Below are 72,089 nucleotides of genomic sequence, written 5' to 3'. Positions count from 1 at the left end.
CAGATAAATCTGTGATCAATGCGTCACTGGTAAATTGCTGTCAGGCTCAATTTTGGCAAGTTCTCTGACGGTGGTTATTGAATAGATGATGAGCTCTGTCTCCCATAAGAATGACTGCACGATAGCATCTATTTAAAGAGCTCTGAACTGTATTACAGGCATGAAAGCAGACTCCAGTGGTCTCCGTGGGACTGGGCTTTAATAGGAAGAGATGGGCAGGTTTTATGTGACAGATTTTATTTCGTTTTTTAATCAGCTAACTGCCTCTGCTTTCACTGCTTGTAACACACAGAGAATTTAAATTACTACATTTCAAATATATCAAGAGCCTCTCAGCTGGGTTGTCTCTTTATATCTCTGTTGGTCCCCAGTTTGCCCAAGCTAACATTTGCCTAATAAGACTATGTGCAGTATAAATATGTTTCCACCCTCTGTGCTCGTGGTGACTGGCAGGAGGGTCATTTGGTTGGCATGGGCCTTAAAAGACTAAGCCCTCATTATACATCTGCACCTAGAACACTGTGGTTAACCTGACAAGTATAGAAACTGGAAGTACAGGGGCAGAGGATCCCATGCAACAAAAAGAAAAAAAACCCTCTGTGCTGGCTAAAATTGAAACCAATAATTTCTGTTCATTTCAAATAATAACTATAAATACACAAATATCTTTGACACAGCACTGGTAAATACAGGAGTTGGGTTGGTTTTCATTTTAAATTAAAATTTTCCAAGTGAAATCTGAGTTTTGTGGTTGTTGTGTGGAGTGGACTACCATGCAATACTCTCTTTAAGTCAGCAGCCACTTCATTAGGAACAGTATCGACCAAGATCTCTAAGGAATGTTTCCAGCACCTTCATGGCACAGGTGCTATGAAGATTAAGAGCAGTTGTGAAGGCAAAAGGGGTCCAACCCAGTGCTAGCATGGTGTATGTAATATGGATGGTGAGTGTATGTGGATTCCCAAAGTGTGGACTGCTGCCCACTCGTGGGCTTTGAGGGTACTGCAGGGGGGGGGGGGGGGGGGGGGGCTTAAAAAAAACAGCAGTTTTCATTAAATACTGACATTTCTAAAAGAAACTGGGTTTAAATTGTGTTTAAACACTGTTATTCTAAATTTTCTGACATGTTTTTAATCCAACCACCACCAAGCCATAACGCTACGGGGAATCGGCCTCAAAAAGCAAGTTACCCAAATATCAAAATGATTCAATAAAAGCTCAAAGAAAGAAATACTTTATCTCATGCTGATTTTATTGAAGGGTTGGTTGGGAAGATTTTCAAAGTTAAAAATGGGCCAGGGCAACACAATTGTTGCTGATGTAAATCAGCAGGAAGACGCGTATTTATTTAAACGAAGCCCTGGCGTTCAGCGAGTAACCTCCATCTGCCATTAGCTGTGATACAGGCGGCAGAAACCGTAAGACCTTGATCAAGCTGAAGGTTGCTCTAAAGCAAAATTGGATTATACCTAAAATTAAATTTCTGAAGGGCAACAGCGGATTTTGACAATGATGCATTTTATAACTCGCAGGATGAGACAAAATCAAAATGTGTCTGCATTACAAAGTTTGTGTGTATTACACCACTGACTACACAATTTTCTCCTTGCAGAAAGCGAGGAGCAGAGTTATATGAAGCAGGAAAGTCACAGAGGTTTTGTGGTGCTTGTGTAGATGAGTCAGACACTATACAAACACCGGAGAAGAGCTGCAGACTACTGAAGATGCTGAAGGGCTCTCCATAATGTATTTATCTCTCTCCTGGCTCTTCCAACATTCATATTACCTGCACCTCTAGTGCTTCTCCTAATCAAACTCAAAACTCCCCTGTACATCGCACTCGCCAAATAGACTCCATTTACTCGCTTTCTGTGTGCTGGTATATGTATTTTTCAGCTTATGTTTGTAAAAGTCTCTGCATATGGTTTTCAGCACACTTTCTTTGATACAGAAGATTGCTTTCATATGATAATCCACAAGGCATTATTTATTACTATTGTTCCAGGTGTTTTGATGTATGGAGCATGGCATGCAGAGCTGACGGTGACAGTGGAGATGAATCGTGAAGCAGGAGAGGTTCAAAAACTACAGCGGAAGAAAATCTTCATATGAAGCGAATATACTGAAATGGGAAAATACATGATCTCCTATAGGCTGTACTGCATATCTGCACTTTGAATTTAGTGCAGTCAAACAGTTTAAAGATCATAGTTGATTAATTTCCTCTACTAAAACAAGCATTAATATCAACCTGGAGTTTGAGGTAATTAGACGTCTTGCTTGTTTCCCTCCATTTCTGAATGAGAGAATGGAGAACAAGCCTGAGGAAATTGTTATCAAACCCCAAAAACACTTTGATAGAAGCAGTTCTCACTGCTATCCATACACCAGAATTCAAAACACAATTCTTTCCAATATTTCACTCCAACATTGAGTTTGGTTGTTTCAGGAAGATTGGGCTTATCAGCAGTGCAATTACCATTTCTACAAAGAGCCTGTGGCTGTCTTTAAACATAAGGATGACGTGAGAGAGAATTCTTCTTACAGCGCATTTCTTTCTCAGGATGAGCGGTAAACAGATTAGGGGGATTTGAAAAAGCTCCCTGCTCCTCGGCGCACATACATAGATTTGACATAATAAACATACTCTAGCATATTGTCTGAAAATGGGCCACAATGTGTCCTTCATTTTTGAGGCGATTAACTGTAAATTCCTGGAAGGCATTCTGTGATGTTGCTCAACAGCAGTCTGTATTGGATGGTAATAACTAAGAATGAAACAGGACAACATCTGCACAGTACCTACAATGACATCAGTGGCAGTGGATTTCCCAAGCAAGGTGCAAGTTGAACATTGTGCCTGTGGGCGCTTTAGTGCGTAAGTAGGAGCTTTCTGTCTTTTCTTCTTTTTGCTTCATAAGGGGTGAAGATGTGTTTCAGAGGTCTTAGTCTCGTCCTACCGACAGATTTTTTTCAGTGCAAGAAAGCAAAGAACTGATACAGGAATCTTCACTTCATCACACAGACAGAAAAAAGCTATTATGTCAATAATTTCAGTTTCGGGGTCACCAACCACATCTTGACTGATCAGAACGTGTTTTTTTTTTCCTTTTGTAGTTCTCTGTTTTGCCACATCGGTCCGTATGTATAGCTTTCGTTCCCACAGACCAGGTGCAAAACCAGCAAAGAGTAAAACACATTCAAGTCTTACAGCAAGAAGGTCATGGGTTCAGATACTTGTACCTGCACAAGTTCTCTCTGGGTTCCTTCCACAGTCCAAAGACATGCAGGTTGTCTCTGTTAGCTGTGCAACACTCTGGTGATCTGTCCCATGTATAACCCCTGATCCTGTATTTTATAACTCTAGTAAATGGATCAATGGAAATTCCAGAAAATAGAGTAAAACTTGAAACACATCAAGATTTTAGAGAGCAACAACAAGAAGCACTCCGAGAGTACAAACCAAGGCAGCTTTTACTTTTCCAGTGTTTTCTAAGTTTCTAGTGCAGTAAAAACCTGATAAGGGTAGATAGATGTTTGCTTTGCTTACACAAACATTATGTAGGATCATAAATGATACTGACTATGAGTAGCGGGACATGACTTATTACATAATTCATTTCTAACTAACTAGGTAACCCATTCTCTTTCACTTGACAATACTTTATTCAAAGATAAAACACATTTTAGAGTCAACGTGGAAAAAAGGGCAGATGTGAAATATAAAAGTGAGGTCAGAGGGCAAATGTGACCAGATATTTGGATGCAAACTACAATGTGATATTAAGAACTTCCATATACCAGAATCATTTATCAAGACAAACAAAGAAAGTGGAATTTCAAGCATAGTTTTAAAAATAAAAGACATTTGTTGAAAATTTTATCTTATTTGACTTTGAAGAAGCGGTCAGATGTCCAAATTAGAACCCTCATAGCTCATTTCCTGTATGCATATATGTCGTCAATACAAACAATAGCAGTACAAAACATAGTTTTCAATAGCTCTATACAGCATTATTATTACCTTCACTAAGTCTATTGACCTTGAAGGACAGGTCAGAGATCAAATGTAAGATGATATAGGGTCTTTTTTTTTTATTTTAGGGGACTTTTTGGGGGGGGGGGGGGGGTGTTCATGTTTACTCACAGAATGATGACACACATGCCTGCAAACACTACCAAAAACACAATGTCCTTGATGGAGGTTATGTTTATCAAAAACAACATGATTTTCCACAATCCAGATAATACAACAAAACTGAATGTTTACCATCTAATCTTCCATCCTTTCAAGCACAATTTAAAATTCACTGCTGAGAGTCTTATAAAAACTAGAAAAAACATCAAGTAGTTACTCAGATGGCTGTACTACAAAGCAGGATTCATTTTATCCAGGTAACTTCAGGGTTAGTCCTGTGTTTTCTGTACTATAAAGGCAGTTCAGTTCTTGCTTGATTAAGTTGCTGCAAACCTAATGTGCTTCAGAGGTTAGGTTACTGAGTAGACATCAAGAGGTACAAAATGACCAGTCAATTATCTGAAAAATAGCATCTCAGTTCCTGGGAAATCATCATTCCTATACGCAGACACAAACTGATCCCTATGAGTGCCCCCTACTTCAATCAGAGTCTTTATCAGATGATGATTGTAAATGCAAAACTGTTGCAAATAAAACAAAAGATTAATGCTGCAGAAAATCTTTAATCTTGGGATTTATCACAAAGTGGTAAAATAAATGTTTTAATTCCAGTTCATTATTTAATCATTGAGTGCACTCTCTATGCTGCTGTTGTTACTAAGATGACGGCTGCACATTAGAGCGCTGACTATAAAGTGAAAATAATACGTAGGTATTCATGTCGTGTGTTCTGGTAGCTGCACTTATAGCAGTGTGAAAGTGACTTAGCAACATATTAGAGTACAATAATATTTATACATTTCTATAACAATGTGGAAACGTGGCACTTCAGGACTTAAAACTCTGAATATCACTCCCGACCACGTTATGTGTTTAGTATAAGTTACCATGGTGATTTCTCCAGGTAAAATGAAAGCCACTTTGACTTTGATCAGTGAGTCATTAATCTGGCTTCGTAACGCTTCCTTTTCATCACCTTCGGTCGTAAAAACAAAAGCAAGAAAATTCTCTTCACCTTCTCTTTGATAGAGTGAAATCAAATGTATTCACTTTATATGTTAGCATGAAAACGGATACAAATCTCAGTTTTAAGATCTGCATCATGGGAAAAAACAGCCCCTTGACATCCATGTTAATTCTTACACATGATCTCTTGCAAATAATATCCCTTTTTTATTTAGAAATGAAAATAAAAAGGATTATTGGTGATCATTGTGTCCCAGAATTCTATTGATTTTTCTGTTAACACCAGACACTATATGTGCCGTGTGCGATCAAAATTTCCATATAATAAGGTTTAAAGGATTAATGCATTAAACGGCTCAAAGCAACTGCGATACACTGTCAAGTGAGTATAATTGTTTGTCTTAATATAACGTTAATTGTTGATCAATTGATACATGCTTGGGTGGAATAAATGAATCTGTTCCAGCAAAGGAAAATGTCAACAGAATAAATAACACAAATAAATGAATGGAAGGACAGTGATTTCTCCAGTATCACTCGTGTCAGCACAAGAATGTTTGCACTGCAGTTTCTCCTTGGATGCACCCATCCAATTCAGAGTCTGCAGACTGTGTCAGCCTCAGGAGGTCAGGCAGACACCAGTCTTCAGTGTGTGTGTGTGTGTGTGTGAGAGAGAGAGAGAGACTCAGGGTGTACCCTGAGTACTTGAGTTCATAGCACATGCTGACCTTAAGAAGACACACAGCTGCAAATTCGGCGTAAATGATTTTCTTAAGACACTCACACAGAATTGAGTGAGGAACCACCTCACAATGCATTCATGCCGTTTTAATAGTGAAGCCAAGTGAAACCAATTAAGATGTACTTTGTCGAGTGGCCTCAGCTGCTGGCTTGTGTGTCAGGAGAAATGGGCGAGCATATCCCGTAGTTTCTTGACATTTTCAGAGGAATGAGAAGAGATTTCCTCTTGTGCCAGAAGAACTGATAGGAAGTATTAGTTTTTAAAAATGTCTTGACCTCTGCGAGATTGTCCGTGCTCGTTTCTGTGACATTTCACGTAACATGAAATGTATTTGCGAAGGAAGAAATACGGTGAACTTCTGCATCAGAGTCTGACTGTACCAGTCACTCCAGGCGTGTGGCACCAGTCACATCGGATTTTTACGGTAAGAGAGAGAAAACATGTCTGGACTGCTGTTTGGTATGCAGGACCATTTTATCTTCTATGTTTTTGTTTTATTCCCAGAATAAGAGCAAAGATAAGCACACATTGGAACTCATTAATGTGAAGAAAGGGCAACAATACCACAAAACAGTCACATACAGCTGTCCTCCAAGACTCTCCAGCAGAGGACTGAGTGAATTTAAGTTTTTATTTGGATGCATCCAGACAGTCAGTCACGTCAGCCTCAGGACCGTTGGACTGATGAGAGCACTTCATCCCTCTGTTGGGTTTTTTCCTCTTTTGTGTATGTGTGTTAACAGGAGACAGAGGCAGTCTGTCAAAGAAGGTCCTGCATGTGCCTGGCGTGTAAATCAGGACATGTCTGTATCCACTGCATGCTGCTTTCGCTGTCAGAAAAATGTCCTTATTCGATGGACCGAGCTGTCATGCAGCTCACATCAAAGAATGCATCTCTCATGACCTCCTATCACGCGAGACCTGCTGGCTGAGTCATAAATCTTGCTGCATCAACATACAGATCCCAGTGCGCCATTCCAGATCATATAATGTAAGCTGCTAAAAATACATGACGCACAACTACAGTATACACAAATATGAATGTAAACTAATTACAAAAGTCATCCTATCAATGACTAATCATTTACCCTGCTGAATTACAGCTTTTCCAGTTGAGTGACACAGACGTTTTCAGCCTAACGTAGACCTTTTCAGCTAAATTTAGGTAATTTGGGCTTACTTAACAAGTGAGGCAATTGGATCAGAAAAGAACAGCTCCTCAAGGCAGATGTGATTAAATGCCACAAATTACTTGATATGTTAAGAAGCTCTCAAAAAAAAAAAAAAACAGTAGTAGAAATGTCTGCTAATTTCAAAGTGCAGTTCAGCTGTTTGTTCTCAGAGCTGCAGTTTTGAATATGAATGAACATAAATTATTTTCAGAAGGAATTAAATGCCGCAAATGTTTTTCATCACATAATTTGATGAGTCGAGTGTGGTGAAAATTAATGCCAGAGATAAGTTCTGAATGATCTGTGTAATATATAAATAGTTTCCTTTTGCTAGGTGTGAACACGGTGATAGCCGGCGTGCCTGAGATGTTGATATTTTCTGTCAGAGCACATTTCGTCAAAGCCTGCTGGGCATTAATTAACTCCCTCCATCATTTTTCTTACTTGATGAAAACATATTTTTCTGAAGGTTTGTCAGTAGCAAGAGCTATGTTACCTTATTAGTGGATAACTATGACTTAAAACTGAAATATCAGCTGTTTATACAATTGCTAATATACTGTACATTTTCTATTATATTCATAATAGTACTTAGCAAATTCTCTAATTTGCTCCATTGGTTAAAATTCTGTGCATGTTGTGTAAAATTCTTGACAATTCTTGTCTGTGCATATGTGACCTTCCCTTTGGTAAGTATTTAACTTCATTTATCCGTTTTCTTCTGCTTAAGGCTCTTTCACATAGGACGCGGCATGTGCTGCGCTGATCGCTAACTACAGTAAAGGACCCAAAATTTATGTTGCGCTCTCATAACAATATAAAGACCTGGATGACCTTGGTAACACTGTGAGGAACTTGGAGTCATTTTTGACCAGGTTATGTCCTTCCATGCACTTATTAAACAAATATGATGGCTTACTTCCATTTGTGCAGTATCTCTAAAATTAGAAATATCCTGTCTCAGAGTGATGCTGAAAAACTAGTTCATGCATTTATTACTTCCAGGCTGGACTACTGCAATTCATTATTATCAGGATGTCCTAAAAACTCCCTTAAAAAGCCTTCAGTTAATCCAAAATGCTGCAGTAAGACAGGGACTAGAAAGAGAGAGCAGATTTCTCCTTCAGTTTTCAGGCCCCTCTTCCATGAAACCAGCTTCCAGTTTGGATTTGGGAGACAGACACTATCTCTACTTTTAAGATTAGGCTTAAAACCTCACCCTACCGGTTGCGGCAGATGGCCGCTCCTTCCTGAGCCTGGTTCAGCTGAAGGTTTCTTTCAGCTAAAAGGGAGTTTTTCCTTCCCACTGTCACCCAAGCACTTGCTCATAGGGAGTCATATTCATGTTACAAACTGATTATAGGTGAAATGTGGAGGCACAGGTCAGAGTGGGTGGGGCAAAAAAGTGGAAGGTTATGAGTGAGAATATTTTTCTTTCATTTGCAGTGTTTTACTCATTTATTAGACCATCTGTCACAAAAACGAAAAAACACAAATCTTTCAAAAGCTTGTTTGAAACTAAATGAAATTGTAACTTATTGAACAAACTGAATTCACGTTGCCCACATTTTAGCTAGCATGCATTGAGAAATTAACCAACCGTGACATTCAGATACTGAAACTAATTTTTAAGCTCATGAAAGATTGTAAATAACTAAAATGTGGCATCTTAATCAAAAAATAATAATGTGCTTTAGTATTTTGTCAGCTTTTTTGTGAAACAGTAAATTTGAAAATATCTTGGTAACCACAATAATTCTATTTTAACCTCCTAAAACCTGAACTCTTCCACAGCATGCATTTTTAATTTCTCTTTGATATTTGGGCTGATTGGGACCCGATGAATGTAAAAACAAAGAATTACCAGATTTTTTTTTTTTTTACCTTATTTTTGTTTTTAAGAAAAATAAAGAGTCACATTTGAGGATATTCATTTAAAATTGTGATAGAACAGTAGCAGTATAATGTCCTCGTAAGTGGATATCAGGCCCTTGTAGAGCAAAATTGAGTATTTTGGTCTAAATAACCCAAAATGTGATGTCCACATATGTGGATGCCAGGTCCTAGGAGGTTAAAAAATAATTTTAAATGCACATAGTTTTTTTTTTTATTTAATTATGTGTAAATATGCTGTACAAATTCAGCATAGTTCAAAGAAAAACAGGGACCAAAGGAGATGTCCTACTATCTTCAGAAAATGCCTTTTTGTTTTTTGTCCACTAATGCAACAATGGTGTTGAGCTAGAGTTTCTCAGCCTGCAGAGACTCTGGAGGTAAAGGCACGGCAGCCTTGTGGTAAGAAAGTGCTTTGAGTGTTCAAAAGCACAAGTACCAGTCCACTTACCATCGTTGCCTCCAGTCCACACGTGGAAGTGTCCTTGGGCTTGATGATGAACCTCAAGATTGATGGATTTTATTTCTTATCTCATTCACAGGATGAAATATTAACAAAAGCTAAACCAAGTGTATCTTTTCTTTTCTTTGCGGATTGCAGACACATTGCATGACAGCATAGACAGATGGCATAAGACAGAAGACTACCTTGTCATGCTTGTATATAATTATCTCATGATTTGTGAAAAAGTTGAAAAAACGTTGTTTTGTTCAGATAAATTGTTGAAGTGTTAGGCTTGCAAAATAATAAATATGTGATCTTGAGATAAAAAGCAGCAGCTCCAGCACATTACAGTTAAGTATATGAATCATCCTAAATCCTGGCAACAAGAATATTCACAACTTTTTTAAAATTGCATCCAATAACATAAGTGTGAATTTGTATTTTGACCTGCCATTTTATTATTTTTTACAGTTTTTGCCTTTTCCCTCCTTGGAAGAGGTAAAACACGGCAAAGTTTTTGGTTATTTTCTGTACATAAAACGATTTTTTATTTTTTGATATGCATTCAACTGATGAAAGTAAGTCCAACAACATGGCTTGAAATATTCACTTAATACTATACTTTATTATAAAAATACTGACTGCAGCTGGTGTAAGGACACTTGAAAACCCCAATAACGTATTCGAATTCATGCGCACACGATTTCAGTCCAACTACAGCTATCCTCAGTGATAAATTTTAAAGTTTCCCCTCTCCTTTTTTCTTTAGTAAAACTCGAGCACCTTTTCACTTTGTAACCACCTCCGTTCTCAGAGATAAAGTCTTCTATGACTCACCCTGCCCTCATTTTGCCCTCTTTTGATCCATGTGTTGTTGTTTTTTCTTTAATTCATTCTGGCTTCTTCCTTGCACTAAATTTATTTATCTTCAAGGGTGGAAGAAATGATAAGTGAAAAATGCACTAAATCACTAAAACAACAACGAATGTCAAATGAAGTGGGAAAATTGTGCTGTTTGTGTAGGAGAGCTTTTATGGCTATGTGAATAAATGCATTTGAACCAAGTAGAAGATGCTTTTTTCACATGAGAGAAAAGCATATTGTAAAAAAACAAAAACCCCAACATTATAAAAACAACTAGTTATAAGTTATAATTATAAGTTAGTTTTACTTCCTGTTTGTTCCCCTCTGTGTAAATGTGAGCCACGCCCTGATTGTCTTCACCTGTGTGAGATAGGAAGTAAAACGATACAGATACATTGTTGCTATAATCAAGGAGAATTTTCAGGTATCTTTAATTGATTTTAATATTTATTTTTCCTACAACTTTCTACTTTTGCTGCGTACATTTTAACACAACACATAACTACAGTACTCCCTACTTCATACATTTTCAAAACAGCTTTGTTACTTTAGAGTTAACACGTTTGAGGGGAGTTGTCATTTTGTATCACTGTGTGCCTTCCCGACATCAAACCCATTTAAATAAAAGCAACAATAATGTAAAAAGCAATCGCATTGGTGCATCTAAAAGATGTAGAGATGAAAAAGCTGCCAAAAAACCCAAACATATAATTTATGTATATTGCACAATGGTGTTCAAAGTGCAGATGTCAAGATGTTGTGGTCGCAGCACGTCAGTATCTAAGTAGCACTACTGAAGCGGAATAAGCATAAAGACAGCATAGATTTTTTAAGTGGGAGGTCATTTCAAATGCAACATTTCAAACAGTTAAATATCAGCAAACCCACAAACAGCTTCTGTGCAGTTTCTCAAGCATCTGTATGTATCTGTAAGTGACAAATGACTGTACTTTTCCCACCTCTGCCTGTGATAATTGCTTTCATTTGTATCTTGTTCCTCTCCTGTAGCCTGCCCCTAATCAGTCCCCTTTGTGTATATATGGTCTATTCTGACTTTAAGATATATTCTCACTGTTTGTGCTAATTTTGGAGTACTGTTTTTTGGACTGTTGTCTGCTTACTGTTTGCTCATTTTTACTTCCCCACTGTGGGTCTTTCACATTATATCACGACAGAGAAATTACTTCACCTCTGTCCCTCTTCCTCCCTGATTGGGCTTCATTACCAGGTGAAGTGATAATGCGAGGAGACTTGTATGCTGATGAATAAAGACCCAATTATAGGATAATTAGAGGAAGAAGAGGACAATGGATGGGTGTGGAAAGTCATGAGTATTATCTCAGACCACTGCTGATCTGACTTTTAATGAGGGCCGAGCCCAGAGTAGAGATTTAAATAACATGAAAAAGTGTTTGAGGCTAGTGTTAACTTTCCCAATTTGATGAAAAGTGACAATTAAATTTAATATTTTATATTATTCTTGGTTATATTAAATGTTACATGAGCCTAAATAAATCCAACAGAAAATGATGTTGATGTAGTGAAGGTGTTATCTGATTAATTGATTAGATAAGACCTACTGCTCTGTTCTAAGCATTAATCTGATTCAATGGGCAGACGCCGCTACCCTTCGAGCTAACTTCTTAAATTTCTCCTTTCAGTGATCAGAGAGCTGCGAACGACAGTTAAACTCAATCCTGCCAATGCTGGCAGCTTCAGACCATAAAGGAAACCAAATCACGAAGACATGAAATTAACACATTTGCAGGCAGCAAATGCACATGTAACAGATCCAGGCTGGTATTTATCATCATCTCTCACTAATCCCTGCTCTCAAAGAGTACAATTTGCTGTCTGCAGCACACAGTGTGTTGGCATCCATTCCTAAATATGACTGACATCTGACCAGGGATTATCCCATTGCCCCAGTTTCACTGGGACAGGCAAACAGAGAGTGCCTTGTCGTAAATATTCTGCACAGACAAAGATCGGAGTGTGTGTGTGTGTGTGTGTGTGTTTGACCATCTGAATGCCTGAATCAATTCAAATCTGTGCATGTTTTTTTTTAAATGTGCTCAAGCATGAACGTCCACACATATTCACGTTAGTCTGTGCGCATATGTTTTTATGCTTAGGAGTCATAAGCCCCTGTCTGCTTTGGCTCAGTGGGTGTCCACAATGTTAAAATACTGGCAGGGTAAACAAAGCAGACGTTGATAAATTTATTTGTAAGCTTATGACCTAATGAGGTCCTGAAATAATGTAAATAATGAAAACTCAAGGTCAGGACACGATTGAGTCATATTTTCTGTTTTGTGGAGAAAGCCTGATTATTATGCTTCCTCTGTAGCCGCTCCCTGAGAGAGGGAGCGAGAGACGCATCCCTTAACCCAGACATTTTTTTCTAAATAATTGAACTGTGCTCGGTATTTTGAATATTATATGTACTAAGCTCAGCAGGAGCACCCCAGCAGCAGTGAAGGCTTGTGGACTTAACTGACATCTCCTAAATGGGTGAGGGGAAACTAGGCCAGAACAAAGTGCTCTCATATAGAGAAACACAAACTTAGATGCTCTGATATTTGAATTTTAATATGTTGATTTAGCTAATTAGACTGCTGTCCAGGCAAAGTACATATACAGATATATAATAGTCACACACACACGAGACGCAGGGGACTGCTCGCCCGGTGAGTCTCATAATGCTTTCAAATGAGACACAAATTTATGTTCCTTTGAGATTTCCGGTGCTTTAAAATAAAATATTATCCACTCGCACTAGTACGGTATTATGTGCACAGCATTCATGAGGATGAGCCTTACATTTTTAATGCAAATGTGGACTGTTAAATATTTTATGATCTTCTTAAGCACTGTATATTTTTCGAATTCATTATGGCCGGCTGTTCAAGCTGCTCGCCAACACATCCGGCGGTTCAGAGGAACCACCTGCAGCTGATTTTCGATTTCATTTTTCAGAAGGTCACACAGCCAGACAAAACAACACATGCACCACAGATTTCAGATTAAAAAGACGATAGGTTGGGGCACGTACCACATGGGCTTAAATGCCCTTAGCAGCTGAGTTTGTGCTCCGCCTCTTTCTTTCCTGCATTTGCTGTCTATCTCTGCTGCAACATCTGAATAAAAGCAAAACAGGAAAAGAGAGCACCCTTCGTACAATATGCTGCGGTGTACAGACACAGCATGAAGTGTTTTTATAAATGTACGTGACTAAATGCTCAAAATAACATAAATTATATTCTTCATGGTGATCTTTTGTCGTCATGGCATATCTTTTTTTGCATTTAGACGTTAAAACTAGAGACTTTAATTCACAGTTTATATTCCAACAGTTAAAAATAGTTTTTTAAAAGTTATGTGACTCATTTTCAGGGGGTCGAGATAACTCTGCTTTTGTTCTTTAGTATCCTGTGGTTGCTAAACATGTAGAACTCTTCTGAGCAGGGAAAGGTTTCGGAGTTTTTTGTGGGCGTAACCTATAATGCAAACAGTGTCTGTGTATTTCATGGCTTTTGTGTTCAGTTTGAAGATACCAGTTGATTCAGATGGAAGAATATATTTTTACCTGGTTTGATGCAGTGGCTTGATATTGATTTCACCTGGTGAGCATGTTTGTGTCATCACAGCTAAATGTGGTTCCTAAGATACTGTACCAAGAACTTTGACCGCTGTTTATGAGTTTGTCTCTCATAGGATTGCAGCAGGATGCAGTCACTTAAGTTTAAGGACTGCTGTGATCTAAACCAAGAGTGCTGCATACTCATGTACAGTCGCATCTCTCTATATATTCTATTTTCATTATATAACTATTACAGTGAAATATTTCAGGACTTTTTGTTTCGTTTTGTTCTTATTTTTTATTTTCGTAACTTCTGCTCATCTTCTTTTTCTTCTTTTGGCTGCTTATTTTTAGGGTTCACCACAGAGTGCATCCTACCCTTTACCACCATCCACTTTTGTCACACCAGACTCTCTCCCTGTCCTCCTTCACTTCATCCATGAACCTCCCTTGTGGTCTTCCTCTTTTTCTCCTGCCTGGCAGCTCCATCTTCAGCATCCTTTGTCCAGTACTTCCACTATTTGACCTTTTACACGTCTAACTGCTCAACCTGAGCCGTCCCTCATGTAAACCTTCCCTTTCATCCCTCATACTTGACTCCAGTCAGTCCACCCTTCCTGTGCTCTCTTCTTCATCTCTCTTGTGCACTGGATGGTTGACCCCAGGTATTTAAACTCATCCATCTTCACTACCTCTGCTCTTTGCATCTTCACATTTCAACCAGCTTGCCTCACATTCGCACACGTGTATTCTGTGTTGTTTCTACTGATTTCCATTCCTCTTCTCTCCAGTGCAGACCTCCACGTTCTCTGCAACCTGCACCTTTCTTCCACTACTGATCACAGTGTTGTCTGTGAACATCATAGTACACAGAGACTCCTGCTTGACCTCATCTGTCAGTCTGTCTATCTCCATTGCAAACAAGATGTAATCCCACCTGAGTCGGAGCAACAGATGGGTTATCTGTTGCTCTGACTCTACATACTTTTTGGCCAAAGAAGTATTAGCCCTGTAGCTCATTGCTCATTAAAATTAGAAATCCAGTATCTCAAATTATTCAAATGTTTTACTTTTAGTTTGAGCAAATTACTATTTACATAGTGTAAATACCAGCTGAGTATCTTTCAGTCTAGTTCAGTTCATGGAACCACAATCACAAGGAAGGCTGCTGATTTTACAGATAATCGACAGCCTACAAAAACAGGATAATCCACAAAATCCCATTGCTGAAAAGGCTGGTTGTTCACAGAGTGCAGTAATGGAAAGTTGAATGAAAGGACAGAGTCTAATAGAAAAAATATGCACAAGAAACAAGGATGAGAGCCACCTTTTGAGAGGATTCTCAAGAAAAGTCCATCCAAAAACTTGGCATCAGTGGATCAAGAGCCACCACTCACACATGCCCCCTTCAACTGTTGCATTCTTAATATAAAGCCACTCCTGAACCGGAGACAACGTCAGAGACGTCTTACCTGGTGTAAGCAGAAAAAGAAGCGGAGACTTTCTCAGCGATTCGAAGTCGTCCTTTTAGATGAAAGTAAAATTTGCATTTCATTTCGAAATCAAGGTCCTCGAGTCTGAAGGACGAGTGGAGAGGCAGAGACTCGAAGCTGTCTGACCTTTGATCACCACGGCAGACTGAAATGAATTCTTTCTTTTTCTTTATAGATTCATTTCACTCGCCGGCATGTTACATTCTGAGGGCGATTCTCCATTTCATCTATTCTTTTAGGACCCGGTGTCTTATTTTTTTTAAAGCGTATAAGGATTTATAAACTGTGAATTATGCAAACCTACGGCAGTAGAGTAAAAGAATAAAATTTCAAATTTATTGGCTTGACTGAAATACAACCCAGGGAGAGGTTGTTAAAATACTGTCACAGCAAATACTTAACTCTAAGTCAATGAAAATAATGAATGTCTCTTGGGGATACAGAGACGCAAAAAAAGTATCTAACTTACTTTCTGTAAAAACACATCCTGCTTCTCCCTAAAGATGCAGTAAGCGACAGATCAACCTTAAAGGCTGAATAGAAAGCTGTCAACATCTGCCAGAGTGCAGCTTTGATGAAACTCCGCGCTGCTACTCCCCCACCATTTACCTGACTTTTCTCCTCCTCTTGCAATTCCCCGTGGTTCTGTTCCCCCTCCTCTACTATTTTTCTCATTCCCTTCCTTCTGTTTTCCTCCTCCACTTCTAAGGGACAACTGCTGAGAGGCAGCCTTTCTGTGACAGCAGGGGAGGCGGCTGATGGGAGAGATGGAGGTGTGGGGAAAATTACACAGATGGCCGGATGTGTGTGCGACTTTTTGATCGTCGGTATCTTTGAACAACATTTAAAAACAACAATGAACATTTTTGTTAGAGATTTTTTAAAATGAGACAGTTTGGAATAAATTCTGCAAGTACAACTTACGTGTGTTAATAATAATTTCAAAAATATGTGTGCGTCTTTGTTCTGCCTGTTCCAGAGGCTGTAATGTGTAATGTGAAAAGGCAAGCAGCAGCTATTCGAATATATAACGAGTCTGGGCAGTGCTTTACAAACAGATATTCAGCACAGGCACTGAGGTTTCTTAGTTTTGCAAGAGGGGATAGACTTGCGGCTTGATTTCTAGAAGTCCGGCAGACACCTGAGACCCCCATTTGTTTGTTGATGCTCTTTAAATATGTTTTTTCTTAAACCCCTGGCAAAGACAGCAGTGGCAGTAGGGCTTAAGAGCAAATTTGAGCTCAGTTATCTGGTTAGCTGCTTCATACATAGCCTGCCATTCTGTTTAGTTTTGTCCAGCAAAGTGAGCGCATTAGACCTCTTCAACAAATCAGTGTTCTGGCAGAAAAGTAATGCAACTCTGGATAGAAATAAATAAAAAATTGCATAAGCTCATCGAAATGGTGCCATGCAGAATGTATGCCATCATCAAAGCAAAAAAGTGATCCAACAAAATATGTCGGTTTGATTTCTTTTTTATGGCTGGGAAATACATGTAACTACATCCTTTGATTTTTCAACCCAATATTATCAGCCAGAAGCTCTCTGCATACTTCCAGCTGTTTTAAATGTGAGAAAAAGAGTCTATTTTTTTTACTATAATGTATCCAATGACAGTAGTTGAGCTGATCTGTATAGTGGATACAGATCCACTGTATTCAGTGAAGTTCAGTGTCTCTCTTCTCTGTGCTGAAGGACAACAAGATGATCATATTTGAGTCTGCGGTGCAGATGTCAGTTTTATTTTCCCATGCATTGCAGTTTGTAAGTTACTCATTTATGACCTCCTGTCTCTTTTTTTACCCCCTCCTTCTATAAGAAGGTTGTGGATTTTAAACCTCTGTATGTTGGGCGTCTTTCATTTGGATCCTGTTTCTTATGAACGATCAGAGCGAAGCTTGATTTTTATCAGCATCAGTTATAACAGACAATTTCTCTCTTCGCAAAAAATATGACCTGTCTCATCTATCATTTCTTTGTAACACCAACATCCTGTACCACGGGAAGATGAATTGTAGATATTTGCTGTTACAATAGAAAAGCAAGAGATATTATTAAGAACCATTTATTCCCATATCTCGATGCCAGCTGCTCATTTTAAAATAATCAGGACCACAAGGCTTGAAATTAATGATCTAGGAAAGTTTGATAGGCAGCAAACGTATCTGAGCTCATGTCAGCAAGGTTTACAGTTCTTCAAATGTTCTTGTAACAGTGACAAAAGATCATCAGCCCCTTAGGCTTTCTGTATTTTCTCTTTGTGTTTACCCTTGTCAGTTACTTCTTCTTTTCCGACTTGCTTAGTCATTCAGAGGCGTACCTTGGTCTAGTCCCTGACCCTTGTTGATCTGTGAAGGAAACAGATTGCCACTTACTGTCTCTTGGACACGTTAGGTCATCAGCTGCTCCTCTTCACTTAACCCTTCAATTTATAACATGTCAGGGTTGTGTAAGCACGGCATAAAAGAACATCTGTCCATGCGTATGTCTGAGTCAGTACTGCTGTGTTGCTGATTCCCCTCCCTTTTATCAGTTTCTTTTCGTTTCCTGGTTGTTCGTTCTTCATCCTATTGTTCTGTTTGTTTTGTTCTGTTTTGTGTTGGATTATTTCATGATTCTGTTACCTCCCTCTTTCTTTCTGTGTGAGCGACAGTGATACCTGCAAACCATTTAATTAAGTTCCATTTGTTTTCATCTGGAAACGGGTGGCTGTTCTTTTATTTATTGACTTCGAAAAAGATGCAAAACAAAAAACGCTGCGTGTTGGACTGTGAGGAGTCGTGTTAATCTGTTATTTTGACCGGCAGCACGCACATGCACACTGGGCAATTCTTTACATACACAGATATGTTTTCAGTTTAACAGGAGGATTAAGAAAGGTTGAATTATCAGTTTCTTTAGATCAACAAGCAGTGTTGTGTTTGGCAGTATGTCTGTGTACTCTTTGCATTATAAGTTATGTAGTGTGAACACAGGACAAAGAAGGACCTGTGACCTGCGTTGTAAAGAGCTTCATTTTTCGCTCTAAATGGGAAAATGTCCAATTTTAATCTTGGTCTTCAAAAATCAAGAGGAAACACTTTGCATTATTAATGATGGTATAAAATGGTTGACTCGTGATTTAGAATAAAAGTAACCTCCCTGTAACTAAGGAAAATCTGTGGTTGCTAGGTGACTGCATTGAATATTTTGGGATTCAGCGACTGACTGCAAGCAGCTCTGCCATTCAACTGGTCACCCAGAGGTTAAGCGTGCAACACCCTCAACCTCTGGGCGACCACTATCGATTTCACAGGTCAGCTGGTGACAGGAAACCTGTCGCCACAAAACAACTAACACTGACAGCAATCACTCTCAGAATGATTTGCAAATAATCGCTGTCTAATTTAAAACCAGACTGCCCCCAAGAGCGCCACTCCTCTGACACATCTCTTTGCAATAGAGGACTGATTGCCAATTGGTTGTATTCTGCTTATAGTCCCTGTTGATTTGCTTCCCCCTGCATAAGCTGCCTTTATAGGTTAAAAGTATCAGTATAGGCAATATTGGTCCTGTATTTACTTGGTATCCCACAGCACTACCAACAACAGTAATTAATTCCTGTTATGCTAATGGAGTTTTCTCAAACTTTTACTCGCATGCCTTCCTTGCAAAGAAAGTTCATATCCCCGCACCCCACAACTCTTAACAAAAATGAGAAATTAATTTAAGTGACAGTCGGCACTTGTTTATTTCCTCTAAATAAATTACATTTATTCCACTTCCCTTCACAAACCACCCTTTTTCTCCCTGGGCATCAACATGGTCCAATGGCAAGTTTCTCCTCTTACATAATGAACCATGGCCCCTGCATGATTTGCATCATCAAATGAACCCAGTGCTATTTGAAGTATTGAAACTTCATGGATATTTTAAACACCAAATGTATTATTTCTTTGTTTATTCTGCTTTAAATCCTACATAGCTGTCTTTTCGTCTTATGGTGCTTTCTTTGCTCTCAAAAAGCTGTTGAATTCACGACCATTTTCACTCTGCACAAGTGATAAACAGCTGACAGATTCATTAGAATACACATTTCCAATTAGGACAGTCAGCTATTCATGTCACTGAAATGCCTTATCTGCCATTTACAAAACTATAGAGACATCTAATATATCCAGTAGTTATTATTAATACAGGTATTTTTTTCCTAGTAATTTTATTTTACTGTCAATCACAGGTGCTCATTATTATTGCAGACAAATTTGCCCCACAGCTCTGGAAACTTTACCAACGTGGTTTGAATCCGAGTATGTACATCTCAATAACATAACATGGTGCAAAAAAGCCGTCGCTCTCTTTCACGATGCTCTGCCTCGGGCCCACATTAGACGCCGTGTGAGCGCTAAAGAGACGCGGCGGTGAGCGGGACTGACAGACACACTCGGCACAGGTCACAGCTTGTTTTATTTTGAATTCGAACCAAGAGAAGAGGGACAAGGATGCACACGGATAAATTACACCAGGTATCGCTACATATCAACTAACAACATCACAACATCTCATTAAAGCGCTCTTGACAACAGATCCAACATTACCAAATTGAAAAAAAAATAATAATAATAAGAGTGCAGGAGGAGAACTCGGCTGCAGCTGAAGCCCATCCATAAACAGAACAATACACAGTGGCAAATAAAGAGTTTTGGCAAGAGACAGTTGTATGCACAATATCTTGTTTCCCATCTGCAACATTGTGTTTAATGAAGCTACAAGACTGGCAACTGAAGCAATATGTAGTTCACATAAAGGAATTGTAAGACTAATTTAAAAAAAAGGAGAAGAAGAAAAACTCCCTAAAGCTACTACAATGCATACACACAAACTAGCCTGAATGCACATCTTTATGTACAGCTTAGCTCACTGCGGGATCTCAGGATTTAAAATGTATGGCACATCACATTTAAAATGTTCTTCTTCTTGTGTATGAGCGATTAAACAGCAATGAAGGGGGGGGGGAAAGTCGTTCGGTCAAGTCAGAACTGACGCGGGCCTTGGCCTCAGACAGGCCAGCTGAAGCTTTGACACATTTTGGGCGATATGCCTGTGTAGTTTTTGACAGGTATGCCTGAGGTTGCCTAGTCTGCACAAAAAAAGCTAGAAAGAAGAGGGGCTGAGAATGACTATACAGTAACTACAGTATACACACTGGGGAAAATATGACTTCAAACTTCAGAGACTCGCACAAAGAAGCGTGAATCTCAGTGTCAACTCGTGCCTTCGTACAAAGAGTTACCTGGTAATCACATACAAAACATCCATAGATTACAGTAAAAAATAAATAATCATGATAGTCAATGAATAATCATTTTGAGGAAGGGAGTAAACAAGATAACAAGAGAGCAGACTGCAGGTGGATGTGGGTGTACGTCAGCAGATGATGATAACCTCAACAGAGTAAGAGATCGGATGCCCCTCGATAAGAATGAGCACATAAAAGAGCAGACAAGTTAATCTGAATACAAATGTGCTTGTGGGGTTTAATGTCTGCATGCACGATTTCACTCTATATATGTACTCTTGTGTGAATCTGTCTCTTTTGTCTACAAGTCTAAATATTCACTGACATGTTGTCGGCCTGTGTCTGCATGTACGTCTTCATGTCTGCATGTGTGTCTTTACATCCTTTAACCATTCAGCTAACTCAGTGGCCCTCACCGCCACTCGGGGGTTTGGCGTCGCGCCCTCCTGACCCTCCAGGCAGCCAGGGGGAGACAGAGTGCGAGGTGGTCTGCTTGGCCATGCTGTAGTGGCTGATCACTGTATAGAAACGGCCCCTGGAGTTGGCATCCTGGGCAGCGTAGTAGGCCTCAAGAGAGGCTGGGATACACCGCTTGTGCTGTAGGGGGAACAACAGTGAGGTTGGTGTGATTTAGCAGGAGAGTAACATGCTAATTAAAAACTCTACTGAATCATTTACAGAGTTAAAGCAATGAAACCTGAAGGAAAACATTAAAATCCCAACTTCAATTACAATCCAGGCAAAATGTGTTTATACCACATTTATTAAGTTTTTACACTGATTGTATACTTAGCATTGGCCACATCAGAAATATTCAAAGATAACACTACATCAAGGAAAAGCAGGTACGGTGCTGCTACTGTACTATAATCACTTGTGCTCCAGTTCTGACAGAGACTAGAAACAGAGATGTCCCATTTTAGCTTCTAGCATATTAGCGTTAAATCCTTCTGCTCACAAGCAAAGGTTTTAAATAACCAGGTCCAGTAAAGACCTCATAGTCCCATTTTATCCTAATAGCACATTCTAAACGAGCTGACAGCTCTGCCTCCCAATCTAAAAGTGGACCCGACTCCCAGTTTGGGTCTGGGAGACAGCTCTGCTTTTAAGACAAGACTTAAAGCTTTCCTCTTAAAGCTTATAGCTAGTTGTTTAACTCTGGTTTTCTCTCGGAGTGTGTATCTTTTGTCCCAGGAGCTTGGAAAGAAAAGCATCTGGACTTCTTTAAGTTACTTGAAGCCGTTTCACCTCTCATCTGAGAAGCTTTTTCAGTTCTAAGGGCAATTGGTGGAGAGTCCCAGATTTTAAGCCCTATGGGAGGGTCCCCAAGAGGGTCATGGACCTCCTATTGATCCTCTACCTAATCACACTAACCAAGGTGTGAAAATGGGTATGGGACAGAGAAGACAGGTGGTTTGAAAGAGGAGTGAAAGAAGCCATCTATGTCCACTGTGAACGACCCTCCTTGAACAGAGGCGGTGGTTTACAACACCAACTGTCTGCCATCTAAAATCCAGTTTTGAGATCCCTTTCCAGACGCCTTAACGCCCACTCACACCCTGGGCCAATTGACCTCAGGAAATCACATGATAGGGTGGGGCTCAATGGGTTCAGCCGAAAATTTGGCTGATTGTGACCTACACCCGTTTTCACACCTTGGCTTGACCCTCTTGGGGACACTCCCATAGGGTTTAAAATCTGGGACTCTTCACCAGTTGCTCTTAGAACTGAAGAAGCTTCTTGGATGAGATGTGAAATGTCTTCAAGCAACTTAAAGAAATCCAGACACTTTTCTTTCCAAGCCCCTTAGACAATATACACAACTTTCTCCCCACAAATTTTAATTATACTCTTCTCTATTTGTACTAAGTGTGTGCAGAAGAGACAGAAAAAAAGATTAATAATATTGCCACAACATAAATCTTCTGGTGGCATTTGACATAATACAATCAGGATGTTATGAAAGGATGAGAAACCCACTGTAATATATAATAAGATAATTATAATAAGGTAATTATCTCATGTTTTCTAATACTTTTTGTTAGAACACTGAACACACACAGTAATATTGTCTCTTATTAGGTAAGTCACAGTGAAATTGTGTGTACTCTGTCACATTAATGATTTTTTAGTTACCACATTACCTCATCGAAATACCTTATTTATTAAGCAGTTACCTTTTTACATTTTCTATGTAAATAACTGTATGTTTGCTCTGTTATCTGATGGTGTAGCCGACCAGCTACAGCTTTCATTATACATTGTAAAATGTCAATAAAAGGCTTCTATTTCTGATTCTAATATTAGTTGTAATAAGGAGGTAAAGTCAGAAGACACAAGAAGACGCCTAAAGCTCTGCATAAGATTTATAGGTCAGTGTGCTCCAGTGTGTACCCATTTAAAGCCTCACATAGTTGTGCTGTGTGTGGCACACTGTGTGAGCAGGCGTGTCTTTCTATTGACACCTTTCCACCTTGTGAATGTGGATGTGACACTGCTAATAATACCTGAGCAGACTGCAGTCAGAGCCCCTGCAGAGGTTGTGGGCCTCAAACTAGATTTATTCCACCTTAAAGACTACATCTGTCTAGAGACACAGACTTGCAAGGTGACCTCTTACAAGGTAGAGTAAAACTTATAAGTAGAGGGCAGTAGAAATCAGCAGAAAAGAGGCTGTCTGTATCCATACACTGTAAAACCTAAAACAGACTGTTGCATAAGGACATCAGTGTGAAACATTTTCTTTTACGACCTCAGCCGTAATGATCAGGAGTCAGTCATAATGTGGTAATTACCATAAAATATTCAGCATGTCTGATTTTTCTAATTTTCATCTAATTGTCAACCAAGCTATTAACATATGATAGAGGACTAAATTAAGTGTCTTTTTGGCTTCTGTGTCAAAGAATAAAAGCAGAAAATTACACCGGTCATAACAAAATCATTGACGCCATTGATGGATTATTGCCTGTCAGATAAGCCTCATCAGCCTCTTCGGTTAACATGAACTCAGAAATGAATAAAAGTAGGGCAGAAGTTTTTTTTTCTTCACCCAGGGGAGACTGCGCTCACCTCTATTTCCTGATTTAGATAGGTGGGACGTTAGAGAAGAGCGGACAGGATTCTGCAGTTTATATGGCAGAGCAAATATTTGCCAACACGAATGGCCAATGACAGAGAAATTTATTGTGAAATTTTAGAAAAATACTTGGATGCTCCAGTTTCTCCTGCTGTCAGGGGAGGAACTTCAACAGAAAAACAAAAAAAAAGGAATGGAAAGAAAATCTCATTATGGTGACATGTCGTAGCTGGAACTTAAAATATTCTTCACAGCTCATGCCTTCTTCAGGATGTAGCACGAATGAGCTGAAGGGGATGTATGTACAGGAGAGGCACGAGCACGCGAGCATATAATCAAACAACAGCTGCTCCACCTCCAAAACAATTTGATCAGACATTGGAGCCTATTGATTTTGCACACGCTGAGATATCTTTCAGTTACACAGATGCTCAAAAACAACAGCAACGACCAAACAAAGAGGAAAAAATGATAAATGAGAACCACACATGTGACACCGCAGAGTATTGAACATTTTGGTGTTAAAGAACAGCACATATATTGATTTAAACAACAGTAACACACAAAGACGACATAAACCACACAATCATCACAAAAATAACTAAAATCTCTTCCTTAAAGACCTGGATCCATAGCTTACCATTGCTAGATCCAAAATGTTTTACAGTGCATTAACATCTTCACACATTTTTATGTTCTCACTCCTCAAACAAGCACATCAACTTTCTCCACTTGGCTATCTTTGCACATTAAAAAAAAAAGCTTTCACACATCAATAAACCAGAAAATCTTTGCTGAGGGTTCACAGTTTCTTTTAATGGGGGCTTAAAATCAATATACCTCGTGGATAGCTGAGTGTTTAAGAAGATTTTGTGCTGATGAGAGATTTGGAAAAGCAGGTTCAAGAAATAACATCCAGATTTTGTACCTATGAGCATAAACCGAGGCTGCAATAGCTAGGATGTGTTTAGAAAGCAATGTGCAACTAAAAATACTCACATGTCTCAGTTCGATTAAGCAAATCATTTAATTGAACCCTATCTGATAACCCTGGGTGGTCTGAGGTTAAATATATCATTACTCCTTTGCCTGAGCAAACCATCTACTGTGAGGCTTCTCACCAGGTCCTGTAAAGGTCCCGTGTGACACTAATTCTGTGGTCTTTCCACTGACTCCCTGTAAAGTTTGGGGCTCAGTGTGAGACTTTGGTAATCACTTTCAGAGCGCTTCATGGTCAGACGCTTCCCCTAGTGAACTTCTCCATCCACGCGTAACTAATAAGCCTCTGAGGTCAGCTAATCAGTGCATTTGGTGGTACCTCGATCTAGGTCAAGGACAAACTCAGACGGCGCTTTTTGGTTTGTGGCTCCCAAGTTGTAGAACTCGATTTAATTCGACTTCAGCTCTGTGGACACTGTCTACACCTTTAAAAAGAAGCTTATGACCCACCTATGCAGGATTGCTTCTATCTACTTTTATCCATTCATAGCATTTTAATTGTTGTTTATATTGCCACACACTTTGCAACATTTATTCTTGAAAAGTGCTACATAAACAAACGTCACTTACTTAAATCTTTCCCAATCCACCCATGACTACACTCAGTAATGCACCATCCATAGGAGACAAGCTTTTAAGCAGTACACACCAGGATCCAAACAAAGAACGTGGCTAAACAAAAAGGCTTTGGAAACCTTGTGAGAATTTAACTTAGAGCAAGACATCTGCTACTGAAGAAAACACAGCAGAGCTTCATCATTTGTGTGTTACCTACTATTTACATCTGGATGCGTCTTTGTGGACTGAAAGAAAATTAAGCGACTGTTTGTGAGGTGATGGGAGACACTTTGGACCCAAATCTTAAGAAGGACATAGATTATATGTTAGGCCTGTTCTTACTGTCAAGTGGCTCCCATGCTGTTCTTTATTACTAAAAGGTTTAATTTTCTGTATGCTTAAGACTTGAAGACCATGCTCTGAACACTGCACGTATTTTTTTCTTAGTGCATGCATAATTAATAGGAGTGAATGTCTAAACAATGGAAGAGTTTTGGAGGTATGCTGATGTGCCTTACTAATTAACTGAACACAGAGGTGGGAAGTACCGAAGTACAAATACTTCTATATTTTACTTAGGTAGAGTTTTCAGGTACCTCTGACTGAGCACGTGCTGCATATTTTGATCAGTGTATTCTTATGACAATGCACTGCAGCAAAAAGATGTCAATATAATACAAATTTAATCGAATTATGGTTAAAATCTCGCTCTTTATTGATTGATTAAACATCAGATCATTTTGTACATCCCACTTGACATCCTGTGAGCATGACTTCCAGTTCAAAGCCTAAATTCAAGGGCTTTAACAAACATATTGCATTAACTATTTAGAAATTAGTTCAGAAACTCAAAAGTATTTAGATAATATGATACAGGGATTGTTTTGGGGTTTTTTTTATACAAGGACTCATTTACCTGTAGTAGGCTAAAACCTGATATTAGGTTATCCAAAATATTACAATATTCACAGAGGAATGAATGGGCAGTTTGAAGAAGTGCACCTCGATAGGCATGATAAACCAAATGACATTATATTATGTGGGGCTTTTACTTGACTCTGTGTCTCCTTTTGAGACCAACCAGATTAATTTCAGACAAGTGCTATAGAAGTAGTGAAAAACCACAGTGCTATTGAGATTATTCATCTCTTCTTGACATGATCCTATCTAGGATGTGACAGATGTGTTTCCACTTGATATATTACCTGGAAATCTCCAAGACAGGAAAATATCTACTGTAGAATACTGATAACCCTCAAATATGTTGTTTTGGAGAAAAGGAAGAAGGTAGTCCAAGTATTCACAAAAGGCATGAAGGTGCAAGAATTAAGATAGACATATTAATAAAAAATCATGCTAAGAAATGGCTCAATAATAATAAGTTATCGTGTGCTGCAGGCTTGCTCAGCACTGAAGAGGCAAACCTACAACCCACATTCCAGCACAAACCAGCTACTGTGTTAAACACCTCTCCTAATAAATGTGCTGTTGAGCAATAAAATGAAACACTGGGCGTTTATGGGTATTACCTTATAAATGAATCCATCTGGGCAGGCGTGGTCGTAGGTGAAGGCTTTATAAACCACCAGGAACACAATGCAGGCAAGGAAGGCCAAGGCCAGGATGATCAGAATCGTCACCTGCAGGGAGGACAAACACTGGTCAGAGCAATAATGGACGATTGTAGTTTTCGTGAGGCAGGCTTAGGGTTAGACAGCGAGAAAGATTGAGCGTGTGCACCAGTGCGTGTCTACATGTGTATGTGTAGTCATGACAAATGGTAAGATGTTGTTGACTGAGGTCAAAAGCTCCTCAAGGCAAGGTGTTCCTGTTGAAATATGTGATGAATGACTCAAGTGGTGACACTATTAAAAAGTACCTTGTTTCCACGGTGACAATGCTGCAAAGATAAGACATTAAGTGAGCGAGGTAAATCACTGTTCTGTTTACCTTTGTTCGGGTATATATGTGTGTTTCTCTGATACAGTACATGCATATTTTGCACCAACACCTTTGTCACTAAAAGGTCTCTCTTTTTTTTTTCTTTCAAAAACTCAGTTTGAATCAAAGCTCTTTTCTGTTCAAGCATCCCAGTAAGCTGTGACAGGTGTGACAGCAAGCCTCCACATACCATCCCTGGCCTGTCGTGCTACATATCCATCTAGATCGCTTTGGTGTGAATTACCCACCTTCGAAGACCTTGCTGTAGAAATGTCTGCCCTCTCTTGGTTATAATGAAACTGGCACTTGGTTTATAAACCCACAATCCATGTTGAGAGCAATTTCATGTGGGAACTATTTCTAACAAACTACACCCACCAGTTGTATCAGTGCATAGCAAAAAGCGAATATCTACCCACGGCGAGAGGCTGTGTTCATGACAGGATGTAAATATTAGTGACCCCACACTGCAGAACTACAGTATAATGTTAGTGAGCTGGATGCTTGTTTTACTTGGCAGTCAACCCACAACAGGGTAATTTAGATGGGTAAACAGTGTTACAGATAAAAGGAAAAGCAGGCAAAATTGATTTGGGGATAATGACCCCTTCAATTTTTGTCATCATCTGAATTCATTGTCTTTGTCCTGTCTTCCTCCATCCACCCCCAGTTGGGGGTAGAAGATTTAGATTTGTTCTGTTTGTGCATGATGTATTGTATATGTTGTTTTAGACTGCTGTATGTGAAGCAAATTAGCCCACAATGATATGGCATTAAATTGGTCCTGAAAGATACGTATCTATGAATTCTTATTTCATAGATCCAACAAGGTGCTGGAAACATTCCTCACAGGCTTGACGGCATCACGCAGTTGCTGTACAACCCTTATACAAATTGTGTATTTCACCAAAAAGGTGGCCTCTGGTGACTGTGAAAAACATTTGATTACAGTGAACTATTGCTATGTTCAAGAAACTATTCTAAGTTAGTTTAAGACATCAGAAGATGGGTACACTGTGGTCATAAAGGACTTTACATGGTCAGTAACAACACTCGGGTAGGCTGTGGCATTTCACCCTCTATCACCCAGGACTTACACTTAGTATAAGTAATTTTGGCTGTAAAACTATTTTAAAAATCTAATCTTTTAGGAACCATTTGAATGTTTTCCTCAGCCCAGAATAGTTGAGGAGTTACGGTAATGTGAAGTGCACATGGTAAAATCTAGGCAGAGCTGATTTTTCTGTCTGTGTTCAGACGGCAGAACCCAGTAAATGCTTTATGCTACTGTGATACATCAAAAATCCCTGTAAAGCTCGTCTTTTCTTCTTTCTGAAGCCATTTTAATTTAATCTGTAGCACAAACAGTAAAAGAGTGACAGTTAGTTAAAGAGCACCTGTAAAAAGAGCCAGGGTTAAACAATGCTTAGCTGGTACTAAAGGGCCCAAAGTGTTCCAAGAAAACCTCCTCCATGCCATTACATCACCACTAGCAGCCTGAATTGCTTAACAAGGCAGGATGGATCCATGTTTTCATGTTCTTTACACCAGATTTTCCATTTTTCTAAAGTAGAACAGTATTGTTTTTTTCTGTTTGCTTGTTTTGTTTTTATCCATGGAGATATGTTGCAGTCACTCTGTTGTTAAAAATGCTATCGATTGGTTTTTGGACGTCTTGTCTGTGAGTCATCCACGTGAATCAATCAGAACCCTTCCTGCCACCAAACCTGCGCTAATTGTCAGCGCACTTGAGTTAGTGAATTAGCCCACCATTTAATTTCTGAAATTCTCCAGCTGCTCACTGCCAAAAGCAGAAGAAAGAAAAGTGCCCTTCATTTTTTACTGTAAATAACAGGGTGTACAAAAGAGAATTATAAATTGCATATTCTTGATCTCAATGAAATATAATTTAAAAGAAAAGAAATGTAACAAAGCATAATGTTTGGGTCAGTTTCAATAACAAGGGCCAATGAAATGTTATCAGCCTGGACAAGCGCACTTGTATGGAATCAAAAACATTATGCAGTGTGAAAAATGCCCAAATATCAGCCCAAAGCAGAGCTAATCGAAAATGATGGAAGTAATGCATTTATTTCTGCATGCTGATGCAAATGTGTAGTTTGATGTGTGAAATATTCATTTCCCTGGCAGGCTAGACAATGTTGTAGTAAAGTAGATTAACATATAAAAGGATTTGTTTCCTCCTACTTTCTACTTGACACCCTGATTGGGTGCTTCTGAGTGAGCATTTAATTAGAATTATGCAAATGGAGTACAAAGGATAGCTGTAGGTAAGTGTGAGCTGAATGAACATAGCTGTATCTCCTAAAAAGAAAAAGAAAAAAGTTAATATTAAAAGTCAGAGTTATCCCAGGGAGTCAGCTGAAATATGGACTCTTCCATAATGGATGAACGTATCTAATTTTCTCTTTTCATTTCTAGACCAATGTTAAAGCCCGATTTACTGCTGTGTATACAATCTGTCACAGCGAGATGTCAGAGCAATTACGCGCGGTTGTAATCATCAGTCTCCATCAGCGTTATGCGGGTGGACAGTGACACGCAAGCTAAGTGACTGTTTACTTGGTGTCAACCGAGGGACACGACTCTCAGCCTCGGTTGCTGCTGACACTTTTTGTAAATTACATCTCCCGCACTGCTAAACGTTAAAAGAACGCGCTGAAAGTCATAGCTAACTCGTATTTAGGGAGCAGCGGCAGACGTGGAGTGACTGACGAAGGACCCACCCCCTTTTTTTGAAGTCCTGAATAGCGATGCACATGAAACGGGCTTATTAAGAAGAAGGATTACTGTAAAGCTCCTCATATCATGAAGAAAGCAATGTGAGTTGCTCATGCATGTGGCCTTTAAAACTTAAAACCTCTGAAGCATGAAAAGAAGGCTGGAGTCTGAAGAGATCTGCACTTCTGTGTGCTGCTAAAAATGGAGGGAATTTAAAGAGTCTTCATCCACGCGCTGGAACCGTTTGTCTGAAATAGTCATTTAGGGGATTATTTACTAAATGACACTTTTAAAATTAGGTCCTGACATATTACATACGTAAAACAGATTAGCGGGATTAACCCTTACACCGAGTGTGTAGCGTTGATGTTTATGTTCAGTCTCTCTCTGATGTTAATTGTTGTTGGAGTGATGACTCAAGCAGGAATTTAGCCCACCCTCAGTGACAGAAATGATCGCCCTAAAATCCCTGTTGATGCAGCTGCTGTGGCCATGTGGTGTGCAAATCCATTAAAAATCTATCCTGACCTTTCTCCATTATTCATAATCTGGCTGAACTCTGCAGTAAACCTTAGAAGGTTCAGCTGAGGGAAGTCGACTCCCTCCATGCATGTAATGGCTTCAAACTTCTATTTACTGTCTTACTATAATATTTCGCTGCTATAGGATGACACTACTGTACTCATTTATCTGATCTGAGCGTAACAAAATGCGCATTTATGGAACAGAACAAGCTACACCAGAACATAACAGAGCAGAGAAAGGCTTTTTTTGATTTGATCACTACAAAACTATAATTATTCTAGCAAGGCACCCACATCAGCGTCATCCCATTTTCTTCTCAGTATACTCAATGTGACTGTTTTGTCACTAGCACTTCAGTATGTGTCATACTACACTACTATCACCACCAACACAACCACCATCCCGTTTGCTGTGCAACACAGATAACAGACAAACGCTTGTTTGTCTTGGATGCAGGTAGAGGCGCAGCATGTTGTTGCGCTTTGAATAAAGAACAGCGTGTCTTTAACAAGGATTGGCTTCATGAGCAGAGGCTGGATGGCTACAGGTAACCGTGCCTGCTGGGGCTTTAATCACTTCACCTAATCCACCGTGGGGGTGGGGCCGAGGGGAAAAGACCTCAAACTGTCTGCATTTAAAACCACACAACGCAAAAATAAATAAATAAAAATAGATTTGACAAGCATCACAGGCTTCCTGTGGATCCACACTGTTTGCTCACATGAAAGACTAATAAGAACTCATGAGTAAAGTAAGTACAACAAGGCTGAGAAAAACAAACTTTCAGCAAATTTATATGTAGAATTTATATTAATTTTATTCCGGGTTAAAATGTGCGTTCTCTACACTACACTTTATCAGACACCTCATGAGTACCAGCAGCAACACTCCGCAGAGATTGGTTTTTAATGACATGACAGTATCGCACAGTTGCTGTAGACTTACCTGACGGACTTTCATAATTGAAATCTCCACCACAAAGTTGCTCTATTAGACTGAGATCTGGTGACTGTGGAGGCCATTTGAGTACATTGAACTCATGTCATGCTCATCACCCAGTTTGAGATGACTTTTTTCATGTTTATTAGCATTTGCTACTTACATGTTTAAATAAAGATTTAATTCGTTCATTCAAAATCAAATCAAACGAATGAAGCCAGAAACTATGGAACTACTCAGCGAAGGCTATCGACATCATCTTCTTGGTAAATCTATTTCAAAAATACTGACGGCCTGTGATAATTATTTTAAAATCCTATAGGTGATTTTCAGAAAATTTGACCTCTGACCTTGACAAAGTCACTGAGATTTCAACTCATCGCCTCGTTCTTCTGGGGTTACTGTGTTCACAAACTTGGGTGCCTGCCCACCTGTCATCCTAGTTGGGTGACGACAACACCTCATCAGCCTTTATGGCAGAGGGGTAAAAACATTATTATAAAGAATAAACTAGAATGTAGTTTAAGACCATCCACTTTTGCCTTTTGTTCTTCTCTACAACAGGCAGCTGTCGACAGTTGTGAATTTCAGAGAAAGACAAAAAACAAAGCAGATTATAAAAGATCCATTAGGATTGTTCCTCTGCTCCCCAGCTTTCTCATCACTGACTGCAGATTACACATCTACAGTTTACCTGTTGTTTACCACATCTTTCATAACACACACACACACACACACACACACACACCACCTGCTTATTTTCTCAAACTCCCTTTGGATTGTAGAAAATAATTGATTGCGAGTGAGATATTTTCCACAAAATACATTTCTCTTTTATTATTTATGGCTGCACGGTGCATCACAAGTTCAAAGGCAGTGAGTTTTCTAAATAGATGTGCTTCTTCACAGTGTGTTTTCCCACCATTTGACATATGATTTCTCTCCTTTTTTGTTTTTTTTTTCCCGACGCCGTGCTAGGTTAGAATGCAACACACCACCCACACTCTCTGCTGTAAGTTGACAGGCCATATGGGGGGAGCAGACACCTCCTCACATTCGAGGAACAGAGGAGAATATGTAAGTGCGCGTCTGAGCAGGAGAGAAAAGAAAGGTGGGTGTGTGACAGGAGAGAGAAACGGCGCTGATAAAACAGATAACTAAGTGACAGAGGGAGCAAAGCGAGAAATAAAGAAAGAGATGACAAAGGCAATAAAGCAGCAGGCAAAAGGCAGACAGCGAATGACAGAGATCCAGGGGCAGATGGAGAATCTTGTTCCCTGTTTTGGTAGCAGGTGGCAGGGACAGACAGACACACAGAGAGGCAGGCGGGAGGGCAGCAAACGCAATGGGATATCAGTTGTTGCATCGATCAATACAGTGCTGAAGAAAGCATGAATAACTGCTTTTCATTCATCTTCCTATTACCCCTCTGACATCTTCTCAAGAGCAGCACAAAGGAAGCTCAATCTCTTAAATTTTCATCTATTATTTTCCGTTCAGCAGTGAGCTGAATGAATCTGCGCTCGCACGGGCATGTGGCGCTACAAGCATTAAAAACAGCCACGCTATCGAATGAGGACTGTTCGAATGCTAAAAAGTTTCACCTTAGCTGTAATATCTCAAACGCCCCAAGGGAAATTTTGTTGATTAATGAAATTAATTATGTTGTTGACAGGCTGAGTTAGTGCAGAGTGAAAGCCTCCCCTACAAAAATAAATTATTTTTTTTAAAAAGCTTAAAGGTCACTGGTCAGCGGCAAATGCCAGTATGTCAATCACACTCAACATCCAAAAATAAAGGATGTGGGGAAGGACCCTTTAAAAGTCTGACTATAAACTTGAGCAGTGCTTTTTATCCATCGTAACGCAGCCCGTGGGTTAAATTCTGAAACTACGTCACTAGAAAGAAATCAGACGAGGCAAAAAAAGAGCAATTAGACGACTTAAATGTCAAATATAAATATCCATGAAAGTTTCCAGATCAAAATCCTCTTTGAAACTCGGCTTGCTCTTCCTATTTGATGTGGTGTTCTTGTCACACATGCGGCACAACTAATAGGATTTAAGTACAGGTAGTCTTTGTCCAAATCCTTCTAGACTTGAAGTTTTATCACCTCGGTGACTAAAAGTTTATTACAAAGCTAAAATCACAATGCAAATCTTTACAGAATTTTCAGATTAAATCCAGAATCATCTGAACTTTAGTAACATTTTGTTTATGAGTAAGGTCAGAACAAGTGCGACTGGAACTGGACTTCTAACACTGACTCGTGGCAACAAAGTGGAAAAGAAAAACGGTATTCTTGCAATGAGGGCTGAATTTTTGTTGTTTATTGATCATGCTCCGTTGATAAGTAAGTACGTTAAGAATGTAAAAATACACAATTTAGCAAAGCTAATCTTTTATTTTTATATTTTTTCATATATAATTAATATTTTTTTCATATATTAACATTTCAGCCGTCTTTGGAAACATACGATCCAATCCAGCATAAAGATATAAGAGCGGAGATGGACATGTGCCTAATCCAGAATAAAACCCTCACCTATATGTCACATGCACAATGCTTTAAGCCATGGATCAGCTAGCTACATATAATTTTAAATGAAATATTCTCTTATCCTCTTAAGGCAGTTCAGTAAGGCAGAAACAAATGAAATGTGTGAACGGATACCTTTTAAGGCATTTGGTTGGAAGCTATCACTGATAACTGAAAGGTCACAGGTTGGACCCTCATGCAAAATACACCACTCAAACATACTCTTTCACTATATGCGATATAAATGTGGACATGGCCATTATTACAATGATGACAGAAAATTACCGGAATACTTTGTCACTTCAAGGACGGTAGGTGATGTGGTTAAAATCATTGAAAAAGAAAAAATAGGAGCGGACGTCTAGGCTTCAGGCCATTTTATTAAACTTTAAGGTAAATACTGTTTTTAATCATATATAAAGTAATACTATCAGCACCACAGACACAATCTGTGTTAGCCCTGCGATAGACCAGCGATGTATCCAGGCTGTACCCTGGCTCTTGCTCTATGGAAGGTGTGACAGGCTACAGTATCCCCCGCCCCCAAATGAGACTGATAAGGATAAGTGGAACAGGATGGATGGATAAATCTTCACTTTCTTTCTTCTACTCTACTTTTAAGGTTTTGTTAAAACTCTTTTTCCAACTACAGTCGAGCCATGTAGTGCAGTATTTAGGAAGAACAGCTCTTCTTTCATGGATTTTCTTCTACTTGGATTTTGGCAATTGTGCCTTCTAATCCTGCACGCTGTTTTTCTCTCCAAAGAAACTCGGGTGAAAAATTCACTTTGTTTTTAGTATATACAACAAAGGCAAGCCTCAAAGCCAGCTCTGTTTGGGGAGTATCTGAGACAGGGCAGCGGGATGTCAAGGAGACCATGTAGGCGGATTTGGGCTCTCGAGAACTGGTTATCCGGTTGAGACGAGTGCAGCTTCAGTAGCGTGGCAGCAGAGCCCAAACACTCCACTGTCGAGTTGCATCATGTCTCGGACGAAAACACAAACTATTAAAATGCCAACCTGAGAAAACGCACGATTTTGCCCTGAATTGAGGTCAGCTGAGGTTTGCACAGAGGAGCAAGTCCCCCTACCCAGAGCACCCAGATTCCTTGAGGGAGGTCAACAAGTTACATTTGTTCGCTCTTTCTCAAAAACAATGACTAGAACATCTGCGGTGTGATTATTCATGCAGAAAACCTGCTGTTTTTCTCTGCATGTGAGGTGAATTTATTACAAATTTTAAATAAAGGTCACTTTATTTATTCTGTATATTCATGACAGCAGTCTTTGATCACCAAACTCAAGTTTTACAGAAATATATGGCAAAAATGGCGCTGATTAAAACCTGCATTCTGTCTGGTATGAACAAATATAATCTCCCTCTCTCTGACTGTGCATATCCGGGGGTGAATGAGCTGCAAACATCTTTCACTTGCAATGTCCTCTGCGGCCTCTTGCATTAAAGCACAGCAAGAGTTGCTGAATTTTCTTTTTAACTGAACCAGGTTGGCAGGTTGCAACGGATTGCAGGAACACGATGAAGAAGGCTTTGCATCCCTCGGATTATGTGCTGAAAGGAAAGTACACAAGCCAAGCACAGACTAGCAGTCTTTTAAAATCCTAACCCCCCCCCTCCTCGCCCATGAAAAGAACATCACATGTGTAACAACTGCTTTATGCAGATTGTAGTCATCACAGTTTGAAATTTTCATCTTTTAATCATGTTAAACCACAGGACACACTTGCATATTAGTCATTTCCACTCATAATAATCAAAGATTTCTGATGTAATCTCAAAGGATCCAACAGCTCTCATGCTGTGTTGGAAGACTTATGTTCTGCTCACTAAAAGATAACGTAGCAGTGTCCACAGCCCATTTTTATGGAGACAAGCACAGCGTCTTTACACACTGGTGTTTAAATGGGACATTTAGGATTATAGCAAGCTAACTTTAGCGATGATAAAGCCCTTTCTCAGGACTAATCTGTTATTCTTTTTGGATGTGTGTCTATAGACAATGTCATTGATAATTTTTCACCTCCTCGTCTGTTTGCTGTAAGATGTGTCATTAGAGAGCATCAAACTTTTCTCACTCAGAATCCACAAGCTCAGCAGCGAGTGTGACAGTGCATGTTCAGCGGGAGATGAGTGCTAATTATGATAATGCATCCCAATTAGGCGAGGTCTCTATGGAGACAGAACTTCAAAGGTTTTGCCTGTATGCACTGCGTATTAGTTAGAGATGTTACACGGAGGAGAAGGTTCTTAGAGTATAGAGTCCAAATCAAATAGCAGGTGGGTTAGAATAAAAAGAAATGACAGAAATAAAAATGGACAGAAAGGGTGAAAGAGGCCAAAAAAACAAACAAACCCACAACGTAAAAAACAACTGAATAAAAGTCCAGAAACCTGTTTTCCCTAAAATGTGAGTCTACAGTCCACCGGAAAGAGAGCCACTAATCAGTAATGATAACAAATCTGAATGCACCCTCAATAATATGAACACACAAAAACACTTAAATGCTAATCATGAATCCGTAGTAAATCCCTGAGGAGACTGAAATTCTCGATTAGGTTTGCTAATCAGCTCCTACTCTGCTAGATGAAGATGCTGCAGGAGAGGAGATATTATTAATGATGGGACCTGCCTGCTAACACACAGCGCACCTCTAAACAGCTGTTTACCTCGCAAGACAAGGTCCATTACTCTAATGTATCCCCAGCTCTCAGTCTCCTGGGTACGTTTTATGTTCCTGCATTTGTTCAGCATGCGCACGGATGTGTGTGCATGAACGCGTTTGTGTGTACGTGTAACACAGTGAAAGTAAAATGTATCCATGTGTCCTGGGATTTTTCATCTTTGGAAAATGTTCACCCAAAAACATTTTAATTTTGATTTAGTTTGGGATTTCATACAGTAACTCAAACAGTTTTAATTGTAGTAATTTATTTGAGATCTTTGGGTGTGATTTACATGCTTTACCTACGCACTGACGGGACCCCAACAGAAGCAGAAAACACTGAGGACGACCCGTTCTGCCATGACACAAAGTTGTAGAGTCGTTCACGTCTGGTACGGAAATTAAACACGCTTAAATTACTCAAAAGCCGCGTTAACAGCCTGATAAGGTTAAGGTAGTGGTTAGTAGCTATGGCTATAAATCAAATGGTAACGTGGTGCTAGGCATGAAAGATAATTAGCATTATGATTAATTCTATTTATTAACAGTCACATCAAGGTGAAAAAAACCCCGACAATCACAAAACCCCCTATGAGCAAGCAAATATTGCCTCTTCATTTTTTTTTTTGCAACTTTTGCCCCTCTTAGTACCGAAAATGGAGTTGAGTATATATTTATTTGTATTGTTGAGTACAACAATATAAAATGTGGACGTAGCTTCTGAGAAAGGAAAAATGAAGCCAGTGCAGAAGTGGCTTAAACATTAATCGAGCCTTTCTGTTTTGTCCTCTGCAAACGTTTTCCTGCTGGGTTTATGGTCTCACACCCACATTTTGGGCAACACTGAATCAAAATTACATCTACCCGATTTCAAAATCGAGGATTATCTGTGGTATGAAACTGCATGCTGATTAGCTAACTAGCTGTCAATCACAAGTCATTAGCCCATTCTTGTTTTGTATGTAAATTTCTATCTTCTATTAGAGATTACTTTCCTAAAGTACTTGCTTGCTTTCTCTTTCAATGCTTTGCATCACAGTGAAACTCTCTCCCATAGTGTTTTGTTTCCATCTCTATGTTCTCTATTTTCTTTTCTCCTTCCCCTCATCCCACACACCGGTCACAGCAGATGGCTTCCCATCGATGAGCCTGGTTTCTTCCTTTTAAAAGGGAGTTTTTCCTTCCCACATCACAAAATGCTTGCTCATAGACAACAGTTTGACTTAAAGGGTTTTCTCCAGAATACTTTAGGTCTTTACCTGGTGATTTATAGTGTGCCTTAAGGTGACTGCTGTTACAATTTAGTGCCACATAAATAAACCTAAATTGAATTCTCTACATCTCTTGTAAAAAGTCACTGTCCTAATTTTTCAGTAGCAGTATATAAATCTATGAGCTGTAGTAGCAGTAGTATTTTTATTATATATCTTCCATACTATAATAATTTTGTTATTACACAGAGCTCTGCTTATCTTATCTTAAGAAATATTTTACCAGAGAATAATAGCAAATAATTACTTCCTCACTTGTAGTTTACAGTCCTGTGTGTCCTACAGTGATGATGCAATCCGGTCATTAAGTCTGACATCACTAGCCGTGTCTGGGCCTAAACTCCGCTGCAGGTCCATATATCAAACGATCACTATGGCATTACAGAGAGTTGAAAAACTGTCTGAAGTCTTTCATCTTTAATAAAATGATCAGCGTTCTGCTCTACCAGGTGTAACAATTGAGTTTAACATCCAGGCATCCATGAAAACGGAATTTATGACATTTAACGGAGTCAGAAGTTAACAGGACGTTAGCTCGCTAGTTTCTATCTAAATGCAATATAGCATGTCCTGACTGCGGGGTTTTGGAAACAAATTAAAACGTACAGCTCTGTTATCACTTCCAACATAAATGAAGACAGAAAACTAAAGCAGCAGCAGTGACGTTTGTAGTGTTACTGAAGTTTGGCTAGCTGGTATTTAATGATGTGCTACGTGACCGCTAGCGACACAGCTATGTTAGCATAAAATAAACAAGCTAACTTTTTTTCCACTCGATAAAAGTTAACGTGAGTGTTCTCGGTGGTCAGGAGCAAATGTAATCGCATGGCAGGATGCTGTAAACGGACCAAACTTCAGCCAGGAGAACAACTGAGATAATCCATCCACAATACGAGGTTAGTCATTTATATACTGCTGCATGGGCTGGGCTGCAGTTACGTCCTAAGGTTTTAAAAACTGAGCTTAAATAAATGATTAGCGGTAATAAAAGCCGAGGGAGGTCAACAGTGATCACTGACTGTTTTAGGAGCTCTTTGAGATTAAATAGAAGAAAATACAAAACATTAAACATGTTAACAACACAAAAGCCATATTAAACGCAGACTACTTTAGGCCCGGAAGTAGGATTCGTCACGTCATCACTTAACGACCGGATAAGAGTGATACCACTGGTGTCTGTAGTCTGAAAACACCACGAGGAAGACATAGGGAAGTGAGAGGTGGATCGATTTGGAGGACAGATGTTAAAGTGAGAGGAAGCAACAGAGAAGTATAAAGTGAAGGGTCAGACTAGTCATCCGCAGTCTGTCTGTCTCCTAATTGCTCCCATGGCTCAGCTTGTCAGAACACCAGCAGCCAGGAGGACAACTCAGGCTGAGGACAGGGAGCACACTGGCCACTCACTTTTTTCCTCCACTTGATTTTTTTTTTGCCTCCCCAACATGGAAACATCAAAGCTTGGCTTTTTCTCCAATTTAATCTTTTTTAAGTTTTTAACGCTGCACAATTTGCAGAAATTGGCAGCCCGTGAACTCGATCAGCTGCCACTGAGAAGTTAAGAGGCAGCAGAAATGCGATCGCTGGAGGAGTCTTACAGGCCTTGTATTCCTGATTGTAAAGATTACATTAAAATCTGGCATTTCTTGTGAAAGACAAGAACTCAAACAAATTCCTGCAGCTAATTTAATAGATTTTCTGATCTGATATCATTATGGTAAATGTGTGGTTAAATTTAAGCACCAAAATAACATGGTCTCGGTAAGAGAAAGCCAGGGTTGTGAGCAAATCCTTTAGGAACAACTGTGTATCCTCATCAAATTACTCTTTTGGGGACAAATCTGATACATTAAAAATTTATTTGATGCTCACCTTTAATTGCTTTTGCATAGTCCCGAGGCATTAGTGGCTGTCTGCACTGGCAGTTAAAAATCTGACTTACTAATCTTAAATTTTACACTCAGATGCAGATTTAGATTCATGGTTTTAAAAGAATGTCATCTTTTTTGCCATACAAAGAAATCCTTTTAAGCCACTCGATCAGCGCTAAACACTGAGGACTTTTCCTGGGGCAATGGAAACATTTTCAGCCAAATTTTGTTATAATACTCTGACACATTTTCCCATTTATCAAAACAAAAGAGATAGATGATAATTGCATTCGCAGGCAATCTCTAACCAACCAATTAAGCCTAAAGAAACTTAATTTTACATCTAAAACTGAATCAGATTTCATAGCAATGAACTCGTGGATTTCCGTTTTGTACCGCGGTGGACTTAAAAAACAAAACCAACTGATACAGAACATTTAAACAAGTCAGGCTGAAACCGCAATATGAATGCCAAGAGATTTATTAGTGTCAGACTGCATGCACTTGGCCATCGATCAGCCTCAGACATCCTTTTTCGTCTTGGCATCCCCTTACAACTGAGTTATTATGTCCAACAACAGAGTATGAATGCAGCTGCCTCTGCAGCCTTGAATAAAAACAAGACAGGATGGTCAAGGTTGGATGGATTCAGGATTCACTTTTGCTTTCTGTAGTCTCAAATTGGATTGATTCTTCGCCTTGACCTTTAAGATAAAAAAGGGCACGCACTTTGAATTTTTCCTTGTATACTGATTAAATAAGAGAGATGATTTATGCATATATATATACGTATATCTGCTGAAATTGATAGGGAGACAGCATTTGAAGTATACCTTCCCTTGAGGTACTGATTGATATGGGAACTGAAACTAGAAGTAGAGCACAAGGGAAGCCATCTGGACCTCTAAATCATCCTAAATACCACTCACAGGGCAGCGATGTCTGTCCATTACGTGGCTTTCGTTGCTGCTGCCTTTCAGACGTGGAGTTGTCTGTCTGTCCAGCCTGTTTGTCAGTCTTTCATATGGTAGCTGGCACAGGGGACCTACAGTATTTGCAGTGACAACTAACTCATACTCAAGTCGACTTTGAGGCCTTTGAGACAGCAGACTGACCTGATCAGTGGCATATGAAGACTTACGTACACCCCCATGGAGCTGTGCAAAGGTTAGACATAAAGAGGTATCCAAACTATTTTACACTAATAACTGACTTTTCAGCTCACATTAACCTAATACAACCATCACACATTCATTTCAGGTCCAAAGTGAATACAACAGCATGATCCAATTCATAATTTAACAATGACAGAGTGTAAGTACTTCAGGTGTGTGTGTATGTGTGTCTACTAAAGATCTAGGTATCACATCTGGCTTATTTTATCAGAAGCCAGTTTTGAAATAATAATGTGTCTGTGATAATCTGCCAGTGGGAACTGGCACAGTTAGAAGTGTGAGCGTGGTTGTGTTAGAACTGGTGAAAATTACTTCCCAGCATAGAGTTTGCTGAGAGTGTGAGCACACTGGTGCCAGTGGTTGGTTAGCTATGAAACGATGGAAAGGGGAGAAAAAAGAGGAAGTTGGTGTATCGAGGCAAATGGAGGACAAGAGCACAAACTCCTAGTCTGCCTCTATATATATATATATATATATATATATATGTAAAAGAAAAAAAAAGAAAAAGAAATTCTGAGGGTTTTTTGGAGCCTAAATGTGGAGCCAGTAGCGGAGTCCCGACTTAGCAAGGATGACTAGACTCATCTGTATCATATAAACTTAGCCCAGAAACTAAGGAAATATATGTTTGGTTTTAAAACAATGCTCCTTTGTAATAAATACTTTTGGAAAGCCTGTTTATTTCCCCTTACGTGGTGCCACAGTTGTAAGTAAAATGTGTGTGAGCAGCAGAGTATTTGAATTGCACCCATGAAAAACTTGCCAAATCTTCTCTGCCAATGCCAAACAGCTTATTACCTCCTAATAAATAAACAAAATAAATAGTTTAATTAATACAGAAGACCATTATGGAAATGTTAAAAATGAACTTTGGATAATGTGTGGTATAGTTTTGCTAAAATAAAGAAAAACGGAGCAGCAAACAACAACAAAATAAGAAACAAATTATTAAAAATAAATTATTATGATAATAGAAAAAAAAGTAGTTGGCTCTGCACAGCCAGCAACCCGCCCAGTTCTCCATGTGTCCATAGTTTGCTCCGTTGCAGCTCAATATTCCATGTGCGGTCAGTCCGCTAGCCGCTAGGTTTATGATAACAGGTGGCTAAGGCAGCTAACGGGTAAGTGCTAATAATTAAGTTGCTAATGCTAACATGTACGCTGGCCAAGGTAAGATTTCTAACTGTTTAAGACGTCAGTGACCTTCTTTTAAATTCCTCCTAAAGTGTCCTTCAGTGTCATGTTAACTACTTCAGGTGTCAGCGAGGGGAGGAACTGTGTACCTGACAATTACTTAATTCTTCATCATAGATCTTTACTGACCTCCTTGGACTTTCCCGTTGTTCTAATCCATCAATCGTGATCACTAACCAGACGTTAATAGGCCTTGTGAAGTTAAAAGACATTGCAAAACCTTCAGCACTACTTACTCGCTTAAAATATTTAAGAGAGTGTTTGTATATGTTTGACTACATGTGGATTGGAGACAATCGAAAATAAGTTCAAATTTGTGCACTTGACTCGTGTTTTTTAAATTCATTTAAAGGTGTATGCTGCACAATCATGAAAAAAATCATTAAAAGCCCCAAATTACCAAGAAATTCATGCCCATGTCAAGTGCATGTGAACTTCTGGCCTCAGCTGTACTGCAGATATTTTTGATGATTCTATACAATATTATGTGTGCTTTGGAAAATTTCTCCCTAATCAACAAAAAAGCATCTGGCCTGCCTCCCTCCCTCTTGTTTTTTTTTTTTTTTTTTTTTTGCTTAAACAGTACTAAAGGTCCGGCGTTCAAGGTTTGGCGTTCAAATGTGCGCGAGTGCATGAGTGTGGGTGTTTAATCAAAAGAAGGCTGCAAATACTCCCTACAATCAGTGCACTATTAGTCATCCGTACAAAACAAGGAAGAGCAATACGTGGAACAGGAGGCCATGTAAGGCGTCAAACCACAGCAGTAATTACTTCCAACCTGACAAACAGTGAAGGCCTTCTGTGGAGGCGGCAGAATGCAGCAAAGCTTTTATCTGAAGGCGAAATGGAGGTAATAACGGGATAATTGTTCTGGACGATAGCTGCCTCTCCCACTGCTACCTGCTAAATTCTGCTGGCACCGAGCGTGTTCGGCTTGGCAGTCGTGGCACCGCCATGTTACCCGTGTCTATGCATGTGTATGTTTGCGCACGAGCGAGTTTGTGTTGGCATTTATCTGGGTGTGTGAGTGTGTCAGCACTTGATGTATGTGAGTGGGTTTGAAGTGTGTGTAAAGAGGAAAAAAGCTGGCCAACTACACCATGTTTTCTGAATAACAAGCGAGCCAGAAACCAAGCTGGACAACACAACTCTCCCCTTCATCAATCTATACACCTGTATCTCTCAATCCCTGCCCTGCTGTGCTAGACTAATCTTTCCCCCCTCTTCCAATCCACAGTGCCAGAGATGATCTCCGTACTATCATTTTATGAGACAGTCTTGTGGCTGAGAATGATAGATCTTTTGGAGCAAGGGCTGTAAGGTGAATTCAAATCCAAAACGCTGTAAATACATTTTTAAATTCGCAAACCACCCTCTTGACCACAGGTGTTTGTTTCTGTGTACAAATCTCTGTTCATGTGGTCATGTTACTGTGTCATGTGCTATAAAAGAAGCCCTGTCTAAGGCTGTATGATCCCGTCAATCATCACTTTTACTTAAAACTGTGCATCAGATGAGATATTTCACTACACTTTTAAATCCACTATCTTAGGTGATGTCACACAGGTATAGTACTGCACAGATATTCGTCATAGTATTGCAAAGCATAGCAAGAACAACAGCCCACAGTAATAGTGTCTGATCAGCTGTTATGTACCTACTAATCTCCATAGACAGTATATTACCATAAAATGTACAACTCCTAATTAGTATACTGGGAGCTAATGTGAAAATGATTTAAAAATGCATTTAAGAAGAGTAATATAAATAATATAAAATTCAGTGTCTGTTTTGAACTGAGACAAAATCACTTCCTGAGAAAATTTCCATTATTGGATTCTAATTTGAACAAATATGCTAAACAGACTGGTTGGATGTCATAATTTTCCACAGTCATTCTGGGAGTAAGTGGGAAAACTGGAAGCCAGACCAAAGATCCACAACAACCAAAGTAAAACACTATTAACCAAGGATTTTAACTTTTTTTTAAAGTTCTTTCTTTAAAGTGATTGCACAGGAGCCTTTAAGACAGCATCAATTAGTACTTGATGATTGATATTGCTTAAATGATTAAAAAAAGACACGAAATATATTGCAATATACCATAACACAATACAGGAGCTGGCTTCCTTACTATAGGGAGAAATATGTATACTGGGCCACCTATACATTACACAGACAGAAGCTGGCTAGGTGCTTGATATTTTATATACCTAAAACACTTAAAATTAAAGGTGTGGCCCAATACTTTACTTGTACTTTGTATGTTTTATTTTTTGGAATATACTTGGATATACTAAAATATGATGAGCTCTTTCTCTGCCTCAACTTTAATCTTCCTTCTCTACCTATCAGGGGCATGCAGTGAAATTCAGAAACTTATTGTCCGTCTTCATTATAGCTAATGAAGTGGGAAAGGTGCCCTCCTCGGTTCATTCATGGAACAAAACAACTACAGGGAATACACTGCAGCTCATCTCTACTGTGAGTAATCAGGAAGACAGGAAAAATGAGGGAGGGAGGAGGGTAAAAGACAGACGGTGACGGACAGAACAAGAGAAGGAGGGAGGGAAGAAGGCGAGGAAACAGGAATCAATGTCACATGAACCCGTTCTAAAGTGATGGATGTTTAAGAAAAAGGAGGATTGAATGACACAGACAAGGAGAAAGAATAATGGGAGAATAAAGTAATTACTAAATGTATCTGCTGTAATGCTCATGACACCAAAAATAATGAAATTTATTTTATGCTTTTTTTTCCTTTTAGGTAACAAAAGAATCAACTATTCTTTCGACTCACTTTTTCAGATCGACTATCCTTCATTCACTGTCCAGGCAAGTAACACTTTCAAATTTCTAAAATAAATAAAAGCTTTTTTAAATCCACCCAGAAAACAACATCAGTGCTGCGAGCAGAAAGAGGCAAGGAGAGGAAATAAAGAAGCAGGATGGTGAGTGGTAAGCAGAAACAAGGCGGTGGGGGGGGGACAGATTAGAGAGCATTTTACACTCTGAGCTCTTCATCCATCAACAAAATCTGCAGAGCTTTAAAGAGGGAAGAGATGTGCAAGCTTTTCATCTAGAAATGTCTGCACTGCACAGCGTGCAGCACTCTGTTCTGCATATATGCATGTGTGCCCGGCTGCAGGATCGGCTCTGTCAGTCAAACAAAGCGAGTCGGTTCAGTTGAGCACCCAAAACTACCCGACATACCATAAAAATCCCACGGACTGAAACGCATATCTAGCTAACAAAAGCTGACGTAGTGTGGTAAGCCAGGGATGACTGTAGAGTCTGCCGCAGCATTCTGGCCAGCTCAGAGGAGCAACAATCTCACTGTGTACATTTTTGAGTTCCCTCTATACGACAAGGGGCCACACATTGGAACGTGTGCAAAAGACCTATCCAGTGTGATATTAAAACCACACTTTTCCTTGTACTTGATAAAAGATATAAGGTCAAGGAAAGCTGTGAATGAGAATTCCAAGGAATTCCAAATGAAAATAAAACAGGACTGTTCAGGGAATTTCACTAGGCTGTTTAATTATGTAACTATAGATGTTATTTTTGTAGGTCTGCCATGGTTAAACTATGATTTTGGAATATGGAAAAAGTCCAGTATGGTGGTTAACACTGTTGCCTCACAGCAAGAAGGTTCTGGATTTGACTCCAACATCTGGCTGGGCCTCTCCGTGTGGAGTTTGCATGTTGCCCCTGTGTCTTTATGGCTTTCTCGCCCAGTACTCCGGCTTCCTCCAACAGGCCAAAAACACAAATTTAATAGGGAATTAGGCCGATTGCTAAATCTAAATTGCCATAATCGTCTGTTTCTCTGTGTTAGTCCTGTGATAGACTGGTGACCCGCCCAGGATCTCAACCTATGGCAGCTGGGATAGGCTCAGGCCCCCACTCGCAACCATGAATTGGATAAGTGTAGGAAAATCAATGGACAACCATGCTAAAAACGTTTTTTTGTTACCAGTGGTGCAATAAAAACACTCCTTAACCTTTTTATACAACATTCAATTGTAATGTATTTCGAGCCCTAAAAACTTCCCTCCTCAAAGAGTTGTTAAGGAAGGTAATTACTTGTAATTGAAAGATACTTAGATGGGTCTGTTTGGTCGTCTCACATTTAAAATGTTTCTCAATGAAATTCCTAAAATGTGCTGTATGCTATATGTAGATAGAGAGCATTTTAACAAAAATGGCATCCTGTATAGACTATATTGACACACAAAATTTATTCAAACCACCTCCTAAACATGCTTAGCCAATAAGCACTTAAAACGGGACTCACAAAAGGCATCAAGCCCTTTAATTGGCTTCTTGGGACCTAGTAAGGGAACCCAGAGGCAGCTGCACTCAGTCGATATCATGAACAAAACTTATGTCTGATGTTCTACCAAGGCACCGAGCTCACCCCATGTGCTACGGGATAATCTAAAGACACATTTTTCTGCTCAAGCTTCACAGCTTCAGTACAGTCCGAACACACAGCACATCTCATGTTTTCCAGGATCCGATTCTCTTCTCTCCTGCTTCGAAGGACATCTCAGACCAGTATTACACCTCATTTACACACCCTCACCTACACCTAAACATGCACACACCTCTGCTCGTGCACTTTTTCCTCCTCTCTTGCTCCCTGTCAGGGTTGCCATGGAGGGAGGTTTTCTTTGCTGCCATGACAACGTGAGATCTCTCTGGTCTCCCCTAACGACAGCGAAACAGAGCAGACAGCGCCCGTGGATGATTTTGGAGCGCTGTGATCCACACTCGTGCTGCTCAAGTCACCTGTTCTACCCTGTGGCAAAGAAGGGTGGTGTTGGAAGATGCACACAGCTCCCTTGCTTAGATTAAAATGCCAATAAAACCGAAGATGAAGAATTATCAATTATTTGTACTTGAATATTCAAGTAAAGGTCCTCGCTTTGCCAGAAAATGTGTCCTATTAGATTTTAATCCACACTGTGTAGGCACTGTAGACTGTTATGCTGTAGCTAGTTATATTGACATTGAATATAATATCTATACCTGTAAAGCATTACTGGGTAAATCGAACCCCTGTACCTGTCAGCTCGGGTAGCTTCCACCTTCAAAGGGCTGCTTTTTAGTGGAATAATTTGCATGTGGTTGTTTTTCTTTCAACAAGGCCATTGTTGTTTTTGTTGAGGATTTCATATGTCATGTCATTACTGTATGAAATAGTGTGCTTTCTGCCTTCTGACTGTGCACTGGTATATATAGATTAAAGGGGAAAAATGCAAACAGCCAGGCAGTTTGTCTAGTGGTTACCAACTTCAATAAATCGTCTGAATTATTCGATTATTGATAAATGTAAATGAAGACAAATCTTCTTCTCTGGGATGGAAAGTAAGTCTGTTTTCATTATAAATGCTGACACCTATAGAAACGTGACATAAAGCCCCGACCAGAAGCACTGGATTTAAGACTTGGCTAGGATATAACATCAGCATAGTGAGAAAATACAGTCCCCCACCTCCTCTCAGCTTTACTGTCATCTTTTCAAAGATCTACCTATTACTGTAGACTTTGGTCTTCCAATTCTAAGCTTATGTGCATAAGGAAATTTGGGTTTGGTCGATTACTTCTTTCTTGTAACAATGCTTCTTGACAATAAATCTTATACTACTGGAAAACCTGTTTATTCCCCCTTAAATGGTGCCACATGTGTAAGGAAAATGAATTTGTGGGTTGAGCAGCAGAGTTGAGTATGTGGGCTGCACTCATGAAAATGTGGTAAATCATCTCTGCCAATGCCAAAAAGCTTATTCTGTTTTTGACTCTTTTTAGGTGTCGTTACTGGACTGGATGATCGAAGTCTAAAGAAACAAGACATGTTGGTAATTTCACTATTCATTTATTTAACAAACAGGGGCCTCAGAAATACATGAAAAAACCAAACACAACCACAACAGCTTGGCACATCCTGCTCATGGTGGTCACCAGCTTGGTCACACAATGCTGTGGCATGGCATCCCATTCTTCAACCATCTTAAAACAAGAGTCAGTAGTAGGGCTGGGCCATATCATACCATTCACAGTAACACCAGTATAATGTTAGGCAATGATAAGAAAGTGAAATATCGCGATAGAATATGGGTAAAACGCGCATGTGCAATGCCTTTATTTTTATAGGAACATGGCGGAAAAAGCATGGCAGTAATGGAGAACGAGAAGGCCGAAAGTGGATCGTTGAATGAAACAGATGAACTAAAATTGGTTTGTAAAAATGCTGCAACTTCAGTGGTGTGGGACTGGTTTGGTTTTCATCCGTCAGATACACAACAAAGCACAATTTTTGGTAGAGCATGCTAGCAGGCCGTCGTTATTAGCGTGTTTTTCGGAAAATAAGGCACACTTAAAATCAATCCTTTGATTTGATGAAAAATCGACAGGGCCCCTTATAATCCGGTGCGCCTTATGTATGAATTCTTGTTGTGCTTACTGACGTTGAACCAATTTTATGTGATACACGGTTAAAAAATCTGTCAAAAATGTTTTAGTACAACTTTGGTAAGCTACGAAGCCGCACCGCTTAATGGATTGTCTGAGCATTACAGCTACCGTAGTCAGGAGTGATACGTACTGTGCTTCAACATAATATTACTGTATTGTGTGTGTATAACCTCTTTTTAAGTTTTGTGGATATTATACCTGGTTATGCTGAGGATATGTCGGCCAATTTCCACTGGAAATGCCTTTTGGTTAAACTGTCAGCGAGGAATTTGCATTTGCACTGTTACATTTTTATATAGCTTTAATGCACATAAAAAACAGCTGCTTGTTTAAGTAAAAATACATTGATGGGGTTTTTTTTCACGTATAAAGTTGTGGCGTTGTAAAATATTTTGTCCAGTGTCAATTATATTGTCAGTTATATCATTATTGCAAATTTTCAAATATATATCGTGATAAATATTTTTGGCCATATTGCCCTGCTCTAGTCAGTAGCATAATAAGCTCTCTGGCATCGGCAGAGAAGACTTTCATGGGCACAACCCACACACTCTACTCTGCTGCTCAACCCACAAATACATTTTCCTGAAAAATGTGGCACAATTTAAGCGGAATAAAGAGACTTTCCAGCAGTATAAGATACAAAAAATAATCAACCAAACACAAATGTCCTTACTTTTTGTGCTAAGTTTATAATTATTCCACAATTAGAGTGTCTGTAAACATCCCTTAGTTTGGTTTGGTGGTGCAATGCCCTGCAGGAAGAGACACTTTTCCAAAAATAATCCAGAAGTGCCTACTCTGCAAAGACAATAAATGACATACGACATACTTTAAAGCAGCGGTCCCCAACCTTTTTTGCGCCATGGACCACGGAGTTTAATGTCCGACAATATCTTCACAGACCGGCCATTAAGGTGTCGCAGATAAATACAACTAAATAAAATAATATGACCAAGACATATGGTGGTATTTTGCAAATATAATAATAAACGCAAATTCACCAAATACTAGTATTGGCAAAGATTAATGACAGAACAGGGATTGCATCGTGTTACCACTGTAAACTTCCCCAGGACAGCTAACCTGACTAACTTTATTGTCCTGGAACATCTGTGTGTTTGTGTAGTGGTTGCTAGGCAGAGTTACAGCTATACAAGCAAGAAATAAATGACTATCCTGAGTGTTGTGAATAGCACGGATGCAACTGTGGCTAAATCAATTTCATGTTAATGTACTGTAGGAAGCCTGTATAGCTTGTTGCACGATACACACAATTTCTTTTTAAACTCTGGCTTATAGAACCTAACTTGTTATTTCAGTCACCGGGGAAGACTGTGAGTTTGCATGCCAGTGAGTGAGAAAGATTGTTATAGAAAGAGCAGGAGTCTCATGTCTGCATGAGCTGATCATAACCCAGATTCATTCATTTGTTTGTCTACTTCCTGAGTATTTACACTACAACTGCAGCTGCATTTCTAAATGTAACGAGCAGTTCAAACTGGTCACATGGATTTCATTTGGGTAGGCCAAAGGGGAACATGTTAGATGAATCAATATTCTTCATGCAATTATAGCTGCGATGATAAAGAACCCACCGGACACCCATTATTAGAATTGTTATTTCTGCATCACAGACCCCGAAGATAATTAAGCACACTGTGAGTTTCTATTATGTAAATTCTTACCTTAAGTCTCTCAGACACTCCATCAGTAAAACTGATGGTGAACTCCTCCACTTTGGGCACCTTCAGCCGCTTCTTCTCTGTCTGGTACTCCGTGCGGGTTTTCACCACCACCTGGAAGAAGAAGAAGAGTCGAAATTAAAGCAGTTAAATACTCAAAGATGCTGAAGGCAGCGAAGGATTGATGGGTATTACCGTGGAAGGGAAAGGTTAATTTCCGTTTAGCGTGTTGCCACAAAGGTCTTACAAACTGCATTAAATGGCAGGAGGTTTCACCTGACAAAATCAGTTCATTCAGGTCAAGTGCAAAAAAAAGGTGACGGAGGAAACATGTTGGCTTAATAAAAACTGGGCCAAAGTGCAGAATCATCCTTGGTTAACAATCTGTATCAAAACATATCCACATTCAGTAGACTGTAATGTACATTATGAAATATTTTGTCCAGAAAAAATGTGCAATAGCCAGTAGGAAACATTCATTTACTAATATTCTGTTTGTTTCCCACTGCCTTCAAAATAAAAACCAATTGAAACCAGAAGGTCAGTAACATTGTAGCTGAATTCAAAGGTTAATGTAATGTGCAGAAAGAAAGTTGTGTTTTCTTACTAGTGGTTGGTTTTGTTGCACAAACTATTGAGAATTAAAGAAGTCAAGGAGACTTGAAAAGTCGAGGATCAATGCTATTAAATTAATGTCACTTCACTAAAATACGACCAACGCTGTAGGAGGAGTGGTGATGCCTTGACATAGCAAACGTTCATCAGTCCTTTGGCCGCATGAGCAAACAGCTGACAGATGGCGTGAATATCATTGATCATCTAATTACAATGCAGTGTTGTACCTGTCTGTGGTCCTGAAAATCATCTGCATATTAACAGGACACGTAGCACCCCCTTCAATATTGCTGCAGACTGAAGCCTGATTCAGACTTCTGTGGGGAATCTTTGTAGAGTCTACAATGTAACCTATGTAAGTGGTCGACGTTGTCTACGCTTGCGCAGGTTCGTTACATGTTCATTACCATGTGGTCGTGTCCTGATGCTTCATACATGGTGCCAGCCAACAGACAAAAATAAAATGCTGGGTCCTTACTGTTTGTTGTGGTCAGTTTTCTTTTTCTTTTAGGGGTAAAGATATTTGTCCCTCGTTTTTTTTTTCCACGTTTTTGTTCAGTCCCTCACATCCATTCTGATAGTTTCAGCAATCTCCCTCCAGGAATCTACAGACATTTGTGAGTCCTTATATTGATGCTGTGGTTTTTATTCCTTATACTGGGCTGATGATTGTTATTCTCTCACTGATAAATTCAAAAACTGTGGCGAGTAGTCAGAAATGCACATGAGGAATCAACTGTGCTGAACAGGCCAATCACAGTAGTTGGGGGCTGCGTTGATGCATCGTGCAGTTATTTCTCACGAGGTGTGAGCAGGTTATGTTTTACGATACGGCATAGATGAAGCATAAATGGGATGTAAGCACTCCCCTCATGGCAACGTCACTCTCCAGCAGCAGCAGCCTCCCCCAGAAGGAAAACTCACACCCAAAGTAAAGGACCCAGGACCATTTATTGTCCAATATCCAGTGCCCATGTCTTAGCAGATCTGAGCTGTTTAAAGGCATGAGGAAGACCTACTCAATATTAAACAGGTAGTTTTAATGTTGTGGCTGGTCAGTGTAAAACACAAAATTCAGAAGCTCTTCCGAGATATTTTGACAGAGACATTTTCTTGGTCATAAAGTAACAAATCTTATGGTAATAACATTATAATATTGTGCTTAGCGCTTCCTCTACAAACAAATCCTATTCCTGTAAGAAGTCACCCCTCACCCCAAGTTATGTTTCCTCTGTAAAAGGCATAATTGTCATAGGAAGTTTGGACAAAGGCACATCTTTCTAACCAGCAGCAGGTTTAAGGGTTAGAAAATTCAATTCAGTTCAATTTTATTTATTCAGCACCAACACAACAGTCACCTCAATGCGCTTTATATTGTAAGCTAGATCCTACAATAATACATACAGAGAAAAACCCAACAATGATATGACTCCCTATGAGCAAGCACTTTGGCGACAGTGGGAAGGAAAAACTCCCTTTTAACAGGAAGAAACCTCCAGCAGAACCAGGCTCAGGGAGGGGCGGGGCCATCTGCTGTGACCAGTTGGGGTCAAGAGTGCCGGCTGATATTAGACAGTGTATGAGATTACAGCACATCAGTCAACTTTTCAATAATTATATTCTAAGGCAACAATGTTAGCTCTCTTATTTTGGCGCTGAATTAAACCTTGGATTTGGAAAGCTCATCTCAGACACCTGTTACCGCTTACTAAGCTGTCTTGCTATTTTCTGCTGGCAGCTAGAGCAAAACAAAAGAAGCAAAAAACTGTCCCAGTAGTGTCAATTTTGCACTCCTCAAGCAAACAGGTTTGGAGCTGTAGTCCAAACACAGAGTCTTCAAAGCTCTGGTTTGCTTTCCGACTTCCAGTTGTGTTGTAGGAGGTCCACGTTCAAAACACGTGGGAGGAGAAAGCAGATGGGATTTCCTTAGTAACATAGGAATTACAGCTGAGCTTCTCTTGATGAAGATATCAACCCACGCACACTCAAACATAAAAAACAGTTTGCATTGCAAGTCACACTTCTGCAGTAGTGTCTGGCTGCACGCACATGTATAAGCAGTTCTTAAGATTGTCTGGAGGCTATATTTGCACAGTCCCCTCTTGCTAGTTTTGATTCCTCTGTGGTGCTTTTTGTGGCCCTGGTGTAAATGAACAACAAAAGAGGTGCTTTTTACCAGGTTGCGTGCACTTCACCACTGCAATTACTAAAAAGACAAAGTGTCCCTACTGTTTTTGTGCGTTTCCTGTATACTAATGCACAGAAGACAGGGCAGGGAATAGAGTACAAATGACAGAGCAGAGGAGAGCTGGATGGAGAGGAAAAAAAAGAAGAACAATGTCTCAGTGTCCTTGAGGCTAATTGTGCTGCCTCTGAGCGGCTCTCCGTCACTTTGAGACAAAGCCAGAAACTGCTGCGCACACAAACTGGCTCCACTATCTGAATAACAAAGCTGTCAGTTGGCTGTAGAAACCTCTTATCTAACAGTTGAAGGCCGCAGTAGGTGTACTGAATACTGCGCATTTTATTGGACCCCTGAGGCGCTGGTGCCCCAAGGCTTTCCGCGCAGTAACACCAGACGTCAGGCTTGCCATAGTTGTAACTAATGTCTCAATTTTGGCTCAACTTTCCCATTCTCCAACTCATTTCACAATAACATGCTCGCAGCCTCTAGGCTCAAACACACCAGCGCTTTATTTTGCTTCATTACTCTTTCCCCTTCTCTAAATCTCACTCCTTTATTTCATATTACCTAATGAAGTGGCCATCAGTCAACATTGCCTCATTTACACAGCTGTTAGCTGTCAGCCAGCTCGTAGATATCCCCTGAACAAAGTGGCACCATCTCTGATCAGACAGGTCTAAATACTCTCTGGGAAACCTTAAATTTATGAACAGAAAACTCTTATTACTAACACTGGATGTAAATGTGTATAAATAATGCAGATGTGATATGAAGACTGAAAAAAAAGCAATTGCAGCTTGCATTATTATCATTGTGCATGAGCAGCCTTTTATTTCTTTATGTTAGTAGTATGATTGTGCACTTTTTTGGCAAAGCCTGCAGTGAAGTGTTTGCGATAGCAGTGAAAGTCAGGTAGGTGGCCAAAATTAAATATCTCGGCAAATATCAGATTTTCATGAAAGGCTGCTAAAGCTATTTTAGTTACCCTGCACATAAACCAATGTGGCTTTGGTGAAGCCTTGACTTTTTCTTTTTTTTCCATTTGAAGAAATAAATATGACAGCTATAAAGTGGAACACCGCAAAATGCTGTAGGGATGCTTATCAGAAGATCTTTCAACAATCAAAGAACCATTCAGAGGTGGACTGTCCTGCTGCATAACCCAAGTGAACTTTAGCATCAGGGCACGAACTGATGATCAGACATTGTCCTTCAGGAGTTACTGGTAGAGAGTGGAATTAATGGTTTCATCACTTGCAACAAGACTTCCAGGTCCTGAAGTCTTTTTTGGTCAGCAGTGGTTTTTGCCTTGGATTTCTTCCATTTATGCCATTTTTGCCCAGTCTCTTTCTTATATTAAACTAAGAACGCTGACCTTAACTGAGGCAAGTGAGGCCTTTTACATGACTTGATAGGCTGTTTTGGGAAGGTGTTCACTGTCCCAAGTTTTCTCCTTTTGTGGATAAAGGCTTTCACTATAGAGTCCACTGAAACACTTTCCAGAATAATAGAAGTCATTACTTTGTTTCTTTAAATCGTAGTACGATCTGTTGCTCTTTTAGCCTATTTAAGGGATTTCTTGATTGAACAGGTCTGGCAATAATCAGAGTTGGACATGGCTCATAACATTGAACTCAGCTATGCAATTAATTCATGATTTGACAAGAGAGGGCAATTACTTTTTCCACATATGGCCAGGATTTTTTGTATTCACTCAGATTAACCTCTATTATTATTATTCTTTTATTATCTTAAACATTTAAGTGTGACTTAGAAATCAGGAAGGGGTCAAATATTTGGTACAGGTAGCTGGTACATGAAAAAACGTATTCAGTGGGAGATTACACAACCCATTTAGTCCCCTGTAGTTGTACTATTGTACTATTATTACTGTTCATGGTGGTACTTCTCTGTCTCAGCAGTGGTGCAGCACATCCTGCAGTTTTGGTAACATATTCCTGTAAGTGTGAAAACACAATTTTAATTTCCAGAATACCAGCGTTGCACGTTAACACCGTTTTATCCAAATTTTGAGTCTTATTTATCAGTTTGTATATAAAAAATATTTATTTTAGCTATTAATATTTCATTCCTTCTACTGCATCTGTGAATAAAATTTCAAATTAAACCACCCGTATTAAAAATACATCACCGTGAGTTTTCTGTAGCTGCTTTAATATATCACTGGCAAGCGCTTCTATATCTGGAAGAGGCGGGTTAATGATTCCCCCACCTACATGGGTACAGCCTCTCCAGCAATTTCCTTTGAGAGTCTATTTACAGATATCAAATTAGTCATGTATATTTTATGTAAACATCCTGTTTCACTGTGACCTTTTAATACTTCTGTGTCTGACTCAAGAGTCACTTTTAGATCTGTAATATATCTCTGTGCAGTAAGCTGATGATTGCCTCACAATGTGACGATGGACACTTTGGTTGTCAACAGAATTTATAGATATGTGGGGTTTTTTGAAAACACACGTTTCTATATTTGAGTGAAGGAGCAAGTGATTGAATAAGGCACGAAGAAGTATATGAAGTGCATTTCAGAAAAGATGGCTTAAGCTCATCAATCTCAGCCTGCCATTCTCTCTTTGTGTCTCTCCATCGTTCCATCTCCAGTCACAGTATTATTATTATTTTCTTTTTTTCAGATTTGATATCCCCTGTGGAAAAGCTGTCAGAACATTTCTTCTTTGCCCATCTTCCCAGTATGTGAGACCTTTTATCGCAGTGAATGCTGTTTCGTTTTTCATCCCTAAGAACTGAGCTGTAGGAGAGAGTTGGTCTTTGGTGAAGTTTAGCGTGGAAAGCAGCTATAGATACATTTTTGACACCTTTGATTCTTCGGGATTCCTTGTGATAAAAATAATTAATGAAAACCATTAAAAATAGAGAAGAACATTTGTACAACATGAGTTATAACAGGATGAACTGATGTTAAAATCAAGACGATTAATATTTAATTTAAATGACAGCAGACATTCACGTTGGCACATTTTTTATCTTAACTAGTTAAAATAAGGTAAATCTGTTATAACGTTACTTTTGTTTTTTACCTGCTGGATCAGCCTATATTATCTTTAAATCTATTTACATTTTTTTTTAAATAATGGTCTTCAACACATAAATACGGGGATCTCTGCAAATCAAATCTGAGTACTTCATACTACAATGCACTTCATTACTTAAACTTGTCCAAGTCCTGGCTAATGCAAAAATGTATTCAGCGAATCAAATGGCAGGAATTCAAGTATATAAGAATTCCAGACATGGTCAAAACAACCTGCTGAAATTTTAACTGAATTAAGGGAATTAATAGGGAACAAAGGTGATTTAAGTGACTGTAAACATAGCATGGTTGTTGGTACTTAACAGGCTTGGCTGAGTTTTTCAGAAATTTGTGATTGTTAGGGATTTTCCTACACGACCATCTGGAAGGTTTATGGAGAACGATCCATAAAAAGAGAAAAAGTGAGCAGTAGTTCTCTGGGTGAAAAAGCCTTATTGATGTCCAAGGTCAACAGAGAATAGCCAGACTACTTCAAGTTAATAAAAAGCCAATAGAAACTCAAATAACCGCTTGTTACATCCATGTAGGGATGTCATCAGAACTTAAGAGTAAAATTCTTTAAATGTGACTGCACTTGTTTTTATTTGGCACTGGAGGTACAGAGGCAGCAGAACATCCAGATCTGTTCAGAGAATTGAAGGTGAGTGAGTTTCAGTTTAAATTAAAAGTATCCAAAGTGTTATCTTTTTTTTTGTTATCCTGAAATGCACGCTGCTATTTAGATTGACAGCTAACATTGTGAAATCAGCTTTGTGCAATGCAATGCGATATTAAATGCTTATAATAACGTGATGTAACTCTAACATTAGTAGGTTACATGGCAAATATTCTAATATTTCAGTCAGTGTCTTGTCAACAAAATGTAATGTTAAGATTTTAAATAAATGACCCGCCATCATGTTAGTGTTTTTAAAAGAACTTCAAGAAGTTCATCTTTAAGTATGTGGGATACAAATTTTGTTTTGATATCGAATTGGCTGTCCATTAATTCAACTACTGGTACTAACTACTCAATTTCTGGTATTGTGACCCTACAACCAAGATATGCAGAAGAACGTCTATGAACGCACGACACACTGAACCCTGAAGCGGAAGGGCAAGATCACACCAGGTGCTGTTCCTGTCAGCTTAAAACAGAAAACTGAGGCTACAATTCACACAGCCTCATCAAAGTTAAAAAACAGAAGAATGTAAAAATGTTGCCTGGTTTAAAGAGTCACAGTTTCTGCTGTGACGATGGTAGGGTCATCTGAATTGGCGGGTAACGAGCATGGATCATGCTTTTTATAAACAATTCAGGCTAAGGCTGTGCGATATGAACAAAATCTCATATCCCGATATAAGAATTCTATCGTTCCGATAACGATATAAATCACAAAAATGTAACATTTTCTGTAAATTCTGTGAATCTCGGGCAGCTCGACTTGCGGGAAGTGTTTCCAGCTGCGCGTCATGTAGCTGGAGTCGAGTGTTTTAACAGATGCATGAAACGATACATTTTTAGACATAAGTTGTAACGACCACCGTTTTCTTTGTGAGTATTTATTACACGGCGTGCTGCGGGGAAAAGCCTGTTCTAACGTTTGAGTCTAAGGTTTATTTTTTTTGCTTCTCATCCATAAATAATCTGCTCTTTCACGTGATTCAGTTTATTTTGAAAAGTCTCAACAGGATCTTGAGCTTTATTGTGAAAGGTTTATGTGGAACATAAACAAGCTGACACGTGATGCTGTTACCGTCGTTGTTGCTAACCACAACGCATAAAAACAGGCGCTTGTCCGTCAGTAGTGTGGTTATATAAAATATAAGAGAAAGAGAGAAAGAAGAAATTAATATAGCCACTACAGTGACCATCAAAAGGATGAAAAAATATTGCCGTAAACAGTTTATTTTGCGACACCACAAAACAAACGATAGCGTAAAATGAAACGATAGACGTTTTTATATCGTCATCCGATATATATTGTTATATCGAACAGCCCTAATTCAGGCTCGTGGTGTAATGGCATGGGGGGATATGTTCTTGGCAAACTTACTACCAACTGAGCATGGTTTTAACACCACAGCCTACCTGAGCATTATTGCGGACCATGTCCACCCTTTTATCACCACAGCTGTTTAGTTCATATGTTCATATGAAAATAAAAATCTTAATCATGGCGACCTATGAAAGAAAAGCTTTGCACCATTACCATGACCCAACAATTACTGGGGCTCAATCCTGAAAGTCTCTGTTAGCCTGTCAGAGTGAGTACTGCTGGTCCTCTTATCAGGAAAGTAAGAGCAGCTATTTGCATTCCCCAGCATCTGAGGTAGAAATCAATCTGTGGTTACACAGACAGAATATAAACCAGCAGGGCTTTAAATCCAAAGGTGCAACAGTCCAACCAACCAGCAGCACTGCAGTACTGTTGGATTACACAGTGGAAAGAAAGCATGAGCCCTGAATGGCTGCTACAGTATAAAATAAACACAAAACTGTTGAAGGCTGAACATGCATACATGTATTTCATTCATTTAAATACTGAAGATAAACTGACAGTCTATTATTTTTGCATGAATTTAATGGTCCTTAGGTCTCCTTAAGGTATTCATCAACTAACTAGTGTTCAGTCAAAGCAATACCAGCTGTTCACTCTATAATGATGGTATACTCACTGTTATCCTTTTTTATGCATGTTTCCCAACATGTTATGACAGATGATTGACAAAACGATTAATTTCTTCATTTGGGAAATACTCTATATGGAATCTAAATCTAATCATAAACAAAAAAAGATGTCTAAATGATCCCCCGCTAAAGCTCGCTATTCAAACTGTTAAAGTAAAAACAGACTGTGTAGGCTTTGCGTTTCATCTGATCTGGCCTACAGCCTCTGTGCACATCCAGCCAGATAAACGTGTAAAAAATATATTTAGAATCTGTGGCGATTTGGCAAATTAACATGAGCGATGGTTCATCTGGTTAGGAGGCCCAAAGCCGTCACAACGCATAAGAAATCATCCGCTGATCCATTACTGATTTGACTGCCTGATGGAGGGTTCTCAATACCAGGAATTCCTCTTTAATTTATGAGGATAAGAACAAAGAATCGCAAAAAGAAAGAACGAGACTTGAAAGCGTCTCTGAAGTAACTGAGGGAAGTGAGAACAATAAAAGAATGAGGATGTGTGTTAAACAGGACGAGAGTGATTGTAAGTCTCTTACTGCCTTTGAAGCAAGTCTTGGTAGCTTAGCTTTGTTCTTAGAAGAATGATAAACAGAGTCAGTCCACCTCTTGCCACCCTCCTCTGGTTGTTGTTGTTGATTTTCTTTCAAACTACCAGAAATCCAATCAAGATATTGGTGGTGCAGCAGAGGCCGTGATGCATCTCTGCCCAAATGAAATCATATCTAATGCTTTTCTAATGCCTCAGCAGCATTTTCCTTCCATGCGTTGGTGTGCCTGTAAGTGTATGAACTTTACTGTCATAAAGTTACCCCACCCCTGCAAAAATCTGCAAAAATCCCCGAGTAACCCTGTAGCCGGCAAGGTCACATATTCATCAGACAGGGATCAGGGGGAAAACAGCTGGACTCGTATTTGTAAAGCCGCTCACAACCGCACCGCTGATGTGGGGTACTAGTCGGATCACATGACCTACTAAAACCTCGCTTTGGCTTTAAAGGACAAAGAGAACAAAACTGGTCTCAGATCAGATTTTGAGAGACTGATAAAAGCTGATTACCAGTGAACTCTTTCTGGATAGGGCAAGTGGCAAAAACAGCAACCCAGTATTCAGTGAGATTATGAAGCCTGTCGCCGCAACGAGTCTACAGTTTCTGATTTAGACAAAGGAATGTTTTCCTACAGATACAATCAACGTCAAATAACAAAATGATTACCAGTATAGGTTCCTTACTCAAAAAAGGTAATGTATTACACTTCCTGTCATTTTTTTAAACTTTACATTACTTAATGACTTCCTGAATAATGTAATTCTTTACACTGCTTGTTGCATTACTGTGGATTAAAGCCTTTAAATCTTTGTGAATATTTTATTATTAATGAAGTCATTCACATCAACTGCATAAATCTGCAGCACAAATTTACAGCATTTGTAGCTCAATTTTTCAGATTTTTCAGATCAAAATAAACAGATCTGACCAATCAGACCACTGCATTTGGGAACATGTGTATTCATACCTCATGACACCAGTATTGAATATTCATCCATCTATCCATCTATTTTCTTCTGCTTATTCGCATGGGCAGCAGCCTAAGCAGAGAAGCCCAGACCTCCCTCTCCCTAGCCACAACCTCCAGCAACACCAAGACCAAGGCACTCCCAGGCCAGCCAAGAGATATAATCTCTCCAGCGTGTCCTGGGTCTGCCTCAGTACCTCCTCTGACTGGGACATGCCCAGAACACCTTGTCAGATGCTCAAACCACCTCAACTGGCTCCTTTTGATGTGGAGCAGTAGCGGCTCTAATCTGAGTGCTGGATGGCCGAACTCCACACCCTGTCTCTAAGGGCGAGGCCAGCCACCCTTTGGAGAAAGCTCATTTCCACCACTTGTATCTACGACCTCGTTCTTTCAGTCACTACCCAAAGCTCGTTACCATAGGTGAAGGTAAGAACGTAGAACAACCGTTAAATCGAGATCTCCTGCTCCCCTTGCTCGTGAACAAGACTCTGAGTTACGTTAGGGTCCACTTGGAGCAGTAACTCGTACCTGACATAGAGTCTGCACTCTACCCTTTTCCGGCTGAAGACCATGGCCTCAGACTTGGAGACATGGAAATAGTAAAATAACACAGTTTTGCCACAGACTCATAGCTGGACGTTGCTCCGGGTCAATCAGCTCTCTGAAAAAAAATTTCTGCCTCCTAAAATGTGGTCTCAGCTCTGCCAACAAGAGTTCAAACTGCCCCACTGACATCCTGAAATATGCATGAAAGCAACCGTGTTTCGGCTTCAACTCTTGGAGAAAACCATGAAATTCTCAATGCTGCTGCCTTCTCGTGAGAATTAAATGAACCCAGAATCTCAGTTTCTTCCTTTTCTTGTTCAGAAACATCAGAACCAGCTTAATATGGTTTGTTTTTGATGTCCTTTTATTCACAATGTGTTTTTTGAGGTCAAATTTCCTTCTGTAGCACAATGTGTTGTACACTTTACACAACGAGTTTGGATCTGAAACATTCAGAATTTTATTTTGCTTTTTTGCAGCACACTTGGTGTGTTAACAATATAAACTGTAGATTACAGCATGACATGCTGGTACAAATCCCTATCCTAATGAGGACATACACATGGCCTGTCTTTGATTGTTTAACTTTTAAACCAAAACCAAAGTCAACGACACAACATTGAAAATCAGCCTAAAGGGACTTTTAAGTGATTGCTACAGTGACTCTACTGTCCAAAAAAAGGTAGAAATGGATGCTACATGGCTACAAGTCAGACTTCTCATCACTGTTGTTGTCTATGATCAGGCTCTGGCTGCTGGGCTAGACTCCGCATACCCTCAGCTTTAATGTCACTTTGAGTTCTTTGCTAGCTTTGTGTTAGCATGCCGTACAAATGCTTGCAAAGAGCCAATGCTGTGTTAGCAGTACAGTGCCGCTGTTTCTGTTCTGGGTGCAGCTTACATTTTACCACCGTGCTCTGGTATTTTTGTACAATGAAAATGAGGGTAATTCTCAGACCTATACTCCTCAAAAGTCAAACACTGCTCCACCATTTTCTTCCTCCCTGCTAAACTGAAAACAGCTGATTATAGTGCAGGTGTGCAGGAAGAAAAGGGCGCATTTTATGTATTTGTGTGCAAATAGTGAAATAACATAATGTTATTTAATCAACGTGTGGTACTGAAAAAAATAGCAATGTGATTACTTTGTAATCTATTACACCCGACACTGGTGATAACAATGAGAAACAAACTGTCTGGTCCTCTGTGCGTTCCAGAGCTGAATAGCATAGATTCAGCTTAATGTTATCAGTCTGACCCACAGTTTGACTGCTTTGGGTCTTATGTGCAAGATTGGTGGCTTTATGCAAATCAGGAACTCCAAAGAAAAGGGACTCCAAATGAATTATAAAGTTGTTGCATAAGAGCTTAAAATATAAACAGATGAATTTTCTAGAGATTTCATAAAATCTGATGTTAAATATTTCATTATTTCTTGGCCTCTCTTGCATTCATGCATCACTTACCAGGAGGAAAATTCTCACACTTACAGCTCCAAACAAATGCTAAGATTAAGCAGCAAATTGACCTTTCCAACTCCCACACTGTCCTGACTGTTAACAAATGGATCCACTTTCGTTTGCATAGTGATAGATTAAAAGCAACACACACACACACACACACACAAAAACTTGCCACGGTTTTGTTTGCTTAGTGTCCGAATGCACAAATGAGCACAAAATAAATGAGCACACGGAGGGGCTGAACTAACAATTTCCCAGTCCCGGGAGCAAGCCGGCAAAATCTGCATCAGCTGTCAGCAGATTTATCCAAAAGCAGCAAGCAAATGCAATCTTTGTGGATGCATCTCCTGAGGCATGTAAAAACTCAAAAACAAAGCCAAACAGAAAAAAAATTACATAAAAAAAAACAAAAAACTGCAAGCCATCCTGTTTGACCTGTTTTCCTCTTAAATGTCAACAGCAATAAGTCACTGGATGGGGACTTATACTCAACTCAGGTTATTCTCTCTGTCAGTCTCCCCTTTCAGGTAATCAATATAAGACATATTTGTGTAGTCACACAGTACAGTAATACAGCAATGAGTGAGTGTGTGTGTGTGTGTGTGTGTGTGCAAAGGCAGCTTCATCTACAGTACGTAGCAGTGTTGGTGAATCTGCTGGGACTGATTTAATCAGAGTAAAATGACTGACAGCTCTACTAAGAACGTCGTTTCACAAACTGGTGACAGAGACGACCTGTCACTCACGCACACGTGCACGCACGCGCCGCCTTTGTTGTAAGTATGCGCTGCTAGAATTCCCGCAAGCACAACCGTGAATGAAATTGCAAGTGTGTGCGCATGTGTGTGTGTTAGCACAGTGAATGGCAGGTCTCCTGAATTAACAGGTAAATGAAATGGAAAGCGACTGTGCTTCCCTCAGCAGAATCCGCGCTGTGGGGTTCAGGCTGTGCTATCTGTTTCGCTGCGCAGCAGGCCAAACGGGAGCTCGTTTCATCCGGTGGAGTTTTGTGTGTGTACGCTCAAAAATTTAAACCTTTTGTTAACGCATTTTTCAAAAAACGGGGTGACCATGATATGAAGAACACAAGCACAGCTAAACTTCAAATTTAAACGCACAGCATAAGCCTCTTAAATTTGCCACATACAGTATAAACGTCCGGAGAAATGACATCTCCCTTAATGGGAATATTCCAGCTATGGAAGCCAGACACTTATTAACATCGTAAGCTGTTATGCAGCAACATTTTCACTTATTTGTCGTCGTATTTCTGGCCATTTCTTGCTGTGTAGCTCCAATATTGACTCTCTCTGAGCTCAGATGTTCTCCAGAGGGAAATATCCAGCTCCTAAATGCTCCACTCTACCACCAGTTAGTTGCTTCGTGTCTGTCATTCAGTGATGTGAATAAAGTACATTTGGTTGTTAGAGGCTTTTCACTAAAAACGGCTAAACAGCAACTAAATAGGGGGGATTAATCATGCCATAAAGCTCCTTACAGCTACACATGAAGCTGATAGCTCTCTGTTGGTTTACCAACTCCAATAAAATACAAAAATATGGAGTTACAGTCCAAAGTTATGGATTTATTTCACAAAATGTATCTAATTTGATTTGTTTTTACTTCTACAATTCATTGGTCACTTGGTGAGAGGAGAAATATGGATTAATATAGCTGAAAAATGTTCATCCTCACATCCAAACAGCGAAACAAACAATCCACAATAAAGCTTTCATGTGTGCAAAAAGTGACAATGAGCTCGCCTTGCTGCCTAATTCCATTAATTCTTATAATGCGCAATCAGTGCTGCTCTCTCTTCCAACCCGGCACATACACCAATCGGCGCTGCACTGCCACCATGGTAACTGGATTAACGAGCGGCGGCGCAGTTACTATGGGATGTCAAGATGACAAATGACAGTCTGTCTGGCACCAAATCTGTCTCCTAATCTCAGCTGGGAGACAAAGGATATGGCTGGGAGACAGATGAGATGAATGAATGTGTGAATAAATGGAGAAAGAAAACATAATACACACACACATACACACACACACGGATGGCAAATAAAAGTAAAAATCGACATAATATAAATCAACGTGATTTTGAGACATTTAGTGACCCATTGTGAACTACAAATATGAGGTCCTGCAATCCTGGGATAACAGGAGATCACCTCCATCAGGAGTGAAATACTTCCTCACCAGATAAAGGTGAACACTCACATCAACTTTGTATTGATCTGCAGTGATCCTCCCCTCAAGAGGGTGGGGGGACAAGTGGTTTCAAACAATAACAGCAAAATGCCTCCCACAGCTTAACAGAGCCATCATATCACCTTTTTTTTTCCTTTGCTGTGTTTGTCTGTGTGTGGGAGGATGGCACAGGTCAAAAGCACTGAGGCAATGGCAGCGAAGGCAGATTTGGGAAGAAGATGCACAGAAGCTGGTGGGCAGTCTCTCACCTTGTCAGGTGCTTGGCTCTGGAGGCTGCCAACATCCAGTGGAGTGATGAGGGGCACATTCTGAAAGCCGTCCTCCACGCTCACAGGTTTGGCGCCTTTGTCCTGCAGATTACTCCCCAGTTTCACCATCTTCAGCCTTTAGTATTCCTTTATTTCCCCGAAGCCTGCTTCTGAAAAGAGGAAGTTTTGCACCTTTACAGCCTCTCAGGTCAATGAAAGCTGGCAAACGCTGGTTGATTGATGGGGACGATTTTTAATGAAACGGTGAATAAAAATGTTGAATTAAGCGGAGTGTAGCTGTGAGGCAGCTTACGCACAAAAAGGTGCTCAAATAATGCCTGAATGATTGATTAGTGAATGATTAGAGTAAAAACAGGAAATCGGAGGGAGGGGAATTTTTTTCGTTTGCGTTGAAACATGTATCTGAGTGAAAACTACCGAAAAACAAGGAGGGGGGGGGAAAGGAAATATGCATTCTGTCTTCAGCACCTTCTCTCCATCACAACAAAACCATCAGAAAATGAACGAATAACGCGTAAAAAAAAAATAGGCTGATACTTACAGCTGCTCGTCCTTGTCCGCCCGGTTCCTCCGTGCTGCGGCACTGTTTGTGTGGACAGAGGCGGAGGGAGCGCAGATGAGGAGCAGGTGAGGCTGGAGGATGCTCTGCGGCGTCGCTGCTGCTGATGCTGCGGGAAAGCTGCGCTGCACCGCCGGAGACAAACTGGATGTCTGGCGGCAGGTTTCCTACCAGCAGGCAGCCCAACCCCCTTAATCCAAACAGCCTCTTCCTCTCCGAGCTGCTAACGCCAAGCCGCTGGAGTTGCCACTAGGGGGATGTTTGGGGTTTTTTTTTCCTCCTTTAAGAGTCTCGTTTGTTTTGCCAAAGTGGAAACTGGACTGTCGTTGCCTTTCAAGTTACCTGGTAAAGTCCGATTTTTCACCAACATATTTTAGAGCATTTTGGTCACTTTTGTTTGTTAAATGAATTAAAGCGGGTAAGGATCTAGCGTTGTGAATACACAGATCTAACCCGAAGAATAAAAGTGGACGCTTGGAGCGGATTGATTTTGCTCTCCACCCTGAATATGACATCCCGATCACTTAGAAGTTGCTTAATATTCTCATTTCCCCAGTTTTAAAACTGACATTTTCCATAAAGAAGCAACATTACACGCATCACGTGAAGGCAGCATGAAACATGCGGGACTCAAACTGGTTTCTTTGGTCCTACAGCGCCACCTGGTGGTTTAACAAGTGACACGCAGCCAGTGTAACAGTGCAGCTGATATTTCAAAAGAGGGGCGTGTCCGTAATAATTTACCATTATCAGGTGGAGGCTGCACAAGAAACACTACTACTGCTAAAACTACTAAAACTAACACTACATCAAATACAGTTGCTTATCATATGAATAATACTAATACTGCTGGAGACAACTGGCAAGCTACAAATACTGCAAGTAATACTACTAATTTCATTGTACATATACAATAACAATAAAGCGCCATTCTATCCTGTTACTACTAAAACTAGCATTATTCAAATAATCACTGCTTCTACTAATGAGTGAAAATAATAATATGACTACTAATGCTGCTGGAGACAATTTGAAAGGTACAAATGCTGCAAATAATACAACTAATAATAATGGTATTCATTATTATTTAATCATTAATATTATTAATAATAATCATAATCATATTTCACAAGTTTGTGGGGACGTGTAACCTGTATGCAGCGTTAACGGGACATTTGGAGCCCAAGAGTCGGTATGTAGGCAGCCATATTTCACAGAGGTGGTGACTTTTTCATGCTTTTTCACCTTCTCCGTGGTTTAACCACCTTCTCTACCCTCCTGGCCAGGAAGCGCATTTCCATAGAGGCACAACAGGGGAAACGTAATCTTTTATGCACTTTTCTGCTTCATTGCTGTGCTTGCAGATCTTCCTGAGGTTATCAAGTCAGCTGACATAAACACCTAATTCCTCCATGGATCAAATATAATATTTTTTATAGCACATCAGATGATTAAAGATGAGCTTCCATTTATTTCCCTGCCGTCAAACGTATTGAAAGTATTTAGAAGTTTAGCTGAGCATGACCACCCTTCATCCTTTTGTGACGGGTGATTACCTGATTATTCAGCAGCTGAACAGAGATATAATCTGATCCTGTTTCTGTATACTTACTGTAATGTTCCTACTGCGTCCTCTCAGGTTTAGGAAGTAGCTCCTTTATGGTTCTCAGGGAACCGACTAAAATGGGATAATTGACTGTAAGTGAGACACAATACACCTAAAGTGATTTTGCAGACATTTTTTTTTCAGCCATTGCATCATCTCCTTTTGTGAGAACCTCAAAGATGGAGCTCTGTTTGCAGTGGAGAAATATCATCCTCCAGCTGCCCTGTGGTATGAGGTAATACAAATTATTTCTTCATACAATTTCCTGACACAATCTAACAAGCTCCGTTTGTTTGTCCATGGGAATCAGAAGATGACTTATTGATTTTCAGCCTATAAGCCGAGCACCAGGATAGTTTAATACTGCAGTCATCTTGTTATATTCATATTACTGGGTGTGGACGAGATATGTTTTATGTTATTCTAAACTTGTCTTCCTGATAACAACATGTTCTTCCCTCCCCTCACCTGGAAAGGTAGGCTGTATCACACTAACAACTACAGCTAGGTCCATATATATTTGGACATTGACACAAGTTTTGTTTTTTTACCTGCTTATCCAAACACTTTCCATTTATAGTTATATAATGGACAGAATGTGTAGTCTCTCAGCTTTCATTTGAGGGTAGCCACATTCAAATTGGATAAAGGGGACCAAAAGTAATTGGACAATTAACTCAAAGTCATTATCAGTAATGCAGACAAAAGGCCTGGGGTTGATTTGAGGTGTGGTGCTTGCATTTAGAAGATTTTTCTGTGAAAAGACAACATGTGGTCAAAGGAGTTTTCCATGAAGGTGAACAAAGCTATCCTTAAGCTATGAAAACAGAAAAAAAAAACCATCTGCTACAATAGGAGTGGCAAAATCTACTGTTTGGTACATCCAAGGAAAGAAAGCACTGGTGAACTCAGCAACGCAAAAAAAGATGGACGTCCATGGAAGACAACAATTGTGGATGATCGCAGTATCATTTCCACAGTGAAGGGAAACCACCTCACAACATCAACCAAGTGAACAACACTCTCCAGGAGGTATGCGTATCAATATCCAAGAAGACTGCATGAAAGTAAATACAGAGAGTTCACTGCAAAGTGCAAACCGCTCATAAGCCTCAAGAATAAAAAGGCTAGATTGGACTTTGCTCAAAAAATAAATAAATAAATAAAAACGTCTAAAAAAAAAGCCAAACCCCAGCACAGTTCTGGAAAAAAATTATTTCAACAGATGAAACCAAAATCAACCTCTACCAGAATGATGGCAAGAAAAAGGAGAAGAGTATGGAGAAGCTGTGGAACAGCTCATGATCCAAATAATACCACATCATCTGTGAAGCAGGGCAGGGGCAGTGCGATGGCTTGGGTGTGCATGGCTGCCAGCGGCACTGGGGCACTACTGTTTGTTGATGATGTGACACAGGACAGAAGCCAAATGAGACAGAGACATACACTCTTTTCAGATCCAGCTAATGCAGTCAAATTGATTGGGCAGCGTTTCATAACACAGATGGACAATGACCCAACACATACAGCAAAGCAACCCAGGAGTTTATTAATGCAACGAAATTGAATATTCTTGACTGGCCAAGTCAGTCACCTAACCGTAACCCAGTTGGGTATGCATTTCATTTATTGAAGACTAAACTTTGGACAGCAACGCCCAAAAACAAACAGCAACTGAAAGCAGCTGCAGAAAAGGACTAGCAGAGCATTAAAAAGGAGGAAACCCAGCATCTGCTGATGTACCATGTTCAAGACTTCAGGCTGTCATTGCCGGCAAAGGGCTTTCAACAAAGTATTAGAGATGAACATTTTATTTTTAGTTATTTAATTTGTCCAATTACGTCGAGCCCCTGAAATGAAGGGATTGTGTTAAAAATGTCTTCGTTCCTCACATTTTTATGCAATCTTTTTGTTCAACTCACTGAATTAAAGCTGAAAGTCTGCATTTCAACTGCATCTGAGTCGTTTCATTTAAAATTAATTGTGGTAATGTACAGAACCAAAAATAGAAAAAGTTGTCTCTGTGCAAATATTTATGGCCTAACTGTATCAAACATCTCTACAAAATTTACATTTCTTTGACTAAAAATCACACTTTACATGGAAAGAGGGCTTCTGTTACAAATAAGATGCAGCCAGCTGGTGGTGTTACCGAGCTGTCACACATGTTCAGAAAACAAAAGAACAGGTCGTGTCTGGGTTATTAGATAGGTAGTAATGAACTCACAAAGAAAAAGTGTAGACAGGCTCCTTTTATACTCAAACATGAACTAAAAGGTAATTACTTAGTTACTTAGTTACTTTTTAAAAACACGATATACAACCTGAATAGGTGATAAAGCGATAGATCTTTCAGCCCAATTCTACTTTTTCTACATAATCCATCATACAGAATGTAATCAAATGGAAAAGTCTCTTTTTAAAACTTGTTTTATTAGTTTTAACTTTATGCATCAAGCAAAAATTTAATTATATGCAACATTCTCTGACTGGAAGAAATTTGTTTAATATTTAAACCTATTTTCTGCACATTCCAGCACGTAAAATAATTTTTTTTTGTTTGTGTTTACACTCACTCTTTCAAATAGATGCAAGTAAAACACAGCAGAAAATAAATAAAGTCAAAGACTCAGCGGTCCTGTTGCTTTATTTTCACCCGTAAAGCAGGAGTAGGGTAGGCGGAGGTTTACCCTGGTGCAGGTGTGCCGCAGCGGTCAGTGGAAGGATACGGCAGTTTCTCTGTGAATTTCCCATTACATCGTTGCGCACTCGGTGCTTGCTCGGAAGTTTAGGGGGGGGGGTTTCGCTGTAAAAAGAAGTTTTCTTCCCATGTGAGCAGCGGACGCTAATGTTTTTGTCACTTTTTATGGAATCAAACTCAAAGTAAGGTCAGTACTTACACGCTTTAAACGCTGCACGCTCATACTCTCTCCCGCACTCGATATATTATCCATTGTTGATCTGCACACAGCTGTTGTCAAGAAAGTCGCACTCGCTTACGTCACTGTCATGAGACATTCTCGCAAAAAATCACGGTTTTAGTAACGCAGTAACGCAGCGTTCCTACGGGAAAGTAACGGTAATCTAATTACCGTTTTTGCAATAGTAATCCCTTACTTTACTCGTTACTTGAAAAAAGTAATCGGATTACAGTAACGCGTTACTGCCCATCTCTTCCCAGGAGTGGCCGACCTACCAAAATTACTCCAGGAGAGCACTAGTGGCTCATCCAGGAGATCACTAAGGAGCCAGTACAACATCTAAAGCACTGCAGCCCTCACTTTCCTCAGTTAAGGTCAGAGTTCATGATTCAACAATAAGAAAGAGACTGGGCAAAAATGGCCTCCATGGGAGAGTTTGAAATAAATCACTGCTGACTAAAAAGAGCACAAAGGCTCGTCTTGTATAAATAAATATATATAAAAAAACACAAACAACGTCTTCATGATCCTCAAGACTCTGGAGAAAGAGTTCCGTGGACTGATGGGACAAAAGTATAACTTTTACACCAGTTACATCTGGTGTGAAAACCATTTATGCCGGAAAACCCTCCGATGTGGCTGAATTTAAAAAAAAAAAAAAAAAAAAAAAAAACACTGCAAAAAAAAGAGTGGACCAAAATTCCTCCACAGTGATGTGAAAGACTAATTACCAGTTACTGAAAGCCATGATTGCAGTTCATGTTGCCAAGGCACAACCATCTATTACTTTATCACACAGAGCCAGGTAGGTTTAGACAACTTTGTTCCCTTAACAAATAAAATCCTGCATGTTGAATTTCTCCGGTTACAGTTGTTTGATATAAAAAAAAAATAAAATAAGAAGGAAAACAATATTCTCTCATTCAGCTCATTCTTCTTCTCAGTTGTTGAATGCGTGAAAAACTGAAGGAAAGTCAAAGTTTTCTCGTCATCGAGAAAAATCCCATAAAACAACAAATACGACCTTGAGCCATCCGATGACTGTCGTGTGCAGTTTTCTCTAGGAGTGGGAATTCTTGTGAATTGTAGAAGATCAGGCGGACAGCGGATGCCTTTAGCCACACAAGGCATCGACACTCCTCTTTAATTATTCAACTTTCAGCCAGATTTGAACACTGATTAAGGAACTGAAGGTTTAAAGCTGTGACAACACAACAGTCATAAATAATCACATCACACACAGGCTTTCATCACAGTTAAGATTTATTTCATTCAACATTTCACATTACAAATATTTAAAAATTATGCATACTGTTATAAATAGTTGGCTGCAAACAATTAAATAACATTAGATTTTTCTTTTTCGTTTCACTAGCACTTCTACAGACCAACTCCTAGAAATATGGACATATCCGTATTACATAACTTAATTAGAAAGGAAAATACAAAAATAGGAACTTATAAAGTGAAATGACAATAAAAATTAAGGTGATATCTTAAGTAAAAAAATGCTATTAATAAATACAACAACCTTCCCATACACAGTTAAAAACTATTGAAATCTTGCCATTAAGTAACATCATTAACAGACAAATATTTAAATATTTATTTTCCTTCAGAAAATGTGAACCATATATTGTGGAGCACAATATAGCAATTAGTAAAAACTAGACACTTTAACATATTAAAAGCTTCACCTCAAAAATATAACAAAAATCTGATCAAAATTATAAAAATCAATTATACATTCCAATTAAAAATATACCAATAAACAGCTAAATACATTGTTGACCTAATAATTACAATGCAATCAATCACAGTAGCTTAAAATAAACAAAATAAGCAAATGAGCACAAAACCTTTAATGTTTTAAAAATAACTTCAATTATTTATATTAGTACAAATAGTTTGATTTCTTTTCTTTTTTACAAACACCAGCATGAAAAGGATTACAATAACAGTAGAAAATGACTGTGAAAAACATATTAACATCTTCTTTAATTAAATGTCTGCAATTAAAAATGGCATTAAAGAATTACATTGCAAAGAGTCTTTATCTGGAAAAAGGTTCAAAAGAAGTATTGCACATAACAACTTGAAGTTAACTTGCAACATTTACCACATTCAAGTCTTTAAGCTCCCCTTTCCTCCAGATAGGTCTATGTAAGATCACCTCGACAGACAGCGGGGA

The 72,089-nt window shown here is 39.4% G+C and overlaps 1 protein-coding gene across 2 annotated transcripts; it reads right to left on the bottom strand.

Annotated features, from left to right (window-relative positions):
* Positions 1-19,724: 19,724 nt before the first annotated feature.
* nsg2 (neuronal vesicle trafficking associated 2) lies at positions 19,725-65,835 on the bottom strand. Of its 2 annotated transcripts, none has more exons than XM_040032144.1 (5): positions 65,354-65,835; positions 64,792-64,958; positions 50,258-50,368; positions 26,740-26,850; positions 19,725-21,171 (listed from the first exon to the last, which is right to left on the bottom strand). In XM_040032144.1, exons 2-5 carry the CDS (start codon positions 64,918-64,920, stop codon positions 20,977-20,979), a joined length of 546 nt encoding a protein of 181 aa, XP_039888078.1. In that variant the 5' UTR covers positions 64,921-64,958; positions 65,354-65,835; the 3' UTR covers positions 19,725-20,976. The 2 variants fall into 2 exon arrangements, with proteins under 2 accessions (XP_039888078.1, XP_039888077.1); XM_040032143.1 differs by having other exon boundaries at positions 64,792-64,961; positions 65,354-65,830.
* Between the last annotated feature and the right edge of the window lie 6,254 nt (positions 65,836-72,089).

This window comes from Simochromis diagramma, unplaced genomic scaffold, assembly GCF_900408965.1.
Source record: "Simochromis diagramma unplaced genomic scaffold, fSimDia1.1 OVJJ01000216.1, whole genome shotgun sequence".
Classification (NCBI taxonomy): domain Eukaryota; kingdom Metazoa; phylum Chordata; class Actinopteri; order Cichliformes; family Cichlidae; genus Simochromis; species Simochromis diagramma.
This window is presented reverse-complemented; position numbering and strand designations above follow the sequence as displayed.

Coding starts and splice junctions, on each gene's coding strand:
- nsg2 (XM_040032144.1), bottom strand. CDS start 64,920: ATGGTGAAACTGGGGAGTAATCTGCAGGACAAAGGCGCCAAACCTGTG. Junction 50,369..64,791: donor AGAGCCAAGCACCTGACAAG/GTGAGAGACTGC, acceptor TTCTTCTTCCAG/GTGGTGGTGAAAACCCGCAC. Junction 26,851..50,257: donor GAGTGTCTGAGAGACTTAAG/GTAAGAATTTAC, acceptor TCCTCCCTGCAG/GTGACGATTCTGATCATCCT.